The sequence below is a fragment of the Rosa rugosa genome, chromosome 7 (assembly GCF_958449725.1).
Source record: "Rosa rugosa chromosome 7, drRosRugo1.1, whole genome shotgun sequence".
Classification (NCBI taxonomy): Eukaryota; Viridiplantae; Streptophyta; class Magnoliopsida; order Rosales; family Rosaceae; genus Rosa; species Rosa rugosa.
The window spans coordinates 3,777,541-3,846,043 of NC_084826.1; the positions used below are offsets into that span (position 1 = coordinate 3,777,541).

Genomic DNA, 68,503 nt, shown 5'->3' on the forward strand with positions numbered 1-68,503 from the left:
ACCTTGCCGGCCTCTGGTGACCAGTGGCAGGGCACCGGTGACCGGAATCCGAAGACCGGTGACCGGAATCCGAAGACCGGTGACCGGAATCCGGCGACCGGTCCCTAATAATATCCAGTAACCATATTATTGCCCCCCATGAATCATATTATTGTCCCCCAAAAATCATATTATTGCCTCCTAAAAATCATATTATTGCATTCCAGTGAATTGTATGAACTCCAAAAACCAAAATGAATACACTACAGGCACAATTGATCAATTTATAATCATATTATTGGCTCCCAATAATCATATTATTGCCCCCCAATACAAAGTCCAATGTCTCTACTGCCTCCCAATAGACCACCAAAAATGCACCTTTTTGTAGGATTCACATATAATTTGACTTTAATACACAGAAAACAACATGTAACTTATCAAAACACCACACTATAGTGATCCTTGTCCCTCGTATCAAAGTCTACTGGGGGCCAATAATGTGTCTACTGCCCCCCAGTAGACCATCAAACAAACCCCACAGTTACATTGCAATGTCAGATTACTTACATTGTTGAACAGATAGTAGATCATTGGCCTCCAATCCAATAGACATTTAAAAAAAAAATGCTATTCCTTGCAAAAAAAAGAAACTGAACAACAATACTTAAAAAAAAAAAAAAAAACGCAGCAACCGGAGTAATCCATGTCACTCCTCCGGCGACACCAGCAGCGCCATCGCTCGGCCCAGACGAACGAGGACCTGCAGCGCCTGGGATATGCAAAGAGAGGTGCAATGTCTCTGTGGCTGAGCACAAGAACCGAGGTGAGGAAGAATTCTTACATGTCGGGGGTGGACGCCGACGTTCCTATCCGACCCGAATTCCCACATCGGGACCAGCGCCTCCGGGAGCTTCCAGCACGAGCAGCAGCGACTGGGACGATGGGCTTTGACGGTGGGCTCGAGGTCGGCGAAGATTACGCCTGGGACATGCTTGCCGGCACCGATCTCGGAGAAGATGGTGCTGAAGGCGTCGTGGCTCGGCATCTGGCCGTCCGGCTGGGGGGGAAGGGGGAGAGAGAAATCGGTGAGGGGGGAGAGAGAGAGAGATTAAAATGAGGGTAATTATGTCAGTAGAAGTTAGATTGGGTAAATGGAGTCAAAAAACTCTTAGTGGAGCAAGTGGACAATTTTTAAGTTAAAATTGGGTAAGTGGTCATGGCCCAAAAAAAAAAAGTCTTGATAACTTGATTTCAAAACAAAAATCCGCAGAAGGGAATGGTTCCAGTCCCCGCAAGTTCCAATATATCATCACATAACATGACAATCGCAACACCTTCCTCTCTTGTTCCGAATACAAAAACACCATCTTGAATGAAAAGAAATGTCTTCATCTTTTCCGATAGAATATAATCTCAACCACAACACCTTCCCCTCTTGTTCCAACGTCATTTTTTACTCGCTTCCTCGTCCCTTCGATTCATATACCGGTCCATATTCATTAGCCAAAAAACGTAAAGAACACTAGACGTACTAAAAATAGGCAAACGTAATGAATGGCCATTTCACCAAAATTTGGACCTATTAACGTCTCACCAAATTTTTACTCCCTATATGGGTAGATTACCAACTACTGCATTCTATTCTCGTGACTTAGCTTAAAAAAAAAAAGAAAAAAAGACCGAAATTAATAATAATTAAATTGCTTATTTTCGCAACTATTTCTGAAATAATATAAAAAGTTTTGTTGGCTGAAGGCTTGCAGCAGAAGAAGAAGCCTTCTTTAGTTTGGCTTCGCTGAAAAAATCGTTGACGCGGTATCACTCTGTTGTTATATATAATCGTAATCGGAGCTTGTTCAGATAGCTAGAAAACATAAGGCGCGAGTGGAAACTAGAATCTCGTGAGAAAGAGACGAGACGCTGTTGAGGGGTTTAGGGTTTTTGAAGAAGAAGAAGAGAGGTTTTATCGGAGATGGGAGGTTGTTTTTCCGACGTGAAAGGTGGCAAACAGGCCGTGGGAGGTGGGGCCCAAGAGAGGCCCATCAACAGGGACGCTGACACAAACGACGCCGTTGAGCTCTTTAACCGCTCCCGAGGGGTTTATCCTCTCTACACTCGGCTCGAGGTAACCTACATTTGCTATGGAGTATGGAGTTGGTTTAATTTCGGACTAGCCAGCCCTCAATTTTACTGTTGCTTCTTGTTAAAACACTAGAAGATGATGATGATGATGCTTCTTTTTATAACCCTGATTCAATTCCCAATTTTTTTGTTTGTTTATTTTTTGAAAAATTAATAATATTCATATTTCTGTGGTTCTGGGTTTATCTAGATTGTGTAAAAGGTTGAAACTTGCGAAGAAGGTTGGTAGAATACAAAAACAGTTGAACAACTTTGGTACCCAGAACACAGAATTCGTTCAACTGTTCTTGTACTATCTAGTAATCTCATATTTTATTAGCAGCCTTTAATTTTTCATGGTGAAATTTTTCGCATTTTTTTTTTCTATTATAATCTCTAGACACTTTTTTTTTTAGCCAACTCAAAACGAACTTTGATTCCTAAAGTTGCTTTCATCTTTCTGGAAAGTAAAAGATGACACGATTCTTGGCTATAGTATTGTTACTTTCAAAACTCGTATGCTGAGTTCAAGATGGCATGCTGGGGGGTCAAATTTTTCGTCAATCTGGTCAATTGCAGTCTGCATTCTGTAATAACCCGGCCTGCAAGTCTTCTCGAATGTTCAACACGAAAGTTTCTACATTGTTCAATATAGATTTAAAATTTCTAACTGTTTACTTAAGGCAATGGCTGTATTTGCCTTGTGAACAACCCCATTGACTATTATTAAGTAATGTGACATCCTGTTTAATTTATTTGCATGTCTACGTGACTAGCATCTTAAGCTGCATGTTGATTGAATACTGCACTTCCTCGATCACCTTGTTCGAAAAATGCCTACTGAGAATAGGACATTAGCAAGATTCTGATTATCTTATGCCAATTTGACTTGAGAGCATAGGACAAAACCATTGATTGATCTAAAAGTATTGTTTGTCACTTGGAGGTGTGGCAATATTCACAATACTGTGCTACTTATCAAGGGATTCCGTCATTTCTAGTGGATGTGGACATAAAGGTCTCAATCAGATGTTTGACAATGTGAATATACCCGGGGCCATCTTTAAGTATACCAAAAGGCCTTAATCCATTTTGTCTCCCTTTCTTTTACTTTCTGCCTTTTTCATCAAATACGTCGTTTCAAAGGGTATATATATATATATCAACTTGCTTAATGCTACTCCTAGAGGATTCACTCTGCACTACTCCACTCAGCTTGAAACAGCAATGAATTGTAATGGACTATGTAATGAATCTGTAATGGACCATTAAGTATATTACTCGATATAATTTACCATCTGCTCTTCTATAATTCATAAATTAAGTGCCTGAAGATTATGTATAGTTTAAACTTTGGTATACATTTGATGGATGAGTTAAATCTAGTGTCTCTGCCTTATTAATCACTATGAGCTTTAAAGTGCATGGATGTATCTCTTATATGTAGTTCTCTTCATTTTCATATATTTTTCTAGTTGGACCTTCTGTTTTCTTCTTTGGAATGTAATTTTGGATTTCTTATCTCCGTTACAGTTATCGCTGTCAGCAACTAACTTGCTTGATCGTGACATTACGTCAAAGGTATGTTTATATATCCATGTCACCTTGCAGTATAGCAGTAATTGAAATATTAGCTAAAGCTTGATCAGCATTTTTCACTCTGGTATTTTCTCATACCTATTTATCATAGTAATTAAAATACTGCAAACTGTAAGAACGCAAGCACGCAACATGAATACATGAGCATGACCTCTTTATCTTGCTATTGCTTGTCAATAATTGTTATTACTACTACCCTTACACATGGAAGGGCTATCATAGTTCTAATCAATCAAGGAAAAAAAAAAAAACCTGTTCTGTTTGATATGGTTATATGTTATGTACTTATATGACATTTAACATGGGTACTTTGTCATGGTGAGGAATTGTTCTTTTAACATCTGTTATTTTGTTTCAGAGTGATCCCATGGTTGTGGTTTATGTGAAGAAAGGAGATGGTAAGCTAGAGGAACTAGGGAGAACTGAAGTAATACTGAATAGTTTGAATCCAGCGTGGATTGAGAAAATTACAGTTTCATATCAGTTCGAGGTTGTGCAGCCATTGATGTAAGTTTCTTATATTTCTTTTCTTAGATGCGTATCAGTTGGATCGGTTTGATTAGGCTGCTTGCCTGACCTTCCTTTTTTCTTGTTTTGTGTTCAACCCAGATTCCATGTCTATGATGTCGATACAAAATATCACAATGTAAATGTAAAGGTATTACCATGTCTTCTATCAAGGCTTTCTATAAACACAATTCTGAATTGTTATGAACTACTCTGCTATTTTTTTTAACTCCACAATTACCGTGAACTCGTGAAGGTGTGGTAAATTGCTTATTTCTCAAATAAAATGAATCAGCAAGAAATATACATAGTAATTAAACAACCTTAGGAAGCATATATATATATATATATATATATATATATATATATGGTTGGGCATAGCCTTAGGATTGTGGACAATTTTGCAATACCTAGTAATAGTATGGAACTTAGGACTTCAGACAAGATGGAAGCAACAGATAAACAAAGCCTTCAAAGGTTATTTGTCTTTTGGTGTAGCTGCCTTTAAATTTAGCATCACGGTGGGAATAAAAACCATATGCAAACTTTATTGAAGGCAGAATTAATTTCTTAATCATCTCATTGTGTTGCATTGCAGACACTGAAGTTGGAGGATCAAGAATTTCTTGGGGAAGGCAGTTGTGTTCTTTCAGAGGTAAATTACCTTAAAATAAAGAGAGCTCATCGATATAGGTTATTTCACTGAGCTGGTGCAGTGTGTGTGAAGATGGTGTAAAGATCAATATTGTTATTGTTATTATCAATTTCTATATCTTATATTTGCAAAAATGTTTTAACATCATTTGCTAAATGCTAAGATATATTTTGTTTGTGAACTTGTTCTCTTCTAATTGCAGATAGTGACCAAACAAAGTCGAAGTTTAACCTTGAATCTGCATAGCAGAAGTGGGCGTGGAGGTTTGAGAAACTTCGGAACACTCACTGTCCATGCTGAAGAAACTATGGCTTCAAAGAGTGTTGTTGAGATAAAATTCCGTTGTTCCCAATTGGAAAACAAAGACCTCTTCTCTAAAAGTGTACGTGTTATGAAACCAGGTCTTAAGATCTTTTTACTTGATACATTCTTTTTTTTTTTTTTTTTTGTAATTTCTTACATTTCTTTTCAACTTCTTTACTATAGGATCCTTTCTTAAGAGTATCTAGAATTGTTGAGAATGGAAGTTCTGTTCCAATTTGCAAGACTGAAGTGGTAGATAACAATTTAAATCCAATCTGGAAACCACTATCCCTGAGTATGCAGCAGTTTGGAAGCAAGGTAAGCCTGCCAGTTCTGTTAAATACGGCTATTAGTTTGACAAATAAGGTAGAAAAATTCATCAAACTTATCTTTGGTGCAGGATAATCCATTAGTCATCGAGTGCTTTGATTTCAACAGCAATGGCAATCATGTTCTTATTGGGTAATTATTAAAAATATTGGTTCCACTTTTTTTTTTCTTTTTCTTTTTTACACTTTTTTCTTAACTCTGTCCTTTTGCCTGTACAAGAAAGACAACCAACCTTTTTGAATTTACCTCTTTTTCCTATATAGGAAACTTCAAAAGTCAGTGGCAGACCTGGAGAGATTATACCAAGAAAAAAGTGGGGTGAATTTCGTCATTCCATCTTCTCATGGTCATGAAAAGGTGTCTATTCAAGCTTGCATTCCAATTCATATACTTGTATCAATGTATCATACATGTCAATTTACTCACTGTCTCATGGTCATGAAAAGGTGTCTATTCAAGCTTGCATCCCAATTCATATACTTGTATCATACATGTCAATTTACTCACTGTTTCTTTATAATATGGCATTGTAGGTTTCAAAGGGTCAGTTGTTTGTGGATCAATTTAATGAGAAGCAACAGTTCAGCTTTCTCGATTATATTTCCAGTGGATTTGAACTTAACTTCATGGTTGCTATTGACTTTACGGGTAAGCAATGCATGGTATTTTCAAAATGCTTATCATTTCCAATGTATTTGCATGCCTTGATACTGAAGTTTCTCACAGGTTCAAATGGAAACCCTCAACAACATGATTCGTTGCACTACATTGATCCGTATGGGCGGTTGAACTCTTACCAGCAGGTTAGCAATTGTGGTGTTTTTTTTTTTTTTTTTGAAGGGTCAATTGTGGTGCTTTAGTAACTAAGAGTTTTGTAATATTTTTAGTGATTAACGAAATGTTTCTAATAACATGCAACACAAGATTTGTGCCTTTATTTAATGAAATAACCTTAGGAGGTTTCTTCTGCAAGTAGTTGAGTGGTATGATCTAGAAAATATGATCAAATATATTATTTGCAGGCAATAATGGAAGTTGGGGAAGTCATTCAGTTTTATGATGCTGATAAACGCTTTCCTGCTTGGGGCTTTGGAGGAAGGACAGCTGAAGGACCTGTATCGCACTGTTTTAACTTGGATGGAACTGCAACTGGCTTTGAGGTAAATTAAGAGTCTGGTTCCTCGCATATGGCTTTCTACTCTGGTTTGCGAACTTATATACTTGCCAGTATTTTCTTATCTTGCTGATTGTTTCATTTATTTAGGTTGAAGGAGTTCAAGGCATAATGACTGCTTATGCCAGTGCTCTACACAATGTTTCTCTATCAGGACCCACTTTGTTTGGCCCAGTGGTTAATAGGGCTGCAGAGATTGCTGGCAATTCTCTATTCCACAACAACAATAAGTACTATGTATTGCTGATCATAACGGTAAGAGAAGGATGAGTTTTATTTGCGAGTTATTGTTTTATGTGATCTTTGTTATTTTAATAACATAAATGCCACCTTTTATAGGATGGGATACTTACAGACCTACAAGAAACAACAGATGCTTTGGTGAGGGCATCTGATCTTCCCTTCTCAGTTCTAATAGTTGGAGTAGGAAGTGCAGATTTCAAACAAATGGAGGTATGCTTTTGTTTCTTTTTACGAGTCATCACTTTCTCCTTATGCTACATATGTTGGATTTTCAACAATTAGAATTTGATTTCTTTGTTCTGAATGCGTGTCTGAATCTTGTATTTGGCAGATTCTCGATGCTGACAATGGACAGCAATTATCGAGTTCAACAGGTCGTGTGGCTACCAGAGACATTGTACAGTTTGTTCCTATGAGAGAAGTGCAGAGTAATCCCAAACATCTCTATTTTTACTCTCCATAACATTCATCATGTTTGAATATGGATTGAATCTATTTATTCACAATTAAGAGTTTTTAAGACAAAAATTCATTGTGGTTCTAGCAGGTGGGCGCATTTCCACGGTTCAATCGCTTCTCGAAGAGCTGCCTGGACAGTTCTTGAGTTACATGCGCTGCAGAGACATCATGCCTCTCACTGTCCATGCAGCCCAATCATCTGCTCCACAGGTCCACAACTTTAGAACGGCACAAGCACAGCATCGTGAAGTTTTTTGAAATATGTAGTCGACATTAAGCTGGTGATTAGTTAGCACCATTTTGTCTCCCTTACAAGGGCAGGAATCAAGCAATTAACTCTCACAAATCTAAAATATTTTTCACCAATATTACTAAGACTTAACATGAAGTACATATGCATTACAAAACTCCAATGTCTATTTTTATTTTCTTTCAGATCATTTCATTAATTGATTTGATAAGTTTGCTTTATGATCAAGTTAGCAAGGGGAGCTCTCCTTGTGTGTAGCAGAAATACAGTGCAAGGAAGAAAGTTGCACCCACTTTATAGTTTATATTTGATAGCCTTGTATATGTTCAAGGTCAGGTTTGTCTAAATGTGTGGGTTTGTATTGGTTAGAAAATAAAGGAAAATTACTTTTTAACTCTTGGGATTGTTGCAACTTTGTCTTCCTTATCGTCCCACACATGAAATCTCAAAAAATAGAGAAACATGAGTTTTTCTTTTAAGGCATGACTATATTATTTTTGGAATCCATTTGCCAATGAAATTTCGTATTTGAAGTTTGTCGGACTATGGCAAAAGTTGTTGTACGGTATCATTGTTGAAATTCTCTTGCCGAGGATCCTCGCTAAAGATTGCTATACTATATTATTTTTGAAATTTTTTTGCCATTGAAAATTCTTAATTGTTGTACTAAAACATTTTGAAAACCATTTGCCGACAAGTTGTTCGTAGGGAATTCTACATTTAGTTGAAATTCTCTCTTTTGCGAGTGTTCGGCTACTTCGGCGTATCCTCTTGAGGTCTAAATTACTAGTATTTGAGAAAAACAATGAGTGCCGTATACAGTTTTATTTAAACCATGTTGAAACAGCCGTGCGTTATAACCGACGACGGCATAGGCTCAAAGCCTCAAAAATCTATGCCTGTGATCTGAGGTATATTCAAAAATGGTGCAAATATACAAATAAAAAGTGCATGTACCCTTTCTTCTCTGTCAAAACGTTCGCCTATTCGTGGCCCTTCAACAGTTGATCACTCTCTTTTACACGTTCTGCCAAATTGTGTCAACATACAACCAAGTAAATCAATTCTACAAGTTTAATCAAGGGAAACCGAGATGAATACATTCAGGCATAGGGGTGATGTCTATAGCGATCCTTCTCCCTTGAAGAATAAGAGGAACTGTGATAGTCACGATCTGCAAAATAACAATGCTTGTCAGATGATTAGGTTCAACTGCATTTTATTTTGGCGAAAAAATGACCTTTATATGTACTATTTTAATACCTCGTGATGAGTAATGTCTTGATTTCTCTGAATGCCCCCCTGCAACCACAAAAGTTAAAAGAAAAAGGCTTTAGATAGATGAAAATTTGAATAGACAAAGTCATGAAAGAAAGGCAAAAGATGGATATATTTTAGAGAAATTTTATTCACACATTGCAATATGCTTAATACACACCCCAAATTTTATTTTTTTTGGTACTTTTTTCCTTGAAACTTCCTATTTTGTCCTCATTCATTCTACACTTACATATCGATCTTCCTTCAATCCTTCTCATTCTACTACTACACTTACAATTATGGAATTCAGGTGAACTCAAAAATTGAAGTGGAAGAATACAAGATCGATCACAATCTTCTATTCAAACCGTTCATCACTTGGTCATTAGGCAATTAGTTAATTAACTTACAACTTGAATGTAATTCAACAAAACTTCATGGAAGAAAACTATCTTAACAAAACTGTATAAGCCAACTAACCCAATCAAGCTGATCAATTTGTTCTCATCAAAATTAGTGTCATAGAAATCATGAAGAACATCAAGACTAGAGATCAATTCTGGTAGTTTTATTAGGAAATATAAACCATAAATTTTTAACAATTAATCTGGAAAACTAAGACAAGATGCAAATATTGGTGTAGGAGAAGAAAAAATGTTTCGCCCCCTTTGCCGATTTGATTTTGTCGCTCGTCAACCCAGATTGCGGCTTTCATCTTGTTCACAACGTCTCTCTCCTTATTTTATATTTATTTTTTGTTTTTTATTTATTTAAGTTCTTGGAAGGGTATTAGGGGAATTTAATTTTACCAAAAAAGAAAAGCTAAATGGGAATGTGTATGAAGAAAAAAGGGATGTGTGAATAAAATCACTCTATATTTTATCAAAGAGGTTAATGAAAAATATAAAAATGACCAACCTGAATCTTTTGCTCTGTCCTTAGAACGATGACCCCGGTCCTTGGTTCTATCCCTCTCAGCTTCCTCTCGATCTCCCCGTTCACGATCTCGGACCTTTATTCTATCCCTGTCCCTGTCTCTTTCCCTCTCCCTATCCCTATCCCTGTCCCTGTCCCTGCTTTTGCTGCGTTCAGCCTTGGATTTTATATTCATATCTTCTCTTCCCTCTAAATCAACAGGCATGCTCTTAGATTCATCATCACTTTCTTTAGAATCCTTTACCTTATCAATGGCTGTTTTGCTTACACCCTTTGATCCAGAAGATTCAGGATTCACTGCTGCTGCCAGTGCATTTGAATTAGATGTCTCAGCAATAGTTGGTGGGCTACTCTTAGGAACTTCCTACAGACCAACAATGAAAATAGAACTCTCTGTGTTAGCAATAGAATATCTAAATCAGTATATAGCAGGTTTTATTCATCCTGCAGTTGGCACTTGCTAGAAAAACAGAGCAGTAATTGTAACATAATACAATATGCTAACGAGTAGACAACTGCATGGATAGGACAGAGAATAAATTAAAAACCCCCAGCTCTGAAAAAAATCATAGTATGGTGGGGGTGGGGGGAGGCAAAGACAAAAAATCATACCTTTGAAATTGGCTGGGACTGTGAATTCCATTTGTTGCTAGAAAATGTAAATGAATCTCCATCCTTGCAGACTGGAATATATTGAGCTTTAGGAAGACTATACAGATGAGCCAGAACCCTACAAACTTCATCAATCCCTGATTTATCAGCATCAAATGCCTTCCACCATGGGGGATTCTCAGGAAGGGGGACACGAAACCTCCGAGCAGCAGCATACACAACACCACAAGCAACTACCTCACTCTTGAATCGAACACACAAAGTTGTACGCAAACTGCTCCAAGTAAAAGTTGAGAAATAAGAAGAATTAAATCAATAGCATAAGCGTTCTTGAGATTATTCTAGTGAAAAGCAGAATCAAATACCAGTCAAAACCATAAACCTTTGAAAGCTTGGAATCAAATCCATTACTAGTTGCCTTAAAAAAAAATTCTTATTTTTTCCGTTCATTTTCTACAATTAGCTTCATTGATCGATCCCCCTATTAGAGACCCAATGTTAAATTTCACATGCTACACCATTCCAGTTTTCTGAATAGACATGCAACCCATATGCATACAACATAAAAATCCACTCTACACAACAGAGTTCAAAATTCTAATGGCTCTAAAACAGATTGTAATATAACTATTTCCATCTTTGCAATGTAAACTACTGCATCAATAAGCATAAAATTATAAAGATTTCTTTTGTCTATACCCAGATATCCCCAAAACCCCCTTCACAGGTCCTGACTAAAAACTGCCTTCATCCTACCCTACAATCTTTAGGAGGCAGGAAACTCTAGCAAATAAGGGGTTTCCACCCCATACTAGCACCTTCCACTAACCCTCATTGGTAGCACATATTAGAAGAGTAGTAGACTAACATCTCCAGGTAAAACAGATAATTGTAAAGAAACAAACACCTACTTCAAATTCAAAAGTTCAAAATGAAGACCAACAGAATAAAAAACGAATTTGGTTTATGATGAAAACGCACCTGTCATTTGCTAAATTCCAGGCTTCTTGCGTTAATTCTGGAGGTGATTCAAGAGTGGCAAGGTAATTCGAAATGAACTTGTGGGGATGTTCAACATGGCAAATGAAACCCATCTCTTTCAAAATATGTCTCTCTGTTCTACTCAACTCCATCTTCAAGTCTGAATATTTCTGTCAAAAACAAAACAGAAATCTTATAACCTTGACTTCTATAAGAGGACCATAGATAGATATGCTGCTTCACAATAAATCTGATGCTTCTGGCTCAAAAGGAGGATAATGGAAAGCATTGTTGTAATATGATACACATACTGAACATGAGCTACTAACCTTTGATTGTGGATCCAAATGCTCAATTGGTAAGTTCTCCCTCCTACATTCCGTTCTGTGGAAAACAATAATCACCTGTCTAGCTTTCTTAGGACATTCCTCCAGCTTTGATGCAAGCCACAGACAACTAGCAGCAACTTTCTACAAGAAAACATCAAAACCGGCAAAAGCATAGCATTACTAACAAATCAGGTACAATTACTTCTTAAAATAACCCTAAAACAAGTATCCTTCCTTGGGCCGCCAACTCATTGTATATTACCTTTTCATCTTCGCTAACCAAAACCAAAACACTACAAGGCAAAAGGTTTAAAGACATCTCATTCCTCTCAAACTTCGGACCATAGACAGCTATATGTACTTATTAAAGGTAAAAACACACATCTTTCATAATCAAAACAAAAAGGGTGCCTAAATTCTTAAAAACAGAATAGTTCCTATTCTTCTCACAATTTCTCAGAATCCAAACAAAGAGCCAAACGAGCAACTATATAAATACAAAAGTAAAATGTACCTTGACATGGAAGCGAGCAAAAGACTTCTTGCAATAGAAACGGTGAAACAGAACCTGACCGGTGGCCATCACAGCCTGAGGCCTAAAATTCATCAAATTGAACAAACAAATTTAATTTCCTTCGTTCCGAAAAATCAAAACAGCCATCACTAGTCTTATACAATTACAAACATTAAAATTGAAACACAGCCGAAATTGAAACTTTGGAGATAGAAGACATACATTCTGAGCAGAATGCCGCTTTCTTGAATCAAATCACAGCCGTAGATTCTGAGCGTGGTCTCTGTGGCTTCATCTATGCCGTCCTTTCTCGACGGCGAGTTCTCCAGGTCGTCATCGCTCAGGTAGAACGTGTCTATCGCCGTGTAAATCATCGGTGGAAACCCTAACAATCGAAATTTAAAAAATCAACGAAAATTGAATCTGAAAATCGAATAGAATTACTTTGAAATAGAAACTAAAGGGAGATTAACGAAGCTGAGCCCATACCTCTGCTTTCTTTGAATCCAGAGAGAGAGAGAGAGCCAGTGCTGCAGATCCTTTTCTTCGTTTTGTTTGAAGCGGAGCTTCTTTTATTTTTGTTTCTTTCGGGTCGGATCTGCATCGCCTATTTAAGCAAAAGCCCAAGGTGTATATGGTTGTTAAAAGTCGGCCCAAAATTATATTATTTGTCGATTTCAAGCAGTTTTTACTTTTTTGATGGAAGTCGATTGCAAAGTAGTTACAAAACTGTTATTTCATGTCTCAATTCCATTGAAACTGGACCTCATACATAAAAATATATATATATATATATAAGAAATAAAAAATCTCAAAGATCATGATTTTTACTCAAAACTATGGCCTTTTTTGACTGAAATCGCATGTTCTTATTTTGTCACCAAAATTTTTCTACTCTCAAATAGCTGACGGAATTAAAAAATTTTGACACATAATTTCTATGATTTTTCTCAGTCAGAGAATAATCAAATTCACAAAAAAAATAACAATAAAAATAAATTGTTTGAGATTTTGGTGTTTCGTCAATTGTATCACATTTGAAAATCGTGCTATACAAATTGTGAGCTTATGATACAAGAGAATTTCAACAAAAATATTGTTAATAAGATTTAACATGCATTGCATTCTACGGTTACCCCCATCTCCCAACTTTTTAAATGAGCTTCTTCATATTCTTCTACCAAACACTTACCATCATAACATATCCTTTTTGTTTTGCTAGTTTGTAACAGACATCTATTTTTTTAGTTAGAATCTAAGGATCAATTCGGTCATTCTTCCACTCTGTAAGTGACTATCCTATTACAACAAATGAAAAACGAAAAGGTCAGCTTTACAATGAAAATCTGCTAAGCCAATTGCTGAGATAACAAAATGTATGACTATACCACCTGTACTTGATTCTATCCTTGAACGAACAGCCAATGACAAGCAATCAGCCGCAGCCCTTATGCACATTGCAATAATGTTACAAAAGGCCAGAAGAAGCATCTCATCTTGCTGAATCCAACCCCACTCTCGTGATGTTGCTAGCCGTTTAAGCATGAGTGATGGCAAGAAACGGTTATGAAGCTGTTCTCAATTGCTCAAAGAGACATGATCGAAGGGAAGCATACAACATTGACAGGACAGCAATCTACTTTAGCTAGACTTTAATTTGGTTCCCGCATACAACCTTCTTCTTGATAGGGGGAAGATGATCTCAAGAACGTTCAGAAAGAACCCTTTATCATAAATGTTATTCTTAACCACAACCTCAACATCTTCGAGTGGAGATCTTCGGAATAGGGTTCTCCATTTGCTCTCTGGAGGTTTTCTTTCACTAGTGAACCCATTTATACTTGCTTTGAGTGCTGCAGAACTCGCCCTTGCTTCACTCAACTTCCTCTGCCAGTTTATATAGTCTTGCCACTTGAAAGTCTGTTTCAAAATAACTGCATGTGGTTAGTTCTCATGTTTCAGCTATGAAACATGCAGTTTTATCCTAATAAATAAATTTTAGGGAACAATTGCTTTTATATATTAGCAGTTCTAGACAACATTATACCATTCATCTTGTGAATTGAAGTGACTACTTGAGTGTCAATCCAAAGTCAGATTATATACTAAACTAACTTATTCAAATTGTATAACTTTGAGACATCACCACATAATAGGAGAATTCTATGCAGGCAAGCTTTATACTTTCACCAGAAGTAGAAATTGCATATCTCACAGTAGCTACAACCACTGTTATTTACTTATTTCATGCTTTTACCATGGGAGTGATTCTGTTTGAGAAATGTAGTCTAATAAACTATCCCCAGATCATTAATGATTACCTTCAAACTCCATTTAAAATATTAAGAAGGGACGACAAACTAAGTTATTCAACAAAATCGGACAGAGAACTAAACCTCATTAGTGGTAGTATTTGTGAGACAGAGTTTTGCATGGTAACCAAAGAAACCCGCTATTAACAATGCCACTATTGCGAGAAACATCATCAGAAGTATTTGAGTATTGTAGGCCCCCACCAACCACTGTCAAACATAACAAAAGAATTAAATGAGTTACGTGAGGGGAAATAAAAATGCACGGTAAGACTAAATATGCATTGATTCATTATGTTATTGAATTTCGAAACTGATATTCATTGATTCATTATGTTATGACTATAAAATAGGAATGTCTTATAATAACAACAATAAAAAATTCTTGCTTGCCTGAATTGCTGAAACAGTATAATATGCTCACCTGTATAACATGTGGTGATAAACTAACAAATGAATTCTCTACACCATAATAAACTGCAATGAAGAAAATTAGGGAAAGGAATGTCACTTAGCTACGCAAGAAACACAAGCATCAACTGTTTTCATGACTTGAAATGCAACACTACTTACCAGTTAGAATATCAATAACTCTAAATTCTTTAATTTGTCCAGCAAGAATCAACCCAATTGCAACTGTTCCATATATGCAAAGTAAAGTGTGCCTGAGAAACAAGAAATCCATAACATTAAACAAAAAGAGTGTGGTACATTTAATCAGCGGTAAAATATAGTTGACCTGGGTAATTAAGTACGACACAAAACAAGATAAACAACTCAAATTCAACGTTTAGCAGACAGATTTGTGCAAATTGTAAGCCAATACAGAGAAGTTTGTAGTGAGTTTCAAGAGTGCAAAGGTAAACTAAATTACAAATTTCAACCTCATAGAAAACCTCTAAATATTTTCCACTTGTCATTCGTGCTAACTTAGTAATGAAGATTGGGTAATTTCAACCGACTATCGAAATTATCAACCTCAAGAAACTGATAGGATACCCATCGCAACCCAGTATCGACCTCTGCAATTGATTTTTGGGAAATATAAGCAATGGAGGCCACAAAAGGCCACACACAATTAAACAGTATTGCTGCATGAGATAGCACTTACCAGAAAAGAAAAGCCATAAAGTAATGGATGTTTCTCTCGCCTATACAATTATTCTGCAATCAAACGCGATGTTGAATTTACAATAAGCATCATATGGAATGCAGAACTTATAGGGAGGAGGAAGACAAGAAGAGGAAGAGTTGGAGAAATTCAAACCATCCATCCACAATGATGGTCAAAGCGAGCAACACAGCGACCGCATATGCTGCAATGCTTAGACCTAGCAGGTCTGAACCACAGAGAAAGAAGAAAATTAATATAGAGAAAGAAAACCTAAGAGAAACAGCAAAAGCAACTGTGAGGGAGAGGTGGGGGTAGGACTCACTTTGGAATTTTGCATGTTGAACATTCTTTCTCAGAATATATCACATTGTCATACGGGTAAGCAGAGATATAAACTGAAACATTATCAGACTTCACTGTTCCTGGATCGGAAAGGCTAGTTAATAGAAACAGCAGAAAACCGACGCCAACAGCGAAGAAGCTTATGTACCTGCAGGAACACACCAAATTTCTAGAGAGTTCTGTACTAAAAGTGGCAGAGAGAGAGAGAGAGAGAGAGAGAGAGAGGGAGTAGGTAAACAAACTCCTTGGTATACCTGTGAACTTCACCTATATAATAGCCAGGAATATAACGGAAGGAAGAAGTTGCAACTAAGTAATAGGTTCCTCCAATAATAGCAAGATATAAGACCTACAGTGAAACAAAAGAACTAATGATTAATCCCGAATCAGAGAGAGATAAATCTTTTCTATACATGTTTACCATTCAAGTACAAATTTCTAGAATCAGTCCTCAAAAAGTTCAAACCACAAACAGACACGCTACTCACTACACTGTTAAATATGGAAGTACACCTATCAGCATAGAACTTCAGCCCGAACTCTGTTACTGTTGAAAGCATAAAGCTTATTCTCATATTGACGCAAACTGAAGGCTCAGATACTAAACTAAATTTCGAAAATGCGAAATCATATGCATTTGGTTATTTCGCAAAGCAGAACAATTTTCACAACAGACCTTCAACACTGAAAACTCAAACCTCCTTTCCTCTAGCTTCTTCGTATACCTACTTATCCACACCACATTCTTCCAAATTTTACCAACTATAGAGCACTTTCATACATGACTAGCTCATATCCTCATATCCCCAATTCTTTAAACAAGAAAAAGCTAACCAACAATTCAAAAAAAAAAAAAAAAAAAAAAAATTGCAGTAACAAAACCCGAATCGCAGATTCCAGAAAAAAGGCACAGAATTCACAACATAATCAACTAATTACAACCAAATTTGATACCTGCAAAATTGGATTGGGCCGATCACAGCAGAAATACTCGACGGACTGAATCGCATTAGTCCCCTTGGCACCAAACACAAACCCAACGAACCGCCTGCAGATCAATAACGAATAAAAAACTTGGCAAACAAAAACACAGTAAAAACAGAGAGAGAGCGATTTACTGGAAGTAATCGCAGATGCCGAAGTGGAGGAAGTGATTGATGCGTTGGATAGGGGTGCCGTCGAAGATGGGCCATTGGCCGCAGAGGAAGGAGACTAAGACGAGTAGAGTAACCAAACCATGGCACACCAGAAGCCACTGCACACCCATCTCTCTCTCTCTCTCTCTCTGCGATCAGGAAGGAGGAGGACGCCGTTTCTCGTTGGAATCTTCTACCCGCCCAACTATTCCTACCTCGGATCCCCAACACTGTTATTTATATTTTCACTAGGTTAAAAATGTTTTAACTTTTATTTTGTGGGGCCGCACCTCTTTATTTTCTGAAGTATGGAGGAAATTTGATTTTCAGACGTAAAGAGGTTTTCGATTGAGTCGTTTGATGTTTGGTTACGTGTCTTTGTATCTGGATCTTATAAAGATAAGGGTAAAGAGACATAATTTGTTTCAATTAACTTTTCTGTTACCAAAAGGAGAGCTAGTGCAAAAGAATTACCGGTGTATTAACTTGAATATGTTCATTGTGTGAGGTAAATTTTGTAGAGAGAGATATGGAGAATATTCGCTTCCACTCCTTTTCGCATAAGGGATTTTTAGCTTTTAACTTTAACCATCTTGAATCGGGTTAAAAATATTGGAAACATGATAGAAACGCCGGCTTATGTGCAAGATTTGCTTCCGCTCTCTTTCGCACAAGCTATTTTCAGCTTTCAACTTTGACCATCTTAAAATCGAGTTAAATATATTGGAAACATGATCCAGAAGCCAGCTATTTGAGTCTTAACAAGTGAGCATTAGTGTTGCATGTAACAGTTCCGCAACATGATTGGTTTGATGTACCTTGGAACATCCATGACCAGCTGACTCATGTTTCACAAATCCCATATATTTTGTCAAAGAAGTGAAAACGTAGCAAAGCTTTTTTTGAGTATCAACAACAGCAACCTGGCTAGCTGCACTAGATGTCTGCATCGCCTATGGTATTCTCTATAATGTCGATGCAGGATCCCACGGATTTTCCTTCTTCCATCGCCTCTGCGAGTTTAGCTCGTGCTGCTTCGTGGCGGCGCATGATTAAGACAGTGTTTAGTACAGACCATCTGACTTGTGAATCGGATTTCTTTTGTGTGAAGCCTAGGCTTCTAAGCAGTGAATCCAACTGTTCAAATATCATACAGATTCAGTTAGTAACTTCTTGTATTATTTCCTTCACCTTACTTGTTGCCAAGTAAAATAATCAAGTGACATATTAACCTGGTTTATATCAGCTAGACCACCCTCTGCATAACCGTATAAAAGATACTCAGCAACAACACCCGCGAGCGCTACGCACGCAAATCTGTTCAGCGTCTAATAAGATGCATTCCCAATTCATGAACTTGTCTCATTTCAAGGAAGGGAGATGTAATCAGAAATTTTTGAGACGAGGGGTAGAAAACGTACACTTGCTGATACTTTGCCTGCTTTAACCTGCAGGGAATGGGAACTACTGTAAATCAAGGTTATTATCAACCAAAGTTTTACATAGACAATGGTTTCACAATTATGCAAACAATCTACGGTTAAACTGCACTACTCCACTGTGATTGGTTTCACTACTTACTCTCCTCTTTGACATGGAAACCGTGCTGGTTCTTATATCCCATGAACAACTATACTACTGAGCTAGCTAGCTTTGATCAACGCGCTTAGTAATTCTCATCACTTTATTTCACGTTTCTTTTTATAGAATAAGCACTTGATCCACCTGTTATATCAGTCTATGACTGTTAAGCTACTCGCTAAAGGTAGTGGACGTTACATCACATGATTTACATCAGTTAAATGCCTACTTGAAACAAACAAGCGCAGAAAGCAATTACAGAAGCAGGACAGACAGGATTGTAGAAAGGATTTGAATAACACATACATATTTCAGATCAGAAACAACATACCTCCTCAACAAACTCAACATCCACAAACGCGGTCCCTGCTTGAACATTGAGGGACCCTTCCTTCTTGAATGCATCCAAACTAGTTAGTGTATATCCCTTGGGAAGAATACCAAGCAAGTACGCAATCAAGAAATGGCCAGCTTCATGCTGCATGAGAAAATTCTTCTTAGATAAACTCTTCATTATAATATCCTCCTAATTTCATAAGCATGGCACAAAGCTTTCAGACCTACAGCCTGATAGGTAATGCACACAAAGAACTAATATGGTGAAGAAATTCAGCCACATAAATGAGGTAACACAATGAAACACAGAGTTAAAATCTAAAAGAATGCAAAATGAAATGAAAGTTGCAGCATTCTATTAGCAACAATTGTATGTAAAATTAATCTAGTCATGTGTGGACAGACCACCATAGAAATGTGAGAGAGATCTTACTTGAATGACCCTATTGTGGTACTTCTGACTAAAGGTGTGACCAATTGTATCAATAGCCAAGCTACTAACTCCTCCATTGAAAGATATCTACATGATTTGATGACATAATATCAAATACTAGATTGAATTGATTTCAAACAAGAAAATTGAAAGTGCCTCAAGATAGTCAAACTCAATGACTTTGATTCTCAGCACACATTCTTAGACATGCGTTGAGGAACTTACCGCGTCCAGAGTCCACAGAAACAATGCTGCTAAAGAAACATAGAAAAGCTGCTGAGGACTAAACCCGAAAACATTCCATGCAGAAACACCTCCAACCACAGCAGCAATCTGAAGATTTCTTTCTATGGAACCAAGAGTAGCATCCACTGGTGACAGAAGAGACTGAGTTACTATTCCATTCAGCTTCAGCTCATCCAAAGTGTAAAGCCTTTGAGGCACCTGCACAAATGAATCACATCCCAAACCTTAACATTGCATACAACATAACATCAAATATGACACATAAAACCAAGAAGAATTAATGGTACAAATTGGAAGTGAAGTTAACCTGCCTAGCAGCACCAAAGCATCTGAGGCCACCAGGCTTGCCCTGCAAATCTTTAACAAGTGAAAGAGCTGCCCTCTCATCTCCTTTAGCCAACTCCTTATCCACTTGCTTCAAAACTTGCTGCCTTGACACACTAACCTCAGAAGATGAGCATAGTGTGATTCCAAAAGTGGGAAATCTCACTTGGGGTTTATATGATAGGCAATGCATGAGAGTGCCCATTCAAACAAAATTCACAACACATCGCCAGACCCTGCACAGACATGAAAAAAGGAAGGGAAAAGAGAATGGTTGTTGTGTGGTATTCTGAGAGCCACACAAACCAAGTAGAGTCAAATATTATTATCACAATTCATTTCAAAGAGATAGTATTAATAATAATTCAAAAAAGGTATTTTGGAATACCTCATGAGGTACGGATATTATGCTCGATGCCAATCGAACCCAGGAGCTAGTAGATGTTAACCAACCTCTATGCTACAAGGGGGACCCGCAATAATTCGGTTGGATTCGTTTTCTTATACAGTTCATTCCATAGATAACTGTTGCTTGCCGTATCAAACTGTGAGATTTATGCTTGGTTTTGTGACCCTAGATCATCCGAGCAAAGAATCCAAGTCCTTATCTGTTAAAGGTTACTAACCATTAACCAATCCATTTCTAGGGAACTAATGTTGTTGACAGTTAAAACTTTGAACTGTGCACAAGCATAGAGCAAAATGTTGCTGACAAATTTGCAACCAAAATTTTCATGGATTAGTTGTTAGTGCCTCCTTTGAAATGTTGAAGGGAAAGTAAATGGATCATTCTAAACCCAGAAATTGAAGTGTCGAGACCAAAATGAAGAAACTAGTCACAAGACATCAAGCATCTTGAACTGAAATCACTATAATAAAGACCAAAATGACTAAAACCAGATTCAATTTAGCAGAACCATTCATTTATAGCATAAGATCACAAGCACCAGAACAACAAGGTTCAAAGAAAACTCTAACAAATCCCATGGGTATTTTACAACTGAGGTGTAACTAAACATCTCCATACAAGGAGATAAACACAAAGAGCAAGAACCCTAGAACTCCTGAGAAGCGGATCCGATATCGCCCTTGCCTTTCCCAACCTTCTTAGGCAAAAGAGTTTGGTGAATGTTGGGCAAAACTCCTCCATTAGCAATAGTCACAGACCCCAAAAGCTTGCTTAGCTCCTCGTCATTCCTCACCGCAAGCTGAATGTGCCTCGGTACAATACGATTCTTCTTGTTGTCCCTAGCTGCGTTGCCAGCAAGCTCCAAAACCTAAATTCCCAAATTCACAAAATCAAATCAGCACAAACCCAAAGATTGAATCCAAAACGCATCAAAATATAAAGCTAACAAAACCAAATCAACATCATTTCACCCTTCAACAAACCCTAAACCCAAAATCAAATTTCAAATCTTAGAGAGACAAATAAACAAATTAAACCCAGAAATGTGAAACCCAAACCCCCAATTTGAAAACCAATTCATTCAAAACAGTTTTGTATATCCAGATCCCCAATTCCCAAATTTCTCACAACAATCCAATATTGAACAAGTATTGAGCAAATTAAGAACAATCAATCAAAGCTCACCTCAGCCGCCAGGTATTCAAGCACGGCAGAGAGATAAACCGGAGCTCCGGCGCCGACACGCTCGGCATACTTGCCGGACTTGAGAAACCGGGCGATCCTACCCACCGGAAATTGAAGCCCCGCTTTGCTAGACCTGGACACAGACTTGGTGGCCTTCGGCTTGCCTCTGCCTCCCTTAGTCGACCCACCTTCCTTCCCACTCATTTTCAGAATCCGGCGGCGAAAATCACAAATAAATTTAACAACGAAACCCTAACCCTAACCCTAAAAATGACCTAGTCTGATTTGAGAGAGTGAGAGAGAGGGTTGGATTTGCTTTGTGATGAATTGGGAGAGCAGTGGGGTTCTAATATATAGGACGCGATGCTGTGCGCTGATTGGTCGAGAGCAAGGTCACGCGGATCGCCAACGTGGCACCTCAAACCTTTGGAATTCGCGGGAAACGAATTTTTAGTTTTCCACCGCTTTTGTGTTATTTCGTTTAGCGGTTATAGGCGCGCGAGGATTTAGTTTGGGCCTGCAATTTTGTATTGGACTTGCTCTTTGGGCTTTCTCTTTCGCAAGTACTCATTGGGCTAAAAATTTATGGGGCCAAATCTATAGGAAAAATGTATGAGTTGGGCTTCTCTTTGAAAGAGGACAAAGAGTGTTGTAAGTATAATTAGAAGGGGAAAAATTCACCAACGGTGTCTGGACACGTAGGGGACTTTCAGAATGATGCCTGAACTTACAAAGTTATCAATGTGATACCTTGACTCATTTTTTCGTATCAACGTCGTACCTATGACCAATTTCCGTAACGGCTCCGTGACGGAAATTGGCCGTAGGTATCACATTGATACGAAAAAATGAGTCCAGGTATCACATTGATAACTTTGTAAGTTCAGGTATCATTCTGAAAGTCCCTAAGTGTCCAGACACCGTTGGTGAATTTTTCCCAATTTTGCACGTGCGATGCACGTGAGTCACTTAGTGAAGACAAAATGACCGATTTACCCTCAAATTCTTTCTTTCTTTTCTTTTCTTTTTTTCTTTATTCTTCTTTCTTTCTTTCTTTCTTCTTCTTCTTTTCTGGTTTCTTCTTCCCCTGATTTGAATCCTCAAGATTCAAATCATCTTGCTAGTCCGATTCCCACCGCCGATCGCCGATCAAACACCGCCGCTGCGTCTGAATCCACCTTCATGCACCACAGATGTTTCTGGTTCCCCCAACTTCAAATCCTATAGCAAATTGAAATTGTGCATTGAGCCTTCACTGCTCACTCCGAGTTCATCCCCGCCGCCGTCGCCAATGACTTGACCACAACAACCTCCACCACCGCACAACAACGTCGTCCTCCGCTGCTTCTCGATTGGGTTTGGGGATAATGACTGCTTCTTCCTCCACCGCTAGCGAAATCGTGGAGGCTCAAGGTCACATTCTAAGGACCACCGGCCGGAAGGACCGCCACAGCAAGGTTTGCACCACCAAAGGCCCCAGGGACCGCAGCATCAGGCTCGTCGCCCACACCGCCATTCAATTCTACGACATGCAGGACCGGCTTGGATACGACCAGCCTAGCAAGGTCGTCGATTGGCTAATCAAGAAAGCCAAGGCCACAATCAACGAGCTCGACTAGCTGCCACCGTGGAACCCAAACTAAATTTGTGTTCATACAACATTTTCTCCGACAATGCCGATATCCGCCGCGCAGGACACGCAGAACGTGAGCCTCAATTTCTCGATGGTGGAGGCTCCGAGTTCTTTGTCTGCTAATCGGCGAGGCACAATGGTGGGTAGCAGCGGAGTGGCGAAGCTGATGAATAAGAACAGCTCGAATTTGCTGCAGGTGAGAATGGTGTGGAGGCCGAAGTTGTTAATCTTTGTCTGCCTAAAATTGCCTCTGATCGAAGTTGGGCTAGAGGCCGAAGTTGTCGGCTAAACCGATGAAGTTGCAGGTGAGGATGGTGTAGAGGTGGTGTTGCATGTCGGGAACGAAGGAGAGGATGGAGGGGTGGGATTGGAGCTGTGATTTGAGAGTGGAGGGCTGGCGGGGTCTGAGTTTCTGATCAATGGTGTATAAAAGGGGGTCGGAGGAGAGAACGAGAGTGGTGGTGGTCAAGTCATTGGCGGCGGCGGCGGGGATGAACTCGGAGTGAGCGGTGAAGCCTCAATGCACAATTTCAATTTGCTATAGGATTTGAAGTTGGGGGAACTAGAAACATCTGTGGTGCATGAAGGTGGATTGAGACGCAACGGCGGTGTTTGATCGGCGATCGACGGTGGGAATCGGACGAGCAAGATGATTTGAATCTTGATGATTCAAATCAGGGGAAGAAGAAACCAGAAAAGAAGAAGAAAGAAAGAAAGAAAGAAGAATAAAGAAAAAAAAAAAAAAATTGAGGGTAAATCGGTCATTTTGTCTTCATTAAGTGACTCACGTGCATCGCACGTGCAAAATTGGGAAAAATTCACCAACGGTGTCTGGACACTTAGGGACTTTCAGAATGATACTTGAACTTACAAAGTTATCAATGTGATACCTGGACTCATTTTTTCGTATCAATGTGATACCTACGGCCAATTTTCGTCATGGAGTCGTTACGGAAATTGGTCATAGGTACGATGTTGATACGAAAAAATGAGTCCAGGTATCACATTGATAACTTTGTAAGTTCAAGTATCATTCTGAAAGTCCCCTAAGTGTCCAGACACCGTTGGTGAATTTATGATTATGTTAAGGCTTTATTTGACATGCAAAGTTGCATTGGATAAACAAATTGTTAAATTAAATTAAGAAACAAAGCCTACCAATTTTTGTACAAGCTGATTACAATCAAGTAAAGTTGTATCAATTTACAAACAAAGATTGAGAACTAGGATTTCGAACTTAAAGCTTGTTGGCGAAACAGTAAATGAATATAATTGGTCTGCATAAATAAAAAATGAATATAATTGGTGTCACTACAGTAAATGAATATAATTGGACCAATTGGTGTCTAATATCTTAGGGAGGGTTGTCATCATTTCATCTCAACTTTGGACAATTCCAGAATCAGCCATATTTTTAGGGAGTGCAACATGACAGCTGATGCTTTAGCCAAAATGAGTACTGAGCATGCTCCTGGTCTCATCATCTTTGAGAATCCTCCTGCTCATGCTGTGAATGCTTTCTTGGATGACTTAGCTGGTGTTTCTAGACCTAGAAGAACTGGGAATACTATTGCTCCTTAAGAAAAACTTTTTTCGTTTTTGGGCCTCCGTGGGTTCCTTAATATCTGAACCTTTCACTTTTGTTTTTTTTATCATATTTCCGAAGCTAGCTAGATACAAGATTTTCGAGAAACCTACGCATGAAAATTGAAAATGCAAAAAACTCTCCGTAACTTTTTTCACATGAAAGACCAATCTTTGATTCTTTTCAAGGGAGCTTATAATTTGGCCTCACTGTTGCTAAAGAAAAAGAGAGTGTACTATACCTTCCCCACAAGACTGGACGCTATGGAATCTTTGAGCTGCACCAATGACGTGGTTCACATGGAACTGCACAATTTTCACCGGCCTCTTTTTTTTCACTCCAGCACAGTTGATTTGACTATACAACATCCTAGGAGAGAAGGGCCCTTTCGAGTTGATTGAAAAGAAATGGATTCCATTTTTAGTGTCTATTTTACGAGTACCCCCAAGGTAATGCTTGATTGCTTCTAGTAGTCTCCCATGACACAACAAATCTCATCACCAAAGCCTATTCTCAATGGCATAACCTAACTCTTGTCTAACACCCACAACAAAAACAAAGCCCACTAGGCCCATAATGATAAGGAAAGAAGGAAATGATAACCCAAAATAGACAGCTGTGCTATGAGTTCAAATTATTGTACCGAATTTGAGTACTAAATGTGGCATATAATGCCAACAAACTGAGAATGATTGTGTCAAAAGGGAGGACATGAAATGTAACATGGTAGAGGTCATAACGTTTGTGACTCATAGTCCATAAGAATTTTGAGCATTTGCTTTTATCTAAGATCGGATTAATAATATAAATTAGAAGAGCGAGAGCGCAAAACCCTAGGGGCGGCGGCAATCCTAGACCGAATTGATCGCTCTCGTCCGGTGGCGACCTCGGCATCTTGGCTGGCCTTTGGCCTCGCTAACGCTGCGCGGTCTGCTGCCGGACGGGGATGAAGACTATCGTTTCGAGGAGCTCCTTTTGAGGGGTCTTGTTTGAGGTTTTTTGCAGGTTGGCTCGGGCTGAAGGCTTGGCTTGAAATCTCTATATGCGGTGGCTATGTAGGCGGAATTGGGACCTCGGTTTTGCTGCTGGATCAACGACCTTCCTCGAAGGGTTAACTTTTTGCGGCGGCGGGGATTGCAAGCTTCTGGATCGGGGCGCGTCGTGGTGATGCTAGGTGTGGCGACGTGTTTTCTGGGTGATTTGGGCTATGACGATGATTCGTTGAGGCGGGATCATGGCGGAACAGGCGCTACATGGTCAGCGGAGCAGGCGCGGCGCTGAATCTGTTCGATGGCCAGGCGTGTGTGGAGATGAAGGTTGGGCCTGGGCACGATCAGACTTGCTGGGCTTTTTGCATGGGCCTCTTTGGATCTGCCTTGAACTGAATATGTTGGGCTAGGGTTTTTCCTTAGGCCCATCCCTATGTTAATTAGTTTGTCTAGTTACAATAATTTCCTTTGTTTTAGAAATCTAAGCACTATTGTGCACCTTATGTCTCTTTAGCGTCTCTGGAGTAGTACCGAAGGAGGATATCCGCTATTTCTACGTATTTGAATGTACAATGAGTAGGACTATATGTACGTACCACTTGTGGGTACTACCACTAGCTTCTTGTCTGTCTATGCCCTTAAATGACAGCGAAAGGGTATGTAACGGCCTATTCTGACTTGTGATGAATATATTATTTCGCCCCTGGCATATTCAAAAAAAAAAAAAAGATCGGATTAATATTATTCAACCAAAATTAGATAATATCATTATTTCATACCTAATTTTTTTTTTTTTTTTATAATAGAATTAGGTTACAACGAAACTTGCCAACCCTTTGGACGACTATAACATGATTCATGTTAGTTTATATTAATTGTGTTGCGCCATGTAATCACTCAGTGTTTGTATTCACAAAATTTAACATGATTAGGTTAGTATCGTAGTCTTGTTCGGCCTATTAACACAGTTATAGAAGTAGTTCATGTTTCATGCTAACCGTACATAATTTTTTTATAATACGATTAGATAATTAATGTTTGAACTTAACTAATATGTTTCATGTTACCTATATTAATCACACGACGGTCTGTCATTACTAGGGAGCACTACAACAAAAAGTCTTTTTAGCGACCAAGTTTTTTGTGAGGAATTTGTTTTCCTCAGTAAATGTCACTTTTTACGAGGAATATGTTGATTCCTCACTAAATGTCATTAGGTTTTATGCGAGAAACATATTTTCCTCACTATACACCACTTTTTACGACGAATATTTCAGTTCATCACTAAAGGTGACCATAAATTGGTCTCCTAAATCATCATGTTATTACCGAGGAAATAGGAGATTTCAGTGAGGAATTTTTTCATCGCGAAAACGACATTCAACGAGGAAATAACGATTTCGTCGTTATTAATTTGGCGGAAAATTATTTAAAACCCGCCAAATTCACTGGTGACAAAATTATGGTTTCCTCGCTAAAAGTATGTGTTTTACGAGGAACTATTTCCTCGTCTAAAGAAGCAATTAGCGAGGAAATAACGATTTTGTCGTTATTTGTTTTGCGAAAAATTATGTAAAACCCGCCAAATTCAATGGCGACAAAAGTATGGTTTCCTCGCTAAAGTTTGTGTTTTACGAGGAACTATTTCCTCATCAAAAGAAGCAATTAGCGAGGAAATAACAATTTCGTCATTAATTATTTGGCGGAAAATTATGTAAAACCCGCCGAATTCAATGGCGACAAAACTATGGTTTCCTTGCTAAAAGTCGGGCTTTCACGAGGAATTATTTTCTCGTCAAAAGAAGCATTTAGCGAAGAAATAACGATTTCGTCCTTATTTGTTTGGCAAAAAATTATGTAAAACCCGCCAAATTCAATGGTGACAAAACTTAGTTTCCTCGCTAAAAGTATGTGTTCTACGAGGAACCATTTCCTCGTCAAAAGAAGCAATTGACGAGGAAATAGCGCTTTCCTTGTTATTAGTTTGGCAAAAAATTGTGTATGTCCCGCCAAATTCAATGGGGACAAACTATGGTTTCCTCGCTAAAAATTTGCTATGAGGAACAATTTCCTCGTTAAAAGAAGCAATTAGCGAGAAAATAACAATTTCGTCATTCTAGACTTGATAGAAAATTGTGTAAAACCGTCAAATTCAACGACGATAAAACTATGGTTTACTAGTTAAAAATTAATATTCAGTGAAAAAAATTTACCAGCCAAAAATTGCAATTAGCACGGAACAAAATAACTCATCATTGTTTTTTTTTTTTTTTTTTTTTGAGAATAGAAACTCATCATTGTTTTTTTTATTAAAATAATATAATAATTAATATTTTATTATATTTTTGTAGAAGAACCCGATGTATTAATTGTTATTTTATGGGTGACTAAACCAAAGTGAAAGCCAAGGTAATTGACATTACTTAAAGTTTTGCTTTATTTGTCTGTCTAGAGATGATTCCTACTATCGTATAATTTTTTTTTTTTAACTATTTTTAAATAAATACAATGATTGTAATTCTTTAAACAATACTTTCTCATTTGAATTTTGGCACCTGACCTCTATAATCATAGGACTACTAGGAATGCATGATTGCTTGGTTCAGTTCATCTATTATATATATATATATATATATATATATATATATATATATATAGTCTTTCTCTACTAAGGACCTCCTTACCTAAGTTAAGGAACGGATTTTCATATTTGACCCACTTTTCGATCACATATTCACATGTTAACCGTTCAGTTTTATATATATATATATATATATATATATATATATATATATATATATATCAACCTGAACCGTACTAGCTTTAAAGCAGTTATCAATGCCTTAACGATCATCAATTTGGCTAAAAATTTGTAGAGATGATCTATACACTAGTATCTAAAACCTAAACGGTCGAGATGTGGATATGCAACCAAAAAGTGACCAAAAACTCGAACTTCACACGTTAATTTCAAAGCGGAGCTCCGCTCTATATATATATATAATTTTTTTTTTATGGCCCTTTCACTAAGGGATAATTTTTTTTTTTTGCCATTTTAAAGGATTCCTTGTGGGACTCACTTTTCAATCACATTTTGACATCTCGACCGTTTAATTTTTAGGTCTCAATGTTTAGATCACTTCTGCAAATTTTCAGTCAAATTGATGATTGTTAAGGCATTCATAGTTGTGATTTACATTTCTAAACATGAACGGTTCAGGTTGGACAAATTCGGTTCATCCATTGATTCCTTGTAGGACTCACTTTTCAATCACATTTTGGCATCTCGACCGTTTAATTTTTAGGTCTCAATGTTTAGATCACTTCTGCAAATTTTCAGTCAAATTGATGATTGTTAAGGCATTCATAGTTGTGATTTACATTTCTAAACATGAACGGTTCAGGTTGGACAAATTCGGTTCATCCATTGATTTGATCTATTTCGGTACCTTAACGATTATCAATTTGGCTAAAAATTTGCAGAAGTGATCTACTCATAGGGACCTAAAAACTGAACGGTCGAGATGCTGATATGTGATCCAAAAATGAGTTCCACAAGCGATCCCTTAAAATGACAAAAAAAAAGGATCTCTCACTAAAAGGGCCATATATATATATATATATGTGTGTGTGCGTACGTCTACATGTATATAAATATATATATAACTGTGTGTGTGTACGTATACATGTATATAAATATATATATATATAACTGTGTGTGTGTGTACGTATACATGTATATAAACATATATACCTAGATGACTTATATTCCCCGTTTCTTTGTCATTGATCTTGCATTCACTTTATATACGAATATACCTGACATCTTCACATGTTAACAATTTGCGTATGGGACCACTATGATTTGACGATTCAAACTGTTTTATTTTTAGGACACCTTATATTTCATTAAGGTGTAGAACTTGGAAGACATAAGTCAACGAACACACTTTGTTCAATATTAGAGACATTTGTAAACTCTAAATCATTTAGTTAGCCATTATCATGACATAAGCCTTAAAAACCTAACCCCTAATCCCTAAACTCTAAACTTCATAACGTTGAGGCAAGAAAAAAAAAATTAGAGAAGGCGGGTTTTGAAAAAATAAAAATAAAAAGCGGGACATTTGTAAGTTCTAACTCAAAAATGCGCCTAAAGGCAAAAATAAAAACTCAATTAGAAGAGTAACACGACAGAAAAAACCCTAAAGGTTCAGCATACAGAACAACAAATGAGTCGGAGTGCTCGGCTGGGGTTTGGGGGCAAACTGAAACTGCATGGGTGATCAAAAGGCTTCCTGATGTTGCAGAGGCGAATTGGCTCACTCCTCTTCCGGAATCAGCCTTCTCTTTCTCAATTGATATCAAAGGTCAGGCCGCCCAACTCTCTAGTCTGGTTCATAATACCATTGGGCTCTCTTAATTTACGTTGGTGTGTTTCTATTTGTGTATAAACTGAGAATTGATTGGAATTGCGTCAGTATATTTGAAATTTGAGTGAATTTTAGCTTGTTGCATTTGGATCGTGCCCATTTGCTCATGTTTTTGGAAGTTTGGAAATTGATTGAAGAAAAAAGTTTGGGGCTTTTTGATCTCTCCTCTTGTTATCAGAGAAAATGTAATGTTTTTGATGAATATGAAAATCGATTCACTATGTTGTTCTATTAGGAGGAAATTTCTCATGTTTTACTGTTTAAAGGTTTAACCTTGAAGGGAATTAGTTAATGAATTGTGCTGTTTCGTGATGGGCTCATTATGATTTCAGTTCATTGCGTTGGGTGTGGATTACTGATTGAGAAAAGAGTTTACGACTATGATGTTATAAAGAAGTCTTGGAAGAAAGGTTGCCAAGAATGATTTGTAGTCTGCGTCACTGCGTGTTTGAGTTTAACCAGTACAACTTACTTGAGAATGATAAGGATTATTTCAATGTTTTTCATGACTGTGGTTTCTGATATGGCCTATTTTTAAAAGGATGTTCCTTGAAGAAAGAACTGCAAAAGACTATTTGAATTACTGATCACATTGGGAGGTTGGCACACAGGTAAACAATTTTAACTTTCTTTTTTGAATATTATTCATGTTCATGCCAAATGCTCAATATTGGTGTTGTCTAAAAAAGTTTTATGGCACAGTCTTGCTGTTTTGGAAGGTGTTGCTATTGACTTTAACCCAGATTACAAGGTTTTAGGTAGCACATACCCATCGATTGCTAGGAAAATACTGACCACCAACTCACCACAGCTCAAGTCTTTCCTGCAGGCCTTTTTTTATGAGGTAAAGCTACAACTTTTTTTGTTCCTTTTATATGTTCAAATTTTTTACTTTTATTATTTTGCATTTATACGTAGTACTATATACTTCATCATATTATAGATGGTCAGTGATTTAGATACTTGATGCATTTTTAGTTCATACTTCATACTGCCATCTTAATATCCTGAATCTCAACAGAGTTGGATAAAGTTCTTCATGTTTCAGAATCTCTAAATGAGCAGATACCCCAGTCTTATCAAGGTTGACCTTGAACCTTCAATGGAATAGAAGATAATCAAGGGATTAATAACATTGCTATTAATAACAGTGAACCATTGCATCTTTGCATTTCTTTTTGTCTGAATTAGCATTGCTATTAATAACATGCTTTTTCCAATCTCTGAATCTAGTTTGTGTTGTAGCTGTCGCACGTGTTTCTGCTTTTTTATAACCCCTTGCCTCTTTTGTTTGCACGAAGTATCTGTTGGCCCTTGTAATGAATTTGCTTATAAGAAAATGGTGAAAGGGTTAGCTTTGACCAGTCTCTTAATGTAGTTTGTGTTGTAGCTGTTGCAAGTGTCTTTGCTTTTTATAACCCCCATATGCCCTTCTTGTTTTCACATGTTACCTCTTTGTATAATGAAATTGCTTAGAAGTGTATTTTGTTGCATTCTCCTTCACAGTAAATCATATTGCTTTATGTTTTTCATCTGCAGAATGGTATTGGGTGGACAAAACTCAGAAGTGCAGCATTGCAGCATCTCTCAAATAGTTAGACTTCTAATGTTTAAAAAAAAAAAAAAATTGTTAGACTTCTGCACAATTGGTTTCTTTTATTGATGAGTATACATTACAAATGTTCAAGTGTAATGGAGACCCAAAATCAATAGCGTAGAAAGGCTATTTGTTTATTTATTCACAGATTTATATTTTCTTTTCAATGATTAATGTTTTAGTGGTTTGTTGGCATGGTCACTAATGCATGTGACTGAGGTTTAGTCATGAACAAAAAGTCAAAAGCCTGAAATTTTGGATTGGCTAGACTATAGAATCTACATCGAGAAAGTAAATTTTCTCGCTATAGACTAGAACTTATAATGACAAACATTAATTTCCTCGTTATAGACCAACTAACCTACATTGACAAATGTAAAGTTCCTCGTCATTGAGTACCTTTGGTGAGTAGAGTAGTTTTCTCGCTAAAAATATACATATTAGGACGAAAATAAATTTCCTCATTGAAGATAGCTTATAGCGAGGAAACACTTCTTTGCGGAAAGATATCTACAACGACGAAAACGTAGTTTGTATTTTTTTTATTATTTGTACTTTTAAATTATAATTTGACATTAGCGAGGAAATCATACATTTAGCGACGAAATCTATTTTGTCAGGAAATATATTTAACGACTATTTTCTGACACCCGAAACTTTTTTATCGAGGAAAAAGTATGAGTGTAGGCGAGGAAAGAAATTGTCGCTAAAGAATATCGGCGAGAACAATTATTTTCATCGTGAAAAAGGTATTGCGAAAAAATAGTTTTTTCCTCGCGAAAACTTTTCTTGACCACCCTACTACGAGGAACTGACGACCAAAATATTTTCCTCGCGAAAACACTACGGCGAGGAAATTTTGATTTTCAGCGACAAACTTGTTCCTCGCAAATTAGCTTTTCTGTTGTAGTGGAGAGAGAGTAAGAGAGAGATGAGAGGAGAACCAAGAAGCTAAGGTGTCAAGAGGAGAGCCGAAGGTGCATAAAAAGACAAAAGTGATGTTAGGAAGGAGGATGGGGTTGAATCCTGGGCCATCCATACACAAACAAGCAAAAGAAAGAAGATGCCCTAGTAAAGGACTAAAGGGGGCAATCGTGCATTTGTTAGCCTAGAGAAGGGGATGATATTTCTTTTCAATTTCTTTAGCATTTGCCATTTGGAAGGAAAAATGATAGCCCACAAGAATCCAAGAACTGTTCCTAATTGTTGACCTCACACTTACACCAATCACCAATGCTTCCAAACCCACTGGGTTGCAATAATAATAGTGAAAGTAGACCACTGATGGTGAGGTTCAAGGACAGTGACTACTGACTTGAGGGAACCAGATGCCAAGTGCTTGTTCATTCATTTGGTTGCTTCATGGCCAGCTACTGTGTACTGCATGCAATAGTCTAATTGCTTCCCTACCTCTTCAAAAGCAATCAAATTGAAGAGGGCATAGTTGCTGAACTAAATAATTGATGCTGTCAAGTGTCAACCTGTCTAGATTCAAAGTTTTCCTGAAATTTCGAAATCGAGAGGGTTACGTGTGACACTATAATGAGTACGTGATTACATTAAACGACTCTTGCCTTGAGGGTTTCAATATTCCCGAGAATTCCAACAAAAATTTGCTAAATTCATGAATTTCTCTTCCTAAGAGCAGAGCATACGACTTCATATTCTGATAGTTTGATTTGTTGTTGTTTGCTTTATTATTGTCTTTACTCTAGTTTCCTTGAAACATTTCCTCAAACATTTTATGTGTATTACTCTCGTTTCATTCTCTCAGCTCGATCTATCGTTACTTCGTCACCCGACACCCACTTACATGCACCTTGTAGACGCGCGATGACAAAACAAAACAGATCAATCTCATCGACTTTAGCTGAAAGATGAAGTTTTATTTACTCAATTATCTTTACTTTAGTTGTTTTGAACTATTTCATTGAACTCTTTATTTGCATTACTCTCTTTTCGCTCTCCCAATTCTATCTTTAGTTCATCGATCACCCAATCCCCAGTTACATGCACATTGCAGGTGATGACAAAACAAAACTGATCAACCTTATCGACTTTAATTGAAAGAGGGGGGGGTGGTGGGCGCAAAAGTTAGGTTTAATTTTGCAAAAGACAGTAAGACACTACACACATACATGTGTTTTGGTTTTCCTGACTTGAGAAACACAATGAAAGTTCAGCAAGACCGTATCTGTAAAAGGAAAGAAGATGGCACATGTATATTAGTCAGTTTCTTCAAGGCAATGGCAATTGGATTTGTTCAATATGCATATGCCACTGTCTCGTCAAATTCTTGGCCATATGTTAAGAGTTTTTGGAGCTTCTTTCATTCACATGACACATCTATGAAAATGCTTCTTGCCCAACTTTTGTATTATTATCACCAATAAAAAAAGTATGTCATCATACTAGTAATATTAACTTCATATATCATAAGAGTTGCGAAATTGTATATGTTTGGACGAGAGTGCTATCGGAATATGCGACTTAACTCTCGTGCTTGTACTGTATTTTTTTTTTTTTTTTTTTTTTTTTTTTGACTTTGTCAAGGGGAATCCAAAGGCTTCCTAGACCCAAGATAAAACCCCTTCGGCGCATGTGAAATGCTCCAACTGTGCATTGCAGCACAGTGCCTCGCCACTTTGACAGCTTCGGGGTTCGAACCTAGGTTGGGGAGCACACCCAACTAGACAAGAACCACTAGGCCACTTGCAGTGGTTTGTACTGTATTTTCTTGATTTGAGACTCAAAAAGAGAAATGCTAAAAAAGGAATGGAAATTTGATTAATTGTGGAAGCTTGTATTTTGCTTTCAATAAAAAGTAAATTTAGCAAAACTTAGAGCATCTTTAACAGACTCTCTATTTTGGTTCCTTAACTATTTTGGAGAGGATGTTTAGGGCCCATTCGGTATCATTTTGCGGTACTGTTTTTTATTTTACGAATTCAAAAACTTATGTAATTTGCGTTCGGTGCATTAAATTTGAAAAACAGGGAAAACAAATTTTAGGAAACAATTCAGGAACTATGAATAAATATGGGAAATGACTTTTTGACGTTTTCTTTGTTTCCTGAAAACAACCCACCCTGTAATTAGAGAAAGTGATTTATTTTTATTTTTTTACTTTTAAGCACATAGATCCACAAACTCTTCTTCTCGCTCTCTTTCGATCTTTCTCTCTTTCTCTCCCACAATTTCCATTGAGACTTGTTCTCTCTTCTCATGATCTCATCTACTTTATCTGTTGTTTTAACTTTCTTCTTCCCCGTCTTTTTCAATCAATTGAAACTTGCAGAATCATGCAGTGGTGAAAAATGAAGGATTTAAAAAATTCCTCTTTCATGTGCCAGATCTAATTTATATGGATGATTTAGGGTGAAAGCTTCGGCATTTTTATGCTTCAATATAATTAGATTATCTCATGGGCTAGAGGAATTAACAACTAAGGTTGAGACATTTGATTGAATTATCGTTTTGAACTAAAGATTCAGGAGCTTGCAATTTCATATGATATATTGTATAGACAAAATTGAGGGAATTGATTCTTCTTGTTCAATCTCCTTAAACAACAACCAATAAATGATTCATGATCAATACAAACAAAATAGTCAATCTTTCAAGATTACTGAGGAAAAACTAAAAATGATTTTTCTCCTTGAAGAAAAAAAAATAGAGCTTCAGATTGTATAAACTGAGTGCTACAGATTTTTTTTTTTTTTGAAATGATAGATATGTTTTTAATATTTCAAATTTTGAAATACTTGTGCCGAACATGTATTTACATCTTAAAAACTTGTAGTTTGATTCCCTATTTTCATTCTACAATCCAGTATTACAAAAATAATTTCATAAAACGTTACAGGACACACCCTTAACTTTTTATCTATTTTAGAGGATGTTTAGCTACACCAAACTCTTAAGTGGCTCTCTATTATAACTTTTAGTTATCTCGCTCCTAACTATAGAGAGCGAGATAAGGCTCTCTATAATTGAAAACATTCATTTTAAGTTATTTTATGTAATTTATAAATACATTTAAACTATTTAATATTTATTTAAAAATTATATAAATTCAAAACTAGTTAAAATAGAGAGCATTGATGCAGACGTATTTCTAAAGTGGTTAGCTAAAATGACTTTTTAGTTACGGGTCCTTGACTAAAAACCCCAAAATGAGCCAAAGTTATCCCACTTACCCCAGCAAGATATTTTTATTCCCACTTACCCAATTTGAAGTAAAATGACAATTTTGCCCTTAATCAAATTAATAAACCCCTTGATCTCTCTCCTCTCTCACGTCCCTCTCCGATTTCTTTCAGATCGCTCTCTTTCTCTCTCCGCCCTGCAAAGCGCCATCGCCAACTTCGCGACTGGCTCGCCTAGGCCGTCGTGGGCCGAAACCCCGACGAACAGGGGCCGGCTGCTACTGCCGTCGACTGCATCTCTCTCTCTCTCCCCCCTCTCGCCACCGTCGTTATGTGGTCTTAGTTTCAGCAACAGCATCCTCGGGTTTTCCAGAAACAGTTATGGATCTTCTTTTGCCTTTTGCTTGTTCTTCGTGCTCGTTGCTTCTACCTAGCTCCCTGGTGTCTCTTTACAGAGAGAGAGCTTCGAATTACAGTTAGCCACGGGAAGTTGGCGCATCCATTGATGCCCGGATCTGGTCAAAATTGCAGGTTTGATTATTTTAGTTTTGATGCCCAGATCTGGTCAAAATTGCAGGTTTACGGTGCCAAAGTGGACCGTGAATTCCAAAAGAAACTTGCAGCGAGCAGTGGAAATTTTGGGGCTAATGTGAAGCACCTTGGAGTGGAAATTGAGGAAAAGATCAATTACCTCTCGATAGAGGGTTCAATATATAGGTGGTGATGTCCAGATGCTTCTGAAGCATGTGACGATAGTGAGAAATTAATTCCATAGATGGTATAGTTGTAATTTTAGAACTCCCTCAAGTATTGTATTCTTTTGCTTGCACTGGTCCTTAGACTTATGGAGCTAATATCCATCCTCCCATCTTCTTATTCACTATTTGATATATGGTGGCGTATTTTGTTGAGCAATTGCTTTAATTATGTATTCTGTCAAAAAAGAATAATGTTGTAGAGATTGTTCCATTTCGGTTGAACTTTGTACCACTTTCATCATTTTTTTTCCCAATGACAGAGAGAAAATGGAGGTAGAAAGAAGAAAAAAGAAAAAAAAAAGTGTCTATTGGAGGGCAATAGACATCTATTATGGGGCAATACATGGTTGATAAACGTCTATTGGGGGACAATAGACGTCTATTGGGGGGCAATAGACCAAAGTTCTATTAGGGGCAATAGACCAAAGTTCTATTGGGGGGGCAATACATGGCTGATAGAAGTCTATTAGGGGCAATAGACGTCTATTGCCCCTCTATTGGGGGGCAATAGATGTCTATAGGCGTCTATTGGGGGGCAATAGACGTCTATTAGGGGGCAATAGACGTTTTGAATTGATGTAATCTCCTCGTTTTTTTTCTTTAATCAAAGTTTTATTTGTGTAGTTTTAGGAAGATTAATTACCATTTTGGTAATCTAAACGTCTATTAGGGGGCAATAGACGTCTACTGGGGGCAATACATGGCTGATAGTCGTCTATTGGGGGGCAATACATGGCTGATAGTCGTCTATTGGGGGTCAATAGACGTCTATTAGGGGGCAATAGACTATTGGGGCAATAGACGTCTATTGAGGGGCAATAGACGTCTATTAGGGGGCAATAGATGTCTATTGGGGGCAAAAAAACTTTCCGGTGAGATTTTCAGCAAATTCCGGAATCCGGTGACCGGATTCCGGCGACCGGTGACCGGTTTCAGGCGAAAGTTGGCCGGATTCCGGCGAAAGTTGACCGGATTCCGGCGGCCGGTGACGGGCTCCGGCGAAGTCTCCTATGGTTTCTCTCTCTTCCATTTTCTCTATCTCTCTCTCTCTAAGTAACAAAGGGGTGAGGGGTAAAATGGTATTAAAAAAAAAATCAAAAACAAAAAAAAAATCTTAATGGGGTATTAGGGAAGACTCCCTTAGAGTGTATTGGGTAAGAGAGAATTAAAAAAACTTAATGGGGTAAGTGGGAAAAAAATCCCTAGAAATGGGGTAAATGGACAAAACTCCTTTAGTTACTTTGGCTAAAATTTGACTAAAAAATAGCTAGCATTGCTAAAAATGCTCTTAGCTTGATATAGACTAACTAATTGTGATTTGTTGTGAAAGTGGAAAATGAAATTTGGATGAGGGAATAAAGTATGAAGACTAGTTCTGGTGCACTGTTGAACTGTTCAAGCACAGTCACATGCAATTGTATGCTCTTAAAAAGCAATTTTTTTTTGTTTACATTAACAATCATTTACTTTTTTTTTTTAAATGGGCCTGGTACGGCTGCCCTCAAGCCTTGATTAATGAAATTGCAGAATACAAGGGGGGGACGTAGAGCCTGAACCCCAGATTACAATAAGCATAAAGAGAACATCCTGAAATAATACCAGGACTCTCCACAGAATCTATGTATTCTAACAAGCACCAATTAGCAAAGAGTGCACGAATGGCTACTCTATTTGCTTTGACAAAGCGGTGACATACCGGAAAGATAACTTTATAACGAATAAGCATCATTACAAATAGCACAGCTTTCCCACTATGTTGCCGCACAGAAATAAATATGGCGGCACTCAATTTCATTCTGTCACTAGGAGGTTGCGTCCATTTGATCAAGCAAATAGCTCGCCGCCTCGCTAGGCCAGACAAGGCACACAGAGTGTGCATACCGGGACAACGCCCACGTCGCCCTACCCAAAAATGGGAGGGACTTATTGCTGGCATATAGCCACAATTAACTAATGGTAACAAAAAGCAATAAAACATAAAATAAAGGGAAATTGGGCCCAGATCCCTAGTCCATGCCCAAAACCCACTTAGGCCAATCAAAGAGAGTAGCTGACTGCAAGCACCTCGCCCCCGTCCCGCAAGTCGGAGCCACGACGGCCACCCCGCCGCACCAAGCAGATTCTAGTCGACCCTCCCTCATTCCGTCCTCCCCAACACGCCAGCAAGCATCACCACCGCCCCTAGCCAGCCCTCTCCACCGGACGGCTCGAATCAAATCAGACCAAATCGAAACACTCCGATCTGATCTGATCCCCGCAGATCCCATCCTCGCACCACCAGACGACGTCGCCTCCTACTGTCCATCTCCCTCTTGTGGGGCAAACGACCCCACCTCCATCCACAAGCCGCCAAGCCTGCATTTTTCGTCCCCGTCAACACCAGATCGCGTTCTGGAGAGCGAAGCCACCACACAGCCGCCACTCCTATTGGGTTTATTCCACAGACAACGAACACCGTACACTAAGTCCCCTTCAACCCGTCCGACGACGCCGCTGGAGGGTTCGCACTCGGCTTTTCTTGTGGCTCTCTCTCGATGCTTCGGACCTTTGCACTTATTGATAAATTATCATTTACTTTTCTTAATTTCCAATATATTTTGCTTTTATTAGCTATCTAAGTATAGTAGCTAAACTCTAAATTAGCCAATGTTTTTTTTTTTTTTTGACTTTGTCAAGGGGAACTCAAAGGCTTCCTAGGCCCAAGATAAACCCCTTCGGCGCATGTGAAATGCTCCAATTGTGCATTGCAGCACAGTGTCTGGCCATTTTGACAGCTTCAGGGTTCGAACCTAGGTTGAGGAGCACACCCAACTAGGCAAGAACTACTAGGACACTTGCAGTGGTCTAGTGGCCACCTCATTTTAGCCAATGTTAAGAAAACACATAATTAGCTAGCCCACCTCATTTTATGTTCAATAGGATTCAAAATTTTTACATAGTGAACAAATGCAATTCACTGAAGTTACACATTAAAAACCTTAACCAAATATCATTCTAAAAAAAAAAAACCTTAACCAAATATATGTTATGGTAAGTAATTTCTCAAATGAATTTGGCTAGATGAGGATGCATTCTATGAGGACTCTTATATTAGTACTCGAAGTGAAGGTTATATGTCCCCCTGACGTACGATCATCTTTCTTTTATTAATAATATCGTGCATGAGGCTGAGTCTCTCAATTAGGCTGGGTTCTAAACCTTAAAAAAAAAAAATTTGAATGAATTTGAGATTTCAATCAATACACACGCGATAACAAAGCTCATCAAGCTCACAAAGATTATTCGATCCTCTAGCCAAATCGACCAGACACAACTTTTTAAATCTGTTATAAGAAAGTTATAATACGGAGAGACCTTTAATAAAAAATATGCACTTTTCTAGAGTTGTTCAATTATTGAACCTACCCTTTTTTTAGAAGATTATTCAACCTGCCTTTTCTAACAATTGGAAAGATGAAAAGCATTTGCATCCTCTTATGGTAAACTCTTATCAAGATGTGACAGTTTTAGTAAAATGACACACAACTTTTTTTTTTTTTTTTTTGATACAAAAAAATAACACACAACTTAGATACATCATATATACTAAATAATTGTCTACATGTTCGACAAAATATCTACCCTCACATTAATAATGGCGTTGGTGTAAATAAAGCCCAGCACCAAGGACAGAATGGAGACTTTGATACAGCCAAAAGCTAAGTACTTTGTGTTTGTCCTCACGTGCTCTTCCTTCCACCGCACGCGGCACGCCCCTAAAAGTTCTTTATTTAATATTTCCCCATGCGTCTAAAATCATTTTAATTCTTAATATTTTCTAATTAATCGTAATTAATCCAAAAAATAAAATTTTAATTACCAAAATTAATTTCTTTTAGATAGGTGGCCCCTACTAACCGTGTTTCTTTCGGCCGCTCACTTTGTCCCTTTCTCCTCTGTTCCCACTTCACTGCCTGCGCACGTTTGAAAAAGTGATTCTGAGTTTGCTAAACTGCGCCTGCCTTCTTATCCTTCGCACCGGCTCCTTCACATACACTACTGCTGGCTTGGCATCTCTCTCTCTCTCTGAAGTGTTATCATCACTTGAAGTTAGTGAAAGAAACCCCTGGAGATTAGGGGTTGTTGGTTTTTTCTTTTGTCTGGGACCAATGGGGTTAAGAAAGTACGATCCTTTGTGGGAGATTCAAGTTTAAATGCTTGCTCTCGTCTTGGTTGGTTGGGCTTATTTCGCTTCTGGGTTTTGAATATCTGAACTGGGTTTCTTTCTTCTTCTTCTTATTATTATTATTATCTCAGAGGATCTAACTCTCTGTTTTGGCTAACGTCTTCTGGGTTTTCAATGGAGGATAATAATGAAGTTAATGAAGTTGACCTTACTGACTCCAAGGTATACTATTTCATCCTTGGACTTTTGTGTTTTTTTTTTTCCTCCCTGGCTAAATTGATGGACTTGCTTTGCATTTTGGGTCTCTTTCTTTGTTTGGCCTGGTGGGTTCTTTGTAATATGTGATGTTGTTCTTGTTTTGAGTTGGGTTTTGAACAGTTCTGATTAGGAATTTTTGGTTTTGCTTTCATCCAAGTTTTGTGATTTGGTTGCGAGTTGCTGGGTTCGTAGTCTAGTTTGGAGATTTGGTGGGGAAAACAGGGTTGAGTGATGGATTTTAGAGGTGTGGTTTTGTCATATGGAGGCTGATTTCGAGAAGGTTGATAGTTTGATTTGATGAGTATTGTTTTACTTGAAGATTTGGTAATGGGGTTTAGGTTTTCTATAGCTAGCTCCTCTGCTTTATGGGAATGCTTCAGTTGTTATCTGTGTATACAATGCTGCAGACCCAGATCATAGCAAAATGTTTGTTTTCATTTATGACTTATTGGGATTAGGTTGTAGTTCTTGATTTTTGGTTATGCTTATCCTGTTCCATTGGGAATATGAAATGAACATATGTGTTTCTGGGATCTTGTGCTCTTTACAGATGGTAGTTCCATTGAACACTTGGGTCCTGATCTCTAACTTCAAGCTGTCCTACAACCTCCTCCGTCGCCCTGACGGGACTTTTAACCGCCACTTGGCAGAGTTCCTTGACCGGAAAGTGGCACCCAATGCAAATCCAGTTGATGGGGTTCTCTCATTTGATGTCATCATTGACAAAGGAACTAGCTTACTGACTCGAATCTATCAACCTGCCAGTGCTGATGCACCACAGCTGAACATTCTTGATTTCCACAAGCCTGTGGGGGTTGAGGTTCTTCCTGTCATAATTTTCTTCCATGGTGGAAGCTTTGCTCACTCCTCTGCAAACAGTGGCATATATGACATTCTGTGCCGCAGACTAGTTGGCAATTGCAAGGCTGTAGTGGTCTCGGTGAACTATCGTCGAGCACCTGAAAACCGATTCCCATGTGCCTATGATGATGGATGGACAACCCTGAAGTGGGTGAACTCGCGGTCCTGGCTTAAAAGTACAAAGGACTCAAAAGTTCACATATATCTGGCTGGTGACAGCTCCGGTGGGAACATTGTACACAATGTTGCTTTGAGAGCAGCAGAATCTGGAATTGAGGTGTTGGGAAACATACTGCTCAACCCAATGTTTGGTGGGCTAGAGAGAACTGAATCTGAGGAGCGCCTGGATGGGAAATACTTTGTCACTATCCAAGACCGGGACTGGTATTGGAGAGCTTTTCTCCCTGAAGGAGAAGATAGGGACCATCCTGCATGTAATCCATTTGGCCCAAGGGGTATAAGCCTTAAAGATGTCAAGTTCCCAAAGAGCCTTGTGGTGGTGGCTGGTTTGGATCTTGTTCAGGACTGGCAACTAGCTTATGCTAAAGGACTTGAGAAGGCTGGCCAGGACGTCAAGCTTCTATTTCTCGACAAGGCCACGATTGGTTTCTACTTGTTGCCAAACAATGACCATTTCTACACCGTAATGAATGAGATAAGTAGCTTTGTGAGGTCTGATTGTTAATAGGATTGACTTAATCAACCTGCCACGTGATATATAACGTAAGTTTGACATTGTGCCCTCGCTAATGAAGGGTTTGTTTGCAGTTTGTAAGATTGTGTAGCTATAGTATTCACTGTTGTATTGGTAATTGTGCCACTATGTTCCTGCTGGCTTCTGGTTCATGGTCTGAGGAGGGCTAGGCAGAAGGTATGTATCTTTCAGCATCTTTTGTTCTGGTGGACATCGGAGTTTCTGCAAATTTGGGGTTTTGGTTCGATAAAGGTTTTCAGACAGCAGGATCTACTTAACTAAGTTTAGCAGTCCCACCAATTTGGGATTTCGCAATTCAACTTCTGGTGGATGATCAATGAGTCAATGACTGGCTAATGTTATATATATAGCTAATTTGAGAACATGGATGGACTAGCTTAAAGCTTCCATGGTATTATGATGTTGTATTGTTTATAGATATGTTACTAGATTATCTATGTAAGTGTGTATTAGCTGTTGCTATTGTAATGAATAATCTGTTATTCATGTGCTATTGATTAATTATATTAGTTTCTTATGTCCAGTCCTTAAGAAGAAGCACAAATAATTGTGGCATCATTAGCTTCATCCTTAAGATCTAGGATGGTTCATGCTTGATTGGATTATAGGTCTGAAAAAGATTGATGGTGCAGGTTCCATTCAAGCTTTACTGCTTGAAGTCTTTTGGATTTTTATGCTCTAGTCTTACTATAGATTGAAATGTGACTTAAAATAAACATCTGCATAACCATACGTAAAAGGTGGATGGTGGAGTTAGAATATGATTGAGCGAAAATTCTTCTATACGCGGCGGTTTATATATGGAGTCTGTTATTTATCACTCAAAACCGTCCAATTTCAGCGGTGCGTGTATCTTCAGGCCGTGTACTGAAAACTCTCCCATGATTGAGGAATAACAGGTAGTGACTTAGGTCTAGCATAAAGGGGGAAAGAAAAGAAAAGAGACAAGTGACTAAAGGACAAAGTTTTATATGACCACAAAAAAAACAGGAGTATAGTCTAATAGGTCTCGTCCAACCTAAGCATCTGCATTGCCTATGCTTTTGAAATGGGGTAAAATGTAAAGCAGGATGCCAGGATGTGTGTTATTTTTGAACTTTCAAAAAAGTTTCTTTTTCAACAACCAATGAAACGGATCGAATCGTATCTCTGTCTCTTTGCGTAGAGGTTGAGATTTCGTGATTGTCTAACATGAACAACAGAGAAATTCGAGATTAAAAGATCTCATGTCATCATTAGAGGCAACCAGAATGAGAATTTCAACCGAATTGCGCATCTCTAATTGTCTATATTACTAAATGATTGAAGTGTTTAGTATTCTTTTGGCATTGATCGAGACCGAGTAAAGTCATCCTTGTCACTTCTTGAAAGTAGCCTTGTCCTTCTAACATGAACAACATAATAGTTTAAGATTAAATGATCTCATGTCGTCATCAGAAGCGACCGAAATGAGGATTTCCACTGAATTACGCATTCCTAATTGTCTACATTACCAAATAATTGAAGTGTTTAATTTTTGGCTAGTGATCGAGACCGAGTTAGGACATCCTTGTCACTTCATGAAAGTAACCTTACCCTTCTTTCTTTTTTTCGAGGGTGAAATTGAAGCTTTTCTTTGGGGAATTGGCTTGGTTCTAAAGGAATAGTCCCATATTTTAGTGGTGGTTGGCATTTGGGGATTTCTTTCATTTTTCTAGGGACCACTATAGAATCAAACAAAGGGGATATCTAATCTGGGGCAGTGCCTTTCACAATGATATAAAAACTAGTACAATGGGTAAGCAACAGCTAAGCGCCTAAGCTTCTAAAAGGGACATGACAAGGCATTTGTCTTCATTAAAATTTCTTTTAACTAAGAAAAGTTTGTACAACAAACAAGCCCTGTAATTAGTTTAATTAATGAAAAAGAAACAAGAATTGGATTGAATTTTATTAAATTGATGGCCAAAAGCTTTCAAGAGAGACCCAAATTAAAAGTGGAACAGGGATTATCATCTCATCATGCTTTTGTCAAATCTGGTAGAGACAATCTTGATGAGGTTTGCGCAATCGTCATCCACTATGAATTTGATTGATATCAATGGTTACAAGCCTAATGCTTACATAAGCAATATCTTACGCTCTAGATTACATGATTTTGTAACCACTCGAATCATATTCTCCATGACGACCAATATGGCACTTACAATTTAACAATCTTATAAATTGATTCCGTACGCACTCACTTCTGCGCGTGTATGTAAATAATAAAATATCTGAATCAATAGAAGAAAAAAAAAAAAAAACGTACTAAGAATCTAAAATAATGTATTTAAAGTACAAAATAATGTTTGAAGCAAACAAGGTTGCCCACTCTACAGTTGCAACTTGCAAGTCAACTGTCTCATATTTGTTTGGCAAGTTCCAAATAAGGATTGACATAAATTAAATGTTGATGGCAGTATGCATAGATACATTGAATTATGTGTTCCGAGAGAATTCTTTGAAATGGTAAGGGCGAATGGGTGAATGACTTTTCTGCTGATCTAGACATTGATAAGGTTTTAGAGACTCAACTATGAGAGGTCAGGTTTTAGAGGCTGAACTCGGGGGTCTTTTAAAAAAGAAATGGCTTTGGCATGATGGATGTCGACTGCTACAAATAGAAAGACTCCCTGATTGCTGTTATGCTAGTTCTCAAGAGCTCCTTCACCCACTTTTTAGCATTGTTGCAAATTGTCAAGAGTTTCTAAATAAGAATTGGAGGGTGTTGCTTGACCATGTATACAGAGAACGTAGATGTGTAGTTGATTTGTTAGCAAGTGCAGAACATGGTTGTGGACGTGGATGTTAGTTTCTAGAAGCCGATTTATTAGGCTTATCTAAGTCAAGATTAGTTGTGTGTTAGAGTTGTTTTTCCTTTCGGACTTCTCTATGTAATGATATTAAAAAAAAAGTGCAAAATGATGGGTCAAAATAAATCCCTACAGTGCGAGCCCTTGGGGTTAGTTCAAGTAGTGAGAGAGAGTTGAAAATTAATTGAGATTAAGCTGATAAGAGATTCAATTATCCTCAAATAATAATAATAATATTAATAATAAAATAATCGCCACAGTATAACAAATTATGGTTTTCACTTCCCATCACTTGATAAGGTTACTAGAGAACCATTCCCACATACAAAAGGGATCCCCAAATAAAAAGAAAGAAAGAAAAAAAAAACTGGGTTTACCAGACAAGAAAGACCAACAGAGTTTTTTGTGGCTATGCCGCTATGGGCAACTTAGGAACACCATAGTTTAGAAAGGCTAGGGCAGTTGGGCCTAGGGAGACTAATAGACTTCTCCTTTCCATAGTTTGAGCTCATATAGTAGAATTCTCATGCACTGATCAGTCATCATCCATTCGTAGAAGTGAGAATGAATTCAATATAAATAGCTCATTTCTTATACAGCTCAGACATCAAAGTTTAACAAAGAATCAGTAATCCTTTAACTTCCGAGTTACTTTCTCAGCGACTGGACAGAACCTTAAGCGGAGCAAACCAGTTAGCTTAGTTTCCAATTTGCTAAAAGCAATTTCATTCATCCAAGAGCCAAACTTGACGTAAGCAAGAAATTCCTAAACCAAGATTCTGAGATTAAGTTTAAGCTGCTGTTCATATGACTTGCCTCTAACAACTTACAGCTATAAAAATTTCAACGAGTTCTCCATTGATTGATTTGTGTTCCTATAACATGAATTCTCCTCACTATTTATTCTTGATTTTTGTCTCATTCTATGCAAGGACTGGATGATGATAAGCATACTGACCCTGGAGAAATATGATGACAACTTGACAAGCATCTTAGAGAACCATAAACAACACTAAAATTCTGACCAGAAACACAATGTTATTGCCAAAGAAAGAAATCTCTAACCAACCAAAGAAGGTTATATAACAACAATAGCATCAGTCACCTGAATACTGAAATAAATGAAGATTATCTGACCATTTCAATACAAAGGTCAGAAGACTAGTCCAAGTAAAGATGACTAATAATCTCATTGATCAATTTGCATCTTAAAATTGTAACAAAGTCTTCCTTATATATGATTAATATTGATAGAACAAGAGCGTGTTTTCAAGTTCTCTTTTACATCTGTTGGACTGAGAAAAATATAAAGATTTAAGCTAAGACTTGAGCCATGAAGAATGACATATTGTAAAAAAGCAGTAAAATGGAAGCTAAGGTTGTAAGAGAAATGCACATTTATTATCTCGATCAGAGTTCAAAAAGGACAAACATGATATCCATGGTGTCGTCAAGTAAACCTTGGACAAGAAAGCAAGGTAGTTGTTATAACAAAATTGACACACCAAGTGAGCCACTCAGCGACCTTTAGCAGCATATGCAACAGATGCTGCAGCAATTATTGTTGTTGCCGATGACACCAAAGTCCAGAAACTCTTCCTCTTCTGTGCCTGAGCCACAGAGCGCACAGACTCCAGTTGTTGCTTCAAGTCTTCAATCATCTTCTCATTGTTTCTGAAAGCACTCTGTACGATATCCAACTCCGCTGCATATGGTTGAACTTCTTCTCCAAGGTTCTTCTCCTTTATAGCCACTTCCTTCTTCCCTTCAGATTGAGAAGCTAGGAATGCTGCAGTGTTCTTCAACATAGTCAATGCTTGTTTCGAGGTCCTCCCTGCCGATTCATATTTAACCTTCCAATCATGAATATCCCGCTGAGCATCAGAAAGGCTCTTCTGCACAACATCCTTTTCCTTTGCCAATGATTCTAAGTGGCTCTCCATCACTTTATTCTTCTCAGTAATGTCATCGCTCTCAGTCCTCAGCTTCCCCAACAATTGCTCTATTTCTTTAACCTTCTTCTCCCTTTCGGAAACAATCAGCTTCAAATCTTCCACTATCTTTTTCTGCTCAGCCAAACTTTTCTGAAGCTCAGCCCTCTCTTGCTTAACACGCTCAACAGCATCTTTATATTGACAAACTTCAGAAACCAACCGTGCATTCTTCTCTTCTTTCTCATTGCACGATTTTCGCAGAGTAAATATAACATCACTTTGCTCACCGACTTGTCTACTCAGCTCAGCAACTTCACTATCTCGATTGGCCTTTGCCTCCTCAATCTGATTCTTCTTTTGAGTTATTTCCTTGATTCTCTGCTCCTTGTTCTCCAATTCCTCAGTGACCATATCCAAAATTGCCTTCTGCGATTTCACTTCCTCATTCAACCTCTCAACTCTATCCTCCTTCTCCTTCTTCTCTTCCACCAAGGCCTTGATCTCCGTCTCCATCTCCCTTTCCTTCGCCGCAGCCTCACCCACACTCTCCTCCAGCTCCGAAACCTTCTTCTGCAACCCCTCGTTCTCCGTCCTCAAACGCAATCCAACCTTATTCAATTGCCCGACCTCTTTCTCCAACTTAGAAACCATCACTTCCTGCCCAATCTTCGCCTTATCAATCTCATTCTTCTCCCTCACAATCCTCCCAATCTCCCTCTTCAAATCCGCAATCACACTCTCCAACTCACCACGCTTCCTCTCCGCCAAATCCCTCTCCCTCATCATCGCCTCAACCACTCTGTCCTTGTCACATTTCTCCTCCACCAACCCTCGGCATTGCGACTTCACCTTCTCCACTTCATCCTCCACACACCTCTCTCTCCTCTCCATCTCCACCACCTTCAACCTCAACCCATTCGCCTCCAGAGCAAGGCCATCGAAATCCCCCTTCACCACATCTCTCTCCCAACACACCCGGCTCAGCTTACCCTTCTCATTTTCAAGAGTCCCCACAAGCTCATCCACCTCCCTCCTCAAAACCTCAACCTCCTCCTCTGTTTCCCTCTTCACCCTCTCAATCTCAGCCTTCTCTCTCAGCATTTCAGCCATCTGGGCCGCCACGAAAACCCCGAAAACACTCTTCTCCAACTCGACACCAAACCCCTCGTCACTCTTCTCCACCAACTCAACCTCCATGAGCTTCTTCTCCATTCCCAGCTTACTCAGCTCAGACTCCAAACCCTTCTGGGCCTTGACCAGAGCCTCCACCTGCTGCCTCCGATCGAGGGTCTCCTTGAGAAGCAGAGAGTTCAGCGACTTGAGGTTGGCGAGCTTCTCCGACAACACGTCGCCCATGGAGGCGGCGGTGGTGTTGTTGTTGTGGTTCTGGGTCTGCTGGGTTGCTTCTTCTTCTTGATTAGTGGCGTCTTTGGGTTGATGGGTCGCTTTCTTTTTGGCCATTTTGTGATGGGGAATGTGGGATTTGGAGATCTTTGAGGATTAGGGATTAGGGTTTTGCTAGGGTTCTTTATGGCAGAAAATGAAGGGCGTGGGATTAAAATTTAAAAAGGAAGGGAAGGGAAGGGATAGGGGGTTGGTTTGTTTATTTATGAGAAGAGAGCGAGTCGTTTTGAATTTCTGCCTTTCTGGGGGGATGGGATTCGCTTTTCAAAATTTTGGGGCCCAGTAGAGAGACAGAGCCTGGCCCAGATATTTGAGGGTGGTGTCTTAAATTTCCAGTCCTACGAAATTGAAATTTGGAATGAGATTGGGTGGTTTGCCTTCTCTTTTTGTTTCTTTTGAGATTTCGGAACGGTGGCCTGAGGCCATGTGTCTCCGTTTTTGTCCACGTGGATCGTTTTGAACGGCGCTTAGGTGTCTCCGTTTTGTCTTCTTATTCTTCCGCGGCTGAGAGTAGGCCGACATCTATCAAAGTTTTATTTATTTATTTATTTATTTTTATGACAATTCACTAATGAAAGTTAATTTTCAATAATTGATGTATTTATATCACAATTTTTTCCACATTTCTTTGCTAATTTCAATTAGCGTTTGAAATATCTGCTGATACACCGATATCTATTTTTTAAGTGACAGATATATTATATAGAGAAAATATCTTATCTTTCCCTATTTTGGCAAAATTTATTCAATATCGTCAAATATCTCCGTTATATAAGATATTTAGGATATGTATCGACAAAATAAAGAAATATTTGTAAAATGACTAAACCACCACCTATATCTTTTTTTTTTTTTAATCGAATGAGGTAAGTCAAATTTATAATTTAGCGAGCAGTACCAGAAACGACACACCCCAGAGGGGCCGACAGAAAGAGCCGTCCTTTAGGACGTACAAAAGACCTATTCTAAGAAAAATAGAACCTCGCACTCCCGGGTACACCCACCTTTTAAGGACAATTAAGTACTTTTATTCTAATAAAACCTAGAAACTCAAAAGCAGAGTAAATAAATGTAACAACCGAGCAACTAGATCTTGCGACCCAAATGAAATTTAAACAATAAACAAAGAAGCCCTAAGGGCCTTTTGCACCCAAAGCAGCCCAGTCCAATCCAAGCCCAATAACCAAGATGGAGCCCAACAGTCCAATTTTGCAGAAACCCTAGCACTCGACTGCTCCACCCCGCCACCACCACTGACGACTCTGGCCATACCGGCGACCACCTTAGAAAGTCGAGACCAGCCCACAACATCATTCCTGGAAGGCCAAATCAGAGCTTCACTTCCACCACCTATGCTCAAGAGCAGGAAGCAGTCATGAATTCGAATTCGACAAGCGGAACCAATCCTGACTGATCCCGATCCCGATCCCAATCCCAACATACCAACCTTCAAGGACATAAACCACTCCCAAGCCCGAGGTCGACAACCGGAGCCTATCCCGATCCTATGCTCAAGAGACGATCCCAATCCCAAGCCCGACGCCAAGGATACAGACTTTGCCGCTGAAGTCTTTTGACCCGACCCCGAATCAAAATCACACCAATCTATCATCACACCAGCCTCCAGAGAAGACCCCGCCTGGAACGGCACCGGAGGCAAAACACCCCAGCCATAGATCAGATCAACACTGAAACCGAGTAACAAACAAAACCTAAAATTCAGGACAACACGATGAAGGAAACCTCCGCCGCCGCTGTCCTCAGGCCAGCCAGAAAAGATAAAGGAGAAAATCCCCGCTCTCCTAGCCGCAGATGCATCACCAAGAGCCATGATGAAGAAATTTTTCGAGGACGGAAGTCGTCGAGTAAACCCTAACAGAGCTAGGTCAACAACCTGATAAAAAGTATAAGGAAAGTTTAAACCACCTATATCTTGGTTTGAGTCATATATCTTAGTTTGATTATTGTATTTTTGTAGACCAGTGAGCGTCTTTTAAGCCACCTATATTATCTTTTTGGATGTAATTGAAGTTGACGTTTATATCTATTTAGGATTTCCATAAACTAAATCTTTGAAAAAAAAAAAAAAAAAATTCTGCCTGAAAATTACCGATATTTTTGATATCTCACTTTATCAAAATTTCGATATATCTGTATCGGTCGATTGCGCCCTATCAAAGAATCAAATAAGTGATAACACCCTAATTAATTAATTTTTGTTATGCCAAACCCTAAAATAATATTTTCTTGAGTAGGAATGTTCTTATTTCTTATATAAGCATTAAATTGCACATACAATCTAAAAAAAGTAACTAAAAGTTAAATAAAGAAAAAGAAAAGTGGGGTTGAAACGTCTAAGATGTTAGATAAGGCCTGCTCACTAAGGGACAGTTTTTAAGAGATTGTGAGGGACAAGTGAATCTGACGGCTGAAAATAAATGCACAGTTTTAAGTTATTATAATTTCTGCTTTTATATTTAATACATGTGGTTAAGATGCATTTGTCCCTCACAGTCCCTTAAAACTGTCCCTTAGGTGAGCAAATCTGGATGTTAGATTATATGCTAATTTGTTATGTTTGAGAAACCTCTAAATCAGTTTTCAATTAGGAATACTAATATATTATTATAAATTTTACTATGCTACGTCTCGTCCGACTTAAGTAATTTCAATGAGGTATGACTTATGAGTTGGTTTGACCGAGACGTGTAAAACTAATTTCAAGTCTAAAAATAGAAGATTGCATAATATCACTGTCTTCCATATTTCCCTTCATTTACTTCTTTAGATTTCAAAGTTTTTTTTTTTTTTTGATTTGTCAATCACACGGTGTCCTCAAAGGCTTCCTAGGCCCAGAGACTATTCCGTGCTCGGGGGATCTTGTCAGAACGCTTCCTCCCTCCTGATAGATTTCAAAATTCATAATGCATGTACATTGTATCTTCTTCTTCCCATTAATATCCCTTAAAAATGAAAAAGTTCTTGTTTTGGAAACTAATTAAGTAATAGAAGGAAACTTTTGCAAGAAAATTCAAAATGACACATTCTTATGGAATATTCAAACAATCAATTTCTTCATTTCTTTCCACAAAGAAATTCATACTTTTCAAATATAGAACACCAAAAATGAACCTCTTCATTTTCATTTAAATTTCATCTTCTTTCCCTTCATCCAAACACACGTAAGATACAAAAGATTTAAGTTTTTCTCTAGCTAAATTTTGGATATAACATATAGTAGAGTGCTAGGAATTAGAGTCCTTTGGATGCTAAGTGCTACACTATTTGGAGTTCTAATTGTGCTAACTCCAAAGCTATACCATGTCCATGATCATGTCGAAGCAGCTCAGCCTCACCGCATTCTTGTAGACACAGACGTCGATACAGATGATGTTCTTGCTCTTCTTTATCTCTTGAAGCAAAACAGGACGGAATTCGATTTACAGGTTAATCTTCTTCTTCTTTTTTTTTCCAGTTTATTTTGATGGTTAGTATAACTGAAGTTGGTGCAACTGCAGGCGATCACTATTAACTCAAATGGATGGAGCGATGCCGGGCACGCTGTGAATTACATATATGACATCCTTTTCGTGATGGATCGAGACAACATTGCTGTTGGTGTGGGAGGTGAAGGTGGCATCTTGCCTAATGGTACCTTCCTTCCAAATGTTGGGGGTTATCACCCTATTATTGACCAGGTCTGTGTGACTTCACATTTTGTATCAACAGATGCTAGCATATGTACCAAAAGAGTTGCGTTTTGATTACTTGCAGGGCGCGTCAACAGCCGGTGGTTGCAGATACAGACAAGCAATTCCACCGGGGAAATATGGTCGTCTATACACAAATACAAACTATGGCATACGCAAGGCCTTGCTTCCTCAGGTACCAATAGTTCGGGAAAGTCTTTAGTACATTTATGTATCAATACATTATTAGTAGGACTAAGAGGGACGGAACTGGTCTATCACTAGTGTAGTTACAGGGAACTTATGTTTTGGTTGTAGCACTATTGTATGTATGCAGCTTATATATGAATGAAATAACACAGGGTGGGAGAAAATATGTACCTGTAGAACAAGCTACAGCTCAACAAGTGATGAAAGATGCGGTGTCTGCAGGTTCCATCATTGTGTTTGTTCTAGGCACACATACAAATTTAGCAATTTTTCTTATGACTAATCCTCACCTTAAGAAAAATATTGAGCATATATATGTCATGGGAGGTGCTATTGAACCTGGCATCGGTAATTTGTTCCCCCCAGACTCCAATCCATATGCAGAGTTCAATTTCTTTGGAGATCCTTTTGCTGCATACACGGTATGTAATGTATGTCAATTTAATTACTGATCGTTGATATTAATCTTTAGTGTACGTTGGTAATGGTCGTTTGGTGATTAAACAAACAGGTATTGCATTCTGGCGTTCCAATCACACTCATTCCTTTAGATGCGACAAGGACGATTCCTGTAAACAAGAATTTCTTTGCTGCATTTGAACAGAAACAAGATACATTTGAGGCACAATATAGCTTCCAGACCTTGAAAATGGTTCGTGATACATGGCCTAACAATCAGTTTCATGAGGAATATTGCTTCTGGGATTCTTTTATGGTTGGTGTTGCGCTGTCTCAAATGCGTAACTTAGAGAGATCTGATCAAGATCATGGAGGAGAAAATGAGTTTGCGGAAATGGAATATATGAACATCTCAGTGGTTACTTCAAATACACCTTATGGAATCTCAGATGGCTCAAATCCCCTCATCAGTGGGGGTTTGATCCCAAAGTTCAATTTACAGAAGAATGGAGTGCATAGTGGTCATGTTCAGCTAGGTTTGCAAGACCCATTTTGCCTTGTCAAGGGGGGTAAAGGAAAATGTCAGGTATATTAGCATAATATATAAGGTAAAGCATGTTCTCGTTTGAGTAATTAAGTCCTAAAAGTGGTAATCGTATACGTACCATTTGTTAACATATCGTAGAACTTTTCCACTATATATGTGCATAAATGTTATACACTTGTAAATTAATAATTTCTTGATGACTGTAGTATAGGCCTGAAGATATGTATCCAGTACTAACTAGATTTTGGGCAATGCTAACATGCAGGATGGTTACACACAGAAGGCAACTGGTCCGGAAGCCGTTTCTGTTCTTGTTGCAACAGAAGCTAAACCAAATTGTGACATTGACGAGAAGATGCTTACGAAAAAGTTCTATAAAAGTTTCTTGGAAGTGAGCTGCTTCAGAATTATTTATATGACTAACATACAGAAGTGATTTGTGTTTTTTCCTTGGGATAACTTCAATTATTTCCGAATGCAGGTTATAAATCGACCGAATAAGCAAACCGCACGACTTAGTAACACTAGAGCAGCACAGTTTCAGCCTGATGAGTATGAAAGAGTAGTCCAAAAGCAAAAAGCAGATTTTGAAAAGAAAAACTCGATGGGTAAACCTGTAGTTTTTGACATGGATATGAGTGCCGGGGATTTTCTAGCCCTTCTATATCTGCTAAATTTACCTGCAGAACTGATCAACCTCCAGGGAATACTAGTTACTCCAAATGGGTGGGCAACTGCTGCAACCATAGAAATTCTATATGACATACTGCATATGATGGAGCGTGATGATATTCAAGTTGGTCTTGGAAATGTATTTGCAGTTGGACAATCTTATTCATCTGTGACTTTCACTTCGCTCGGAGACTGCAGCTACTCTAAGTCCATTCCTCACGGCAGCGGTGGCTTCTTGGACTCTGATACACTCTATGGATTTGCTCGTGACTTGCCTCGTAGTCCTAGAAGGTAGCACACCTATTGTCAACTTCTTAAACCAGTACACATCTGTTCACTGTGACATGTTACATTGTTACATTTTATGCATATGTTTCAATTCAGATACAAACCAGAAATTAGAGGAAGCCCTGGATTTGGACAACCGACTGCACTAGATGTTTGGAAGTCCATCGTAAAATCACTGCATCCAGGATCCAAGATTACTTTGTTGACCAATGGACCGTTGACAAATTTAGCCGAAATCATTCTTTCTGAGAACAACACAGACTCAGTGGTCCGGGTAATGTGGGAACTTAATGTTTCATTAAGTGATTGTCCTAAATTTAAAACCAAATGAGTGATATTGGATTTTCTTGCAGGAAGTATTTATCGTTGGGGGACACATTGTGGATGAAAATGATAATGCAAGAGGGAATGTTTTCACTGTTGCTTCAAATGAATATGCAGACTTTAACATGTTTCTTGACCCTTTGGCTGCAAAAGCAGTTTTCGATTCCAAACTGAACATTACAATGATTCCATGGAAAACCCAAAAGCAAGTCAGTTCTTTCCAGAACATTCTCAATACATTGCAACAGCAGCTAACAAATAGTCATAGGACTCCTCAAGCTGCATTTGCCCAAAATCTAATTTCTAGGCTATGGCAACTAAAACAAAATCATCATAGCTACCATCACATGGTAATATTCAATTCACTTGTCCTAATTAATTCTGATCCTTTAACTTTATGCAAGAACCAACTTTCTTTTTTCTTTTTTCCTTTTTTCCGTATTTCTATTTACAGGACACATTTTTAGGAGAAATACTTGGTGCTGTGACCTTGGCTGGAAATGGAAATCATTCTCAATTGAACCAGACCTTTAAGTTTATTCCCCTCAAGGTTGTGGCTGAGGGAGACGAATCAGTAATCGGGCAGATGCTTATTGATGACCAAAAACAAGCAAAAATGGTGAAGGTACTATGTAGTGTAAATCAAAATGCATTTTATGAACAATTTGCTAATGTAATTATGTCATAGCTGAGCAACAACTATTTTATAAAACAATATCGGGGGATGGAGGATTCGAACTTAATTTATTACTCTCATTTTTATCCATTTGTTTGGAGATTCCTTGTTAGGCCTCCAGACATGAATCGAATTGGTTAGCTCAAGTGATATGGTCTCTTTATTATATTATAAACACGAGGCAAGGAAAATCACAAACAGAAGCATAACTGATCATACCTAGAAGATCCTTTGGGATTTAGCAGGATTAATTAATTACAGCATGCATGTATAAATTGTATAATGTAAATATAAATATCCGACGCCACAATAAAATACTGGATCTGTAACGTACTGGACCTCATACATATGTTCATACATTGAATGGATGTGTGATACAGAACATGGGATTCAGGCTGACTTAATATAGAATTATTAATGTCCATTTAAACTAATTCTACGACTCACAGCATGCTGATTAATTAATATAACAAATACAAGCCCTAGTTGGTGGGCTTTAAATTTTATTTGGCTAAATATGTGATGTACCGGAAAATTAGAAAAATAAAGAAGTGGCGTGAAATTAAGAAGAGTGATTGGAAAATAGGTAATTCACGCATAATGAGGTTACTAGCTGCTGCAATATCCAAGAAAATTTGGTTTTGGACTTTTCGGGTTTTTCGGCTAAACTGGGTCCATTCTCGTCCTACATCAATATGAGAACTGGCTAGTCCTCAATGCATGAGTGACCTGCATATTGTTCACATGGACTCGAAACTAATTCAGCCAAATGTTGGAATATTCAGTCCTATATAAAAATTTCAAATCTTGAAGTTTGGGGAGAATAGGTCAAATGATTTTAACAATGTATGGAGCACGTTCATTTCATAATGATAAAACCTAGCTATAACATAAATTTTCACAACCACACCAGAAGTCTAGAAGTTCTTTTTTTTTTTTTTTTTCCCAAGTGCATTGCTTCTCTGCCAACTAATTAACATGAATTACTATGTATTAATTGGTTGGAGGACTGAGAATCATGAATGCTTAACAGCTTCCATAAAATCTATACTTGGGGCCGTCTGGCGGTACTTCTATGGAAGTGCATTTGTTCAGTAGCACTTCCACCGGAAGTGCTTTCATTAAAAGCACATAAATTTCTGTTTAAAATGCAAATGCTTCCTGTCAATACACTCAGAAGCCCTTCATGAAGAAGCAATGTTTACTAATGCCTAGACTTGAATAGTTTATAGAGGAAAACTGTAACTTAATTGCTATATGTCATTCTATGCCTATTTGCATATAGGAAATATCATCCATATTATCAGAAATTAAAGAGGTAGAAAGATTCATTCACATTCTTAGCCATAATGAACTAGGTTCTTTGAGCCCCCCAAGAAACTTGGATGCGCAAACCAAATAGGAGAGAAAGAAAAGACAAAAGTACATTAAACCAAGCCTCTCTGCAATCTAGCTACATACTTTGTGATCTTGTTGCTATGACAACTTCACTGGATCATCTGATTCTTCATTACCTTGGTACAATGCCGCCGGCAGCCAAAATCTGTTGCTCCAGCTAATATTTGAAAAAGTAGAAGATTAAGCAAGGCTTTGGGATCAAGAGCTAGAGTAGATCGAGGCTAAGGCTTGTCAATTATGAAACAACTTCTTCTAATACTTACCTTGAAAAGAGTTTCAAGTTTATTTTTCACAATGCCATATTCATGCTTCACTAGCTGAAGAGATTTTAGGCACCTGCACCAATAATTTTAACAATGTATTACTGTTTTGAATAGGAAAACTTTCACAAAAATATAGTGGTGAGAGACCAATATCACTCACCCTTCAATGTTGTGCTCCTCACCGTAGTTACGAAATGCAATGCAGACTCTCTGAACCCTCTGAGCACCAATGCTGTAATACATTCCAAGAACACATTTCCTCATCAAATTTAATGCAAGAAAGTTATAGAAAGTTTTTTTTTTTCACTTTATTAACGGAGCTGAGATAAGATATTTGCAAAATTAGAGAATCTTCAACTTTTTTTAGGAAACCATCTCAAAGTATGAAAGGTTTGCTGATATGACATATCTGTGTGATAAACCCTCCAAACTAAAACAAATTTCAGATACTTGCTAATATGAATTATTCATTTTAGAAGCATGAGACGTTTTTTATAGATTTGATTTTTAAAGCGGTAAAAAAAAGAAAAAAGAAAAAAGAAAGAAAGAAATAGAAAACAAGCCAAGTACCTGGAGCTGCTACCCTTCAACTGATGAACATTGGCACCGACCTTTTTGAAGTCAACACCCTGCTGGTTTCTGCACCAAAAAGAAACAAAGACATAATCAAATGGCCTTGATGGTAGAATCCATGATCAGAATTTAAGCTTTGATTCTTACAGAGTCTTGGTCAGGTCATTGAGAAGCCTCTCAGAATCTTGAAAGAAGAGAGACACCACTTCAACCACAAAATTTGGGTTGCTCTCATCTTGTAGTCCCTGAAGTTGGTCAAACTGTTCATCCAGAACCCCCTTCATACAAAATAACAAATACTCATCATCATCTAAACCAAATAACCCAAAACAAACACACACAAGAACTTTTGTATATTTAACATATATGTGTGTATAATTTTCACTGACCTCTTGAAAGAGTGAGGCTTTGTAGTCAACAAACTGCTTCTGCAACTGAGACACACCAGCCATGTTAGCCACCGCTCTCAACTTCTCTAGGTTTCTACCACTATCTCTCAGTATTCACAGATCTTATAAATCTAAAGGTTCATTGCATCTCTTGGCTTTTGTTCCCTTTTAAAAAGAGAATACGCAATACTCAAGAGGAGGGAGGGAAGGGTCTTCAAAATCCTACCATTCTGGGCTATACAATATACATGCATACATATATAGTACACAAAAGTCACTGCTGCTTCTGGTATTCCATAATGGACCAGCTACCTATAAATCTTTTTATGATTTTCTTTCTCTTCCTTTTCTTGACATATCATACAAAAATACACACATATATTAGATATGCACTGAACTTTTCCCCCCAAAATTAAAGCTTCACAAGATCCAAAACCTGATGCCATATACCATTCATACTTCCCATATTTTTTCTCTCAGTAATTATTTTTTCTCTCAGTAATTATTTCAAAAAATATTAAACTATTTTGTTTTTCGTGTCCAAGGGACTAACTTGTCTCTGGGTGTGTGATAATTTCCAAGTCGTAGCCCGGCCACTATCTTGGAAGTTCTTGCTAGCCTATTCTAATTTCTAGCGAGTACTTGTTAACCTTGTGTAATTTCAACATGATACTGTCATCAAATGATAATCCATTTGGAGTTTTGGACAGAAGACGATGATACAAATCAAATAAGTCCAATTGAGGATGTGAGAAATGATAGATGCTAACACCAGAAAAATTATTAAGAGTATCGATACATCATGTCATATATGTATACGATAATAATGTAGAGATCATCATTACGGTTAACATACGAAGATGTTGGTGCTCTTTGCTCGTGATCTTGTTTCACAGATTAATACCAACTACCCTCTAAACTGAAGACCCATTATCTAAAATGAAGTGACATGATGAGAAAGTGACCTCAGGCCATGTTACATCCATATCTTCTAGATTTTTTTTAATATCTGTAAGACTTTGTCTTTTCCTAAAGAAAATCCATTTAAAAAAGAAAAAGTCTTTTCCTAAAGAAATAAAATTGTAAAAGAGAGAAAGGTCATCATAATAAACAAGAAAAGTGACATTCTAACATGTTTGTATACCAAGAAATTAAGTTGGTATAGTAAAATGCATATCAGTATCAATATGGTACATAAATTGATTAATCTTACCTACTCCGTGCACCTATCTTTTTCATTTGTATCAGCTCTCTTTTCCCTTAATTCAGAATATTTATCACACCAAAGCTTTTCAATGATCTTTTCAAGATTCTTTGGTAAATAAGTTAAATGATGGTTGTTAGCTCCTGTCATTGTTTGTGTTAAGCGTTGTTGGTGTTTGATTGGCTAGTACAAAATTGATATCGATAATTGAATACCAAATACCCCAAAAAGGGTCTATTCATAGAACAATATGCCCTTCCTTTGTTTTAGTACCTGTCCGGCTGTCCCTACTCTTTTTTCAATCAAGGTATTTAGTTCGATGGTTCATGTCTCTTTCTGTTTTCGATACATATCATTCAGATACTTAAAACATGGTAAAATTTTTGAAGCTGACAGTGAATTCAACAATGAAAAACTCTGAGCCATCAAATGCTACAAACAAGTTCTTGAGAACTTCACATTTTTCAACCATTTACTAGGGTATAATCTGGTGTATGCGTGTCGCAAGCTCAAAGCGTTTGGGAGGGGGGTCATGTATATGGCATTTGGGATTTCTAGCTTTGCAAACCGTCACAAATTTTGAGGCATCATTGGGGTGGGTGTGATGTTGTCATCTATTGCTGCATTTCAATGCTTGATAATTGAATTCAAATGGGAAATCATTTCTGTCACGGTGTTTATAAGACTGAAATTTTGTTGCCATATATCTGTTGTATTTACCCACCATTATGGTTTAGGATCAATGTGGCTCAGAATCCCTTTTGCCATGGATTATTATTAACATGGTGGCAAGTCACTACTTTGGATAAGCTTCATCTCATCTTTCAATACAACGAATTCTTTGTGTTAATCTTTGTTGCTCCAAGTTGTATTTGTTCCCTAATCGAGTAATAAGTTAATGTGGTCCCTCGCGTGAATTAGAAGTCTTCCGTCTTGATCTAGAATAAGAAGAACTCAATAATTTCTCCACTACCCCATCATTCATAAATGGAGGATAGTAATTAGTATGAATGATGGATAGTAATTAGTAAGCAAATCAATGAAAAGACCAGTAAGAGTGTGTTTGGATGAGGGAAAAAATGATGGAATTTAATTGAAAGTGAAGATTTCATAATTCCTAAAAGTCAATTCGCTCGTTTGGCATTATCAGATTAGAAATTTTAAATTTCTCGGTGAAAGAATGTCTTTCTCTCTGACTCTCGCAAGAGAGGTTTCTTGGCGGTGCCTAGGTTGGGCTGGTGGCGCCCTTGCATTATCGACCAAGAAGGGGGTCTCTTCACCTTCGTCTTGGCTGGATCTGGGTGTCGCCGAGCTCGCTCGATGGTGCCTATTCTCTGTATGCTGCGGCCTTATCCTCCTTGTTGTGGTCGCTGTTTGTGCTCATAACAATGGAGATCTGGTGAATGATATGGAATCGATCGGAGCATGTGATTGGGCTGCTGGTTGGATGAAGACCGTGAGGGTGGGCATCGGTGTCGGTGCCTGCATACATGGTGTTGGCGATCTATGGTTGGGCTGGGATCGGTTGCATTCTAAGGAGGATGAAGGGATCGGTGCTGATCCAGATTACTCTTTGATGACAGGGACTGATATTGGGATTGAATTTGGTGTTAAGGTTGGTGGTGGAACTCGCTCTCCTTGGCCGGATTTGAATCCATCTCTATCCTAGAGGCGTGCTGGCTTCTATGGCAGTCTTCAGATGGGTGCTACCAGTGGTGGTGGAAACGCAGGAGGCGTATTCCCACGAATGGTGGATGGCGACGGCAGCATGGCTGCATCCTCATCTAGTGCAAGCGGGCATGTGATTGAGAGGACACGGTCGGTGGCGGAGGGGTCTGCGGCGGCGTCTGGTGAATGGGAAAGGATACTAGGGTTTCCTTGCGTTGGATTGTACTGGGCCAGATTTGGGATCCCGATTCGCGAGGCAGGCTGGGAAGCGTCGCTACAGGGATTCAAAGAGGACGGCGGCGGTGTGGTGATGGAAAAAGCATCTGCTTGGGGTGTCCTTAGCAAATGTGGTTGGGTCTGGGCTCTTTCTTGGGCTTTGACTTCCATATTTGCTAGGGTTTGGGATGCTTTTGTCTCTTTTGTTTTTAATTTTATTATGGTAGATGAGGAATTTGCACCCTCATCTATTAGCAATGTTTAAATTTTCATAGGTCGCAGAATCTAGTTAGCTCGGTTGTTACTTTTATATTTCCTTGCTTCTGAGCTACTAGATTTTGTAAGAATAAAGGTGCTTATTAGTCCTTAAAAGGTGGGTGTACCCGGGAGTGCGTAGGTTCTATGTTAGTATAGGTCCTTTGTATGTCCTACAGGACGGCTCTTTCTGTCGGCCCTTATGGGTGTGTCGTTTCTGGTACTGCTTGCTGAACATTAATATATCTGACCTCCTTGGATTCAAAAAAAAAAATTCTCGGTGAAAAAAAAATGAAGGAATTCATTATTTAAATTCCACACTTCAATTTCCACCAAAATAGGTGTCATTTACGAATTCCTCTGCAGTATTCAATTTTTATTTCCAAAACAAGGCTTTTTTCTTTTTTTATTTTATTTTTTTTAAACTTTCTTAATTTATTACAGATTTCAATTCTTAAATAGATACAACCAAACAATAGAAATTGCAATTAATGGAATTTTAGATTGATGGAGTTAAAGATTCCATCATTTATAAATTCCTACGGATTTTATAATTTTCTCATCCAAACACACCTTAAGGGAATAATAAAATAGAGGAACCGACGATTGGTTTCGAGAAGAGATGTTCACATTTCTCCGAGAATACAAGTTCTCTTTAAGCACTCCACATGCAATTATCTCAAAACATGTTCATCATGTGGTCGAGAAAAGTGTATATGTGTGAAGTAGTCTAAGCATCACTTTAGAATAGTTTAGATAGAAAAAGAATAGACGACTTGAAATTGAAAATAAGTGACTTGTGAGCACCTCAAACTGAGTGTCGGTGAGAAATTAATATCACATAATTTTTCTAATTATTTAAAACAGTACGAAAATAAAATTCATCAAGCAAATGTCCCGAGCACTTTCCATGAACCAAGAAACAATTCTTAAGGCTTGAGTTTGTTTTGGAGGGTAAGAAAAATTAAAGAAGTCACCCAAATTAATAGGTGGTAAATTTCTGATAGTGAAGGTTCATTTTCTCTCGGAATTGTAAGTACATAAAATGGACCGTTATCGAAGAAATTCACATCACCTAATCTAAAAGAAATACAACAATAAGAAAACAACACTTTAAAAAGTCTCGGGGTACGTAAGATTCCACAAAGCATAGAACATTTGTTAAAACCCTATTTGGCTCTAGAGGGTAAGAAGAATTTACCCCAAATCACAGCTACAATGCTTCAAGCCTCGAGTGTCATAAAAAAAAATGCTTCAAGCCTTGAGGATCTCACTCCATCGATCATTCATTGAAGGCAAATCCAAACAACATTGATGAGTGACTACGACAAATCCAAGACCTCAAAAGACAAACCAGATCGTTTTCGTCCCGACCAAGCATGCCATGAGAAGACCCTCTGCATTGAAATGTTTACCTCTACCAAATACAATCATTCAATCAATTTGCTTCACAATTTTGGCGTAGCTAGATAAAGAAAGGACCACTCAGCAGTCCTCCAATTCGATTCTATTCCAGCATTCCTCCTCTCTTATTGATATGAAGGGCATCAAAACTGGGTCCCTGAATTTAATTTGATCTACCAGCCATCAATATATAGCTCACATCATCTCCCTTGTAGGCCACAAGAAAACAAGAATGTAGGATGTTGGAGTTGAGAGAGTATCCAAAGCCATGAATGTACCGGAGAAATAACTTCGAATTTGTACGAAACGTTTTGCTCGAATAGTGCATTATTAATTATTCCGTCTGTTTTCATCACAAAATTTCAAAAGTAACCACAATCAATCTTTCAGCATTCGCTGTCTGCGTTGAAAGAACACATGCATATGCAGGCCATAAACACAAGAAGATCCATACAGGTATGTGTACTGTACACATGTCTTTTCCTTATCTGTTTCATGTTGGAGCTTATAGTGAATAATAGATTCATGAAAATTCCAAATGCACAAAAAGCCATTTTCACTAGGAGAAAAAGCTTTGCCTACAAACTTTTACTGTATGTAATGGAAAAAAAAACCCACAGAGAAAATGTTTCAGCAAAAATGACCTTAAGTTTTCACTACCAATCGTATAACTCTCCATGCACTATGTCTAATTGCGTCTAGCACATGCTTTTGAAGATCAGAACAACTTCAAAATGTGTACTTTTATACACAGATCGACATCCCTGTTCGTAATTTTGCCACTTTTTGGTCTAGTTTGATCTTCGACCTATATAGGAAAGGAACCTATAAATACCTTGTTGTGTCGGCAGTGTACGTGTGGACCTATCTCATTTTGTATGAGATACCCCTGCCAGTAGTACTTTTAATGACTTGAGCAGTCTCAATGGCCCTAGAGCAGCTAGTAAAACGAACTACTGAATTTGTTGTGTTTCTCAGATTTAAACAAGTTTAGATAGCTGCATGGCATCCATTCCTGTCGAAAGATCCAAGTATACCAAGCTTTCCCGGCCCACTCAAGACTGATGAGGTTAAAAGTTAGAACAAGATTCAGTACGTACATAAGCAAAATATGCATACCTTGAATAGAACGAAGTTCAATGTGGCTGAGGTCTAATAGTAACAACGCTGGAAAAGCCACGTTTTTACTGCTACAGCTAGTAGTGTCTATGCAGAGCTTCAGAAAGTAAAGCACAAAAGAAGTTGTAGTAAAAGACCAAAAGGTGTTCTGTCAAATCAGTAGATCGATGATGAACAAAGAATCGTATGGGTTAACTATAACATGAGAAAGAAGATCGAAGCAAGGAAATTCCGGTGATCTGTCATCTGCAACATTATGAGAAGTACAAATTCGTGGTTTAACAAAGTGAAGAAGCTCTTTGCTTGGCCACGATACTACAAATTCTAGGGTTTAAATTTCGTTTCAGCACTCTCACCACCACCTACGTCCACAATTTAATTGAACCTATTCATCAACTCCAACCACAGTTGATCAGATCATCTGCGAGTTGGTTCTAGAAGTTGTTCTCTTCCCATGCATTGGTATTTTCAAGCACCAGTCAGAACTCAAATCTGACCGAGTCGATTAGCCTCAAGTATTGTTCTGCCTCGAACTTTTGGCAAAGGAGCTTCACTATCTTACTTTGGGTTTGCTCTTTACCTATTCTTTTAGTTTTGTAAAAGGCATGACCCCTTAGAAAAAATGAAAAATGAAATTCAAATGGCATAACCAATTGAATCAAAGGTTAAGACATACAGTTTGCATCCTATTGCGGGAAAATAGATAAGTTTTGTAAGCCAAGAACTATTTAGAAAAATGAAATTCAAAAGGCATAACCAATTGAACCAAATGTTAAAACGTACAGTTTGCATCCGATTGCGGGAAAATGGATAAGTTTTGGCTTTTAGTTTCTTCATTTTTGAGGGTAAAACAAAGATCAAAGTTCATAAGAACATGATGACTTGATTTTTTTTTTTTGGTGATAAAGAGTATTATTCAAATAGAAATAAGTAAATTATAGTGAGAGAGAACTGTACCAAATCTATCAACAACATCAACTAAAATGGAAATTAGGAAGACCTATTGGGTCCCGATTGTTCCTGTAATGATAGGTGGAGCCAAATCCAACTAAACTGAACTTGAGGAAGTAGTTCCAAAATTTGCTAATGCATCCACGGCTTGGTTCCTTTCACGAAAGATATGAGTATAACAAAATTGCATTTGAGAAATATGATGCAAACAATGATCTCATCCCACACGAATACTTTGTAAGTTGGCAATCAAAGTCATGTGAGAAGATTGAAGAAAATTGAGAACAAGTGTAGAGCCCACCTGCAGCCATACGAATTTCTAGTCTCGAACCCCACACTAATTCTATTGCTTTAATAACCGGCAGAACATGACGACTTGATCTAATGGATATATGTGAATAAATCTGCCAATCCGAGGTCATTACTCATTAGAGAAGGTTTCTTTATTGGGCTAATTACTGTTTAGTACCCTGTGGTTTGAGCCCAACATCGATTCAGTCCCTCGACTTTCAATTTCATCAAAAACACCCCTGCATTATCAAATCTCATCTAATAGGTCATTCCGTCAATAATCCGTCAATTGGAGCCGTTAACTCGCTGACGAGGCATGCCATGTCAGACCATGTGGGCCCCACCTATCAGGCAAAATTCCAAAATTGCCCCTGCCTCTCTCCCAGCTCCCAAAGAACTCGGCTTTGGCTCAAAACTCTGCATCTTGCCATCTTCCCTCTGTTTCTGCATAATTTGGATCGAAATTATGTGTAAGTTCCTTCATCTCTTCCTCTTCACTCTTCATGCTCTTATTCAGCATCCCATTGGCACTAACCACCATTCCACCATTCTGCCCCATATTAGGCCTATGCCATCGACCTCAGAGCCATCTCCACCGCCAGAATCCCCCTGTTCTCTCCGCCCACCTCGCGCGGCGCCGCCTTCGCCTCCGGTTCTCGTCCATGGAACTGAAATCTGGGGTCGGGTCTTGGGTCGGGTCGGGATTGGAAGAAAGGTTGGGGCTTTCGGGGAGGAGGCGACATCCCTCTGGTATCGATTTGGTCGTTCGTCGACCCTGGAGCAGGAATCAACGCCATGAAGCTTCGTGTTTTCCGGCTGTTCTTCGACGAATTCCGGCAACGGAATGATCTACATGAGGTAAGGAAATTGATCCCCTCGTCGTACTGTGTTGGTGTACTTGGTTTTGATATTAATTGAGTTTTGATCGAGTTCCTATTTTTGGGTGTTCTTGGCCTTCATCGGAGTTCACTATTCACAATCGCTGTTCTTAAGGTTCTGGGTTCGATTCCGAAGTCGATTCTTGCTCTAGATGTTATGTTGGTACTCGGGTACACCAGATTTCAGAATTTGGGAAGTGATGTGCAAAGCTAGGCGTTATCGAAGAGTAGCCGAATTTTGATTTCGGGTTAGGGGACATCTGCTTGGAGATTGTGTTCGCAGCAACCCTGACTCAATCACCATAATTCATGCAATTGAGGTAAATCTCAGTTTTTCAACTCAATGTGTAGTGTTGTTGCTTTTGGCAGTAAAGGTTTATGGGCGGGTTGGGGTTGCTGCGGCGAAGGGAGAAGGGGTTGTTGTAGGGAGGGAGGGCCTCGCGGCCGTCAGTATTCCGGCGGCGTGATGGAGCCGTCGATGTAGCCTATTGTGTGCTTTGAATATGGTGGTCATCAGAAACTTCTGGATGGTGAAGTTGGAGGAGTCGAGTCTCTTATGGGTATGAGACTGGAGATGGAGGCATAGAGAACATCCGGCGTCTTGGAATAGCCGGAGGTCGGAGATGGAGCGGCGGTCATTGCAGAAAAGGTGGTGGTTCTCTCTCTGTGGCCTGGGCCTGGGTAGGGGCAAGCCGAGTTCTTCTGGAGCTGGGAGAGAGGCAGGGGCAATTTTAGAATTTTGCCTGATAGGTGGGGCCCCACATGGTCTGACATGGCATGCCTCGTCAGCGAGTTAACGGCTCCAATTAACGGATTATTGACGAAAGGACCTATTAGATGAGATTTGATAATGTAGGGGTGTTTTTGATGAAATTGAAAGTCGAGGGACTGAATCGATGTTTGGCTCAAACCACAGGGTACTAAACAGTAATTAGCCCTTCTTTATTAGATTATTAGGTAGATTTTTATGTCTAAACCAATTGAAAAGAAAGATTTTAAAGAAAAACAGTCTTTTAACTATGATTTTTATTCCATTATGATTTATGAACCAGCAGTATAAATATCATTAGAAAAGGTTTCTATATTAGATTCGTAGGTAGATTATTATGTCTAATCCAATTGAAAAGAACGATAATAAAGAAAAAAAGTTTTTGAACTGTGATTTATGAACCACCAGTATAAATATCAAACTAGTTTGCGTGAATTAAGAACACAGAACAATAGGAGGTCATAATGCGCGAGAAAAGAATATGAATCAGAGGTCTAGTAAGAAAGCATCTGGCAGAAACTTGATAAATACAGCACAGAAAGAATGAATTACAATGTTATTTCTTATTTTCACTTTTATTTTTTTGCTTGAAGAATGAAATTTACAATGTTATACAGCACGAAAACAACCTGTCCACACAAATCATTTTCTATTTTGAATTTCCATTTACAACATTTACATGAGAATTAGAAGGGAAGGTACCAGGCATTTGCCCCAGCAGCACTACGCCAAACCAAAGATTATATCACTTGTATCAATTAGTCGGTAGCATTTTTCATTGTCGAAAAAAGACAACCTGAAACTTCATCAATTAAATTTCGCACTCAAATTTGGCTGAGCTCTCTTTAGCACACCAAGAAAATAAGGGCAGATCATTACTCCAGTACAATGGAGCACCGAAACGGTCCATCATCCTGCAACAACAAACTTGATTACGTCAATTGGGTCAAATTATCCAACAGATAAAGTTATGCAGCACATGCTTATTCCATCAGGTTCCGTTGATTGTAATGCTAGTCGCAATCAGTATTGTCAATATATGTCAAACATGAAAACAAAGTCTGAAAGAAGCGATGATTATTGTGCTTGCACACAAGAAACTAAATTGCACTTCAAAAAAGAAATAACCTTTAATATGAAAACAATTTCATTGATATACTTAATTTAACCAGATCAGCAGCACATGATAAAAGGAAAGAAAATTCAACAGTCATCCCCTCTAAAAACACTACGCCCCTGACATTCTTCACAAACCACTAGCGCGTGGAAAACAGGATGAGTGTTAAAAGAGCTTAAAAAGTAGTCAATATTATTTGATTGTATCCAGAAAAGG

The 68,503-nt window shown here is 38.2% G+C and overlaps 10 protein-coding genes and 1 long non-coding RNA gene across 15 annotated transcripts in view; 4 read left to right on the forward strand and 7 right to left on the reverse strand.

Annotated features, from left to right (window-relative positions):
- The first annotated feature begins 1,762 nt into the window (after window positions 1-1,762).
- LOC133722100 (protein BONZAI 3-like) lies at window positions 1,763-7,897 on the forward strand. Of its 2 annotated transcripts, none has more exons than XM_062148916.1 (16): window positions 1,763-2,107; window positions 3,637-3,684; window positions 4,061-4,209; window positions 4,312-4,360; window positions 4,808-4,864; window positions 5,067-5,246; window positions 5,351-5,485; window positions 5,568-5,629; window positions 5,761-5,854; window positions 6,031-6,145; window positions 6,224-6,300; window positions 6,520-6,657; window positions 6,762-6,926; window positions 7,011-7,124; window positions 7,246-7,342; window positions 7,459-7,897. In XM_062148916.1, exons 1-16 carry the CDS (start codon window positions 1,955-1,957, stop codon window positions 7,629-7,631), a joined length of 1,806 nt encoding a protein of 601 aa, XP_062004900.1. In that variant the 5' UTR covers window positions 1,763-1,954; the 3' UTR covers window positions 7,632-7,897. The 2 variants fall into 2 exon arrangements, with proteins under 2 accessions (XP_062004900.1, XP_062004902.1); XM_062148918.1 differs by having other exon boundaries at window positions 7,462-7,897.
- A 661-nt stretch (window positions 7,898-8,558) lies between these two features.
- Window positions 8,559-12,893, reverse strand: LOC133723501 (cyclin-L1-1). The gene is made up of 9 exons (XM_062150347.1): window positions 12,745-12,893; window positions 12,478-12,640; window positions 12,256-12,337; window positions 11,742-11,882; window positions 11,413-11,582; window positions 10,432-10,705; window positions 9,802-10,183; window positions 8,887-8,925; window positions 8,559-8,797 (listed from the first exon to the last, which is right to left on the reverse strand). Exons 1-9 carry the CDS (start codon window positions 12,857-12,859, stop codon window positions 8,727-8,729), a joined length of 1,437 nt encoding a protein of 478 aa, XP_062006331.1. The 5' UTR covers window positions 12,860-12,893; the 3' UTR covers window positions 8,559-8,726.
- A 379-nt stretch (window positions 12,894-13,272) lies between these two features.
- LOC133723502 (probable protein S-acyltransferase 17) lies at window positions 13,273-17,520 on the reverse strand. Of its 2 annotated transcripts, none has more exons than XM_062150349.1 (10): window positions 17,142-17,520; window positions 16,978-17,040; window positions 16,278-16,372; window positions 16,004-16,171; window positions 15,835-15,907; window positions 15,679-15,731; window positions 15,141-15,232; window positions 14,992-15,044; window positions 14,652-14,777; window positions 13,273-14,175 (listed from the first exon to the last, which is right to left on the reverse strand). In XM_062150349.1, exons 1-10 carry the CDS (start codon window positions 17,214-17,216, stop codon window positions 13,897-13,899), a joined length of 1,077 nt encoding a protein of 358 aa, XP_062006333.1. In that variant the 5' UTR covers window positions 17,217-17,520; the 3' UTR covers window positions 13,273-13,896. The 2 variants fall into 2 exon arrangements, with proteins under 2 accessions (XP_062006333.1, XP_062006332.1); XM_062150348.1 differs by having other exon boundaries at window positions 16,978-17,071; window positions 17,142-17,499.
- A 485-nt stretch (window positions 17,521-18,005) lies between these two features.
- On the reverse strand, window positions 18,006-20,395 carry LOC133723503 (uncharacterized). The gene is made up of 7 exons (XM_062150350.1): window positions 20,063-20,395; window positions 19,735-19,953; window positions 19,510-19,596; window positions 19,072-19,218; window positions 18,581-18,607; window positions 18,392-18,487; window positions 18,006-18,296 (listed from the first exon to the last, which is right to left on the reverse strand). Exons 1-7 carry the CDS (start codon window positions 20,282-20,284, stop codon window positions 18,096-18,098), a joined length of 999 nt encoding a protein of 332 aa, XP_062006334.1. The 5' UTR covers window positions 20,285-20,395; the 3' UTR covers window positions 18,006-18,095.
- Window positions 20,396-20,966: 571 nt separating this feature from the next.
- LOC133723504 (histone H2AX) lies at window positions 20,967-22,008 on the reverse strand. Its single transcript, XM_062150351.1, has 2 exons — window positions 21,674-22,008; window positions 20,967-21,356 (listed from the first exon to the last, which is right to left on the reverse strand). The coding sequence occupies exons 1-2, from the start codon at window positions 21,875-21,877 to the stop codon at window positions 21,135-21,137; spliced, it is 426 nt and encodes a 141-aa protein (XP_062006335.1). The 5' UTR covers window positions 21,878-22,008; the 3' UTR covers window positions 20,967-21,134.
- A 7,807-nt stretch (window positions 22,009-29,815) lies between these two features.
- Window positions 29,816-32,097, forward strand: LOC133721730 (uncharacterized). 2 transcript variants are annotated; one of them, XR_009852325.1, is made up of 4 exons: window positions 29,816-30,250; window positions 30,646-30,924; window positions 31,016-31,157; window positions 31,853-32,097. It is a non-coding gene; the product is annotated as an uncharacterized LOC133721730 (long non-coding RNA). The 2 variants fall into 2 exon arrangements; XR_009852324.1 differs by having other exon boundaries at window positions 29,823-30,250; window positions 30,855-30,924.
- Window positions 32,098-40,817: 8,720 nt separating this feature from the next.
- LOC133720607 (gibberellin receptor GID1C-like) lies at window positions 40,818-43,332 on the forward strand. Its single transcript, XM_062147014.1, has 2 exons — window positions 40,818-41,203; window positions 41,790-43,332. The coding sequence occupies exons 1-2, from the start codon at window positions 41,156-41,158 to the stop codon at window positions 42,783-42,785; spliced, it is 1,044 nt and encodes a 347-aa protein (XP_062002998.1). The 5' UTR covers window positions 40,818-41,155; the 3' UTR covers window positions 42,786-43,332.
- Window positions 43,333-47,028: 3,696 nt separating this feature from the next.
- LOC133721048 (uncharacterized) lies at window positions 47,029-49,191 on the reverse strand. The gene has a single exon (XM_062147564.1). The coding sequence runs from the start codon at window positions 49,042-49,044 to the stop codon at window positions 47,167-47,169; it is 1,878 nt and encodes a 625-aa protein (XP_062003548.1). The 5' UTR covers window positions 49,045-49,191; the 3' UTR covers window positions 47,029-47,166.
- Window positions 49,192-52,085: 2,894 nt separating this feature from the next.
- LOC133723691 (nucleoside hydrolase 3-like) lies at window positions 52,086-57,164 on the forward strand. The gene is made up of 10 exons (XM_062150566.1): window positions 52,086-52,433; window positions 52,506-52,685; window positions 52,762-52,872; window positions 53,039-53,308; window positions 53,398-53,871; window positions 54,098-54,223; window positions 54,314-54,795; window positions 54,889-55,066; window positions 55,146-55,466; window positions 55,571-57,164. The coding sequence occupies exons 1-10, from the start codon at window positions 52,254-52,256 to the stop codon at window positions 55,802-55,804; spliced, it is 2,556 nt and encodes an 851-aa protein (XP_062006550.1). The 5' UTR covers window positions 52,086-52,253; the 3' UTR covers window positions 55,805-57,164.
- Window positions 57,073-58,799, reverse strand: LOC133723692 (histidine-containing phosphotransfer protein 1-like). Its single transcript, XM_062150567.1, has 6 exons — window positions 58,416-58,799; window positions 58,174-58,304; window positions 58,024-58,092; window positions 57,614-57,685; window positions 57,454-57,526; window positions 57,073-57,347 (listed from the first exon to the last, which is right to left on the reverse strand). Exons 1-6 carry the CDS (start codon window positions 58,476-58,478, stop codon window positions 57,303-57,305), a joined length of 453 nt encoding a protein of 150 aa, XP_062006551.1. The 5' UTR covers window positions 58,479-58,799; the 3' UTR covers window positions 57,073-57,302.
- An 8,915-nt stretch (window positions 58,800-67,714) lies between these two features.
- LOC133719781 (autophagy-related protein 18h) overlaps window positions 67,715-68,503 on the reverse strand; it is a 6,861-nt gene continuing 6,072 nt past the window's right edge. For both annotated transcript variants that reach the window (XM_062145951.1, XM_062145950.1), the window contains one exon: window positions 67,715-68,084. In XM_062145951.1, the coding sequence (XP_062001935.1) occupies window positions 68,080-68,084 (5 nt within the window). In that variant the 3' untranslated portion in view covers window positions 67,715-68,079. The remainder of the gene's footprint in view (window positions 68,085-68,503) is intronic.

Bases quoted from the DNA above. Each gene is read 5' to 3' on its own strand.
- LOC133723692 (XM_062150567.1), bottom strand. From the start codon at position 58,478: ATGGCTGGTGTGTCTCAGTTGCAGAAGCAGTTTGTTGACTACAAAGCC. The intron at 58,093-58,173 runs GTAAGAATCAAA...TTTTTGGTGCAG, and splicing joins AATGACCTGACCAAGACTCT to AAACCAGCAGGGTGTTGACT. The intron at 57,527-57,613 runs GTGAGTGATATT...TTATTGGTGCAG, and splicing joins GAGGAGCACAACATTGAAGG to GTGCCTAAAATCTCTTCAGC.
- LOC133723504 (XM_062150351.1), bottom strand. From the start codon at position 21,877: ATGAGTGGGAAGGAAGGTGGGTCGACTAAGGGAGGCAGAGGCAAGCCG. The intron at 21,357-21,673 runs GTGAGCTTTGAT...TTGGGAATTTAG, and splicing joins TTGAATACCTGGCGGCTGAG to GTTTTGGAGCTTGCTGGCAA.
- LOC133723503 (XM_062150350.1), bottom strand. From the start codon at position 20,284: ATGGGCACTCTCATGCATTGCCTATCATATAAACCCCAAGTGAGATTT. The intron at 19,597-19,734 runs GTAAGTTCCTCA...CAAATCATGTAG, and splicing joins TTCTGTGGACTCTGGACGCG to ATATCTTTCAATGGAGGAGT. The intron at 18,297-18,391 runs GTTAATATGTCA...ATATTTGAACAG, and splicing joins GTCTAGCTGATATAAACCAG to TTGGATTCACTGCTTAGAAG.
- LOC133720607 (XM_062147014.1), top strand. From the start codon at position 41,156: ATGGAGGATAATAATGAAGTTAATGAAGTTGACCTTACTGACTCCAAG. The intron at 41,204-41,789 runs GTATACTATTTC...TGCTCTTTACAG, and splicing joins TTGACCTTACTGACTCCAAG to ATGGTAGTTCCATTGAACAC.
- LOC133723691 (XM_062150566.1), top strand. From the start codon at position 52,254: ATGCTAAGTGCTACACTATTTGGAGTTCTAATTGTGCTAACTCCAAAG. The intron at 53,872-54,097 runs GTATATTAGCAT...GCTAACATGCAG, and splicing joins GGGGTAAAGGAAAATGTCAG to GATGGTTACACACAGAAGGC. The intron at 54,796-54,888 runs GTAGCACACCTA...GTTTCAATTCAG, and splicing joins TTGCCTCGTAGTCCTAGAAG to ATACAAACCAGAAATTAGAG.
- LOC133723501 (XM_062150347.1), bottom strand. From the start codon at position 12,859: ATGCAGATCCGACCCGAAAGAAACAAAAATAAAAGAAGCTCCGCTTCA. The intron at 11,883-12,255 runs GTACATTTTACT...GTTTTCTTGTAG, and splicing joins TTGCTCGCTTCCATGTCAAG to AAAGTTGCTGCTAGTTGTCT. The intron at 10,184-10,431 runs GTATGATTTTTT...GTTGGTCTGTAG, and splicing joins AGTCCCAGCCAATTTCAAAG to GAAGTTCCTAAGAGTAGCCC.
- LOC133722100 (XM_062148916.1), top strand. From the start codon at position 1,955: ATGGGAGGTTGTTTTTCCGACGTGAAAGGTGGCAAACAGGCCGTGGGA. The intron at 2,108-3,636 runs GTAACCTACATT...TCTCCGTTACAG, and splicing joins CTCTCTACACTCGGCTCGAG to TTATCGCTGTCAGCAACTAA. The intron at 4,865-5,066 runs GTAAATTACCTT...TTCTAATTGCAG, and splicing joins GCAGTTGTGTTCTTTCAGAG to ATAGTGACCAAACAAAGTCG.
- LOC133723502 (XM_062150348.1), bottom strand. From the start codon at position 17,290: ATGGGTGTGCAGTGGCTTCTGGTGTGCCATGGTTTGGTTACTCTACTC. The intron at 17,072-17,141 runs GTAAATCGCTCT...ATTGATCTGCAG, and splicing joins GGCATCTGCGATTACTTCCA to GCGGTTCGTTGGGTTTGTGT. The intron at 16,373-16,977 runs GTATCAAATTTG...GTTTCACTGTAG, and splicing joins GGCCCAATCCAATTTTGCAG to GTCTTATATCTTGCTATTAT.
- LOC133721048 (XM_062147564.1), bottom strand. From the start codon at position 49,044: ATGGCCAAAAAGAAAGCGACCCATCAACCCAAAGACGCCACTAATCAA.